Genomic DNA, 60948 nt, shown 5'->3' on the forward strand with positions numbered 1-60948 from the left:
AGGGAGAACGAGATAGTTGAGAGAGAATCTCAAGCAAACTCCCAGCTGAGCAGGGAGCCCGACAAGGGGCTTGATCTCACAATCCTGACATCATGAGGCCTGAACTGAAACGAAGAGTGGACTGAGCCACCCAGGCGCCCTGAGACTGTTTTTAAACACACACACACACACTCTCCCTCTCCCTCTCTCTCTCACTCAGCACTTCTGTAGGAATTTAGAACTTTGTCAGAATTTTCATGCAATTTTTAACGTGAAATGAAGCACGATGACTTCTATACTTGACTATGTGGAAGGTAGTGACTGACTAACTTAAGGTCTATAACTTCCTTAAAATAGGTGACAGCTAGATGATATCAGTCAAATACATTATTCCAGAAGCAAATAGAAAATATCACAAAATTTCTAACCTAACGAAGGTCTTTATCTGAACCAAAGCCTTACCGTGTTAGGTTTCTCCATCTTTATCACTGACCATGCTTCCAGCAGGTATTGAACACCTGATAGAAAATGACCCCAATCAACTAAAGTCTGCCTCTTTAGCATCTTGCTCAGGGCATGTGAAAATAGAAAGGCCCAAATATCAGACAGAGGCAAGCAGGCCAACTGGAAGAAATGGAAGAGGTCCTTTCCTTCTCAGGGCAGGTATAATCTCTGAACTTCATTTTTCCAAATGGAAAGCCAAGCTTTTTCCTAGCAAAATGAGCACTGAAGACCACAAATGTGCACCAGGTCACAATACTTGAGAGGGTAACTCTAGTCTTAATCGGAGATACATTAGAACCTAAAGAAACTGAGAACGTACATCTTTAGTCTCTTTACTGTGAAATTTTCACTGAAGTGATTACATCCTCATGAACATTAAAGGAAATCACCCAAAGGATCCCCAGTGGAAGAATCTGGGGTTGATGACTGGGGTTAAGAAAAACTAATGTACTTAATTTGGCATTTAAATGGGTAACTTAATCTGATTGGAGTGAATTTCTGAAATGAGAGTGGTCTTTAGGACCATTTTTGATCCAACTAGAGTTAAGGGTCCGCGAAACCACCCTCACTTCTAACACCCACTGCATGTTCACAGATCTCCCAGACCACCTTCCTGTTTGGTAATTCACCAGAAGGACTCACTAAAAGCTGTTCTACTGGTGGCCACTTCCTTACGATGAAAGGATACAGCTTAAAATCCGCTTGGGCCGAATCCAGAAAAGTGCTATGCACAGACCTTCGAGTTGCCCTCTGCAGTGGAGTGAGACAGCACTAACTGTCCTGGCAACTGTGTGACTATACACGGAGTACTTTCCATCCAGGGATGCTCGCCTGAAACTTGTGTCCAGAGATTTTATTGGGGCTTGGTCACAGATCCGACTGACTGCCCATATGGCCAAATTCAGTCTCCTGCCCCTCCTGAGATCAAGATAAGTGTGACCCAAAGCCCCCAGCCTAAACCACATTGTTAGATTACCTAGTGAGGTCCAAAGTATCCCCCTGCCGCCTCACCCCCCAACCTAGTAAACAAAGACACTTATCAGGCGTGACTTGCCAAGAGTCCAGAGGACAGGTCAGCTCTCGATTTGGGTAAGGTCAATTCTTCACTCATTTCTCTGAGAAATTATTCTAAAATGAGAGCTTTCAAACTGTTAAGATTATGAGCAACTAGCTGTGAAATCCCACACTTAGGGATTCTCAAGTTAAATTTTTAGCTGAATTTCAAACCTAACTATTGTTAAACCCGTGTAACTGAGATAAGTTTAAAATGATTGCTTTGCTTTCATTAAGCCAACATGAGGACATCTGTGAGCTTTTTACGGAAGTGCATTTTATTTTTTTCTTTTCTTTTTTTTAATAACATTTTTTATTATGTTATGTTAGTCACCATACAGTACATCCCTAGTTTTTGATGTAAAGTTCCATGATTCATTACTTGCGTATAACACCCAGTGCACCATGCAATACGTGCCCTCCTTCCTACCCATCACCAGCCTATCCCATTCGCCCACCCCCCTCCCCTCTGACACCCTCAGTTTGTTTCTCAGAGTCCATAGTTAAGAGGCGTTTCTTAAATGGAGAGTTGTTACCCACAGAAGATGGCAGGGCTTTGCTCTAAAATCGTAAGGCCCTGCATTACAGTCACCTGTAAGGGCCTGCCAAAGGCTCCAATCGGCATCCCTACCTGCCACTGATATTTCAAGCACCATTGGATTTGCTGGATCATATGGCTCAAGTGGCAGGGCAGCTTGCACAGCAGCCTGGGCCTGGTGCAGATCCCAATCCTATGCCCACTGACAACGAGGAGCTTTTTGGGTCACTCAGGAAGTGGGCCCAATAACACACCCAGATGAGGCATAGCTTGTCTCTAAAAACACAAAGAAGCTCACTAGGCATTGTGCCCCTTTTGATTATAGGAGAGACCAAATGCAACTGCTGATACTTCACCTTAGAAAGGGGTATCTCAACAGACCTCACACCACCGGACCCATAAACCTTTCACTGAGGTAGAAGGGCCCTGAATGTAGTAGACTGTATTTTGTAGAAAAGTTTTAAGTTCATGGTGAAATTGAACAGAAGGTACAGACTTCCCATACACCCCTGTCCCTGACACATGCAGTGACTTTTGTTACCTATATATTTGACCGGAACAGTACATTTGTTATAATGAAACCTACACAGATGTATCATAATCACCGCAAATCCTAGGTTCTTTTAAGAGGTGTTGTAGGGGTTTGGCCAAGTGTGTAATGTCATATGTCCATCAGTTAAGTATACAGAGTATTTTCATTGTCCTAAAAATCCCTCTGCTCTTTGTTCCTCCTTTGCTACCCTTAGCCCTAGCAACCACTTATTTTTACTGTCTGCATAGTTTCGCTTTTCTAGAATGTCATAGGTGGAATCATACAGCTTGTAGCCTTTTCAGATAGACTTTTCACTTGGTAATAGTCCTTTAGGTTTCCTTCATGTGTTTATTATCTTGTAATTGGTATAACATTAGTTTTAGGTATACAACATGCACACACACATGCATGTGTGTGTGTGTGTGTGTGTATAAACATCATGTTTTAAATTGCTGGATCATATGGTAAAAGTGTGTTTAGTTTTGTAAGAAACTGCCAAACTCTCTTCCAAAGTAGCTGTACCATTTTGAATTTCCATTAGTTATGAAAGTTCCCGTTGCTCCACATCCTTGTATTTGGTACTATCAGTGTTCTGAATTTTAGCCATTTAATAGGTGTGTGGTATCTCAGTGCAATTTAATTTGGATTTTCTTGACCTATGTGAAACATTGATGTGTTTGCCATCTGTAGATCTTGGGTGAAGTTTCTGGTAAAATTCAATAAGAAAATCTTGGGGCACCTGGGTGGCTCAGTCAGGTTAGTGTCTTCCTTCAGCTCAGGGCATCATCCCGGGGTCCTGGGATTGAGCCCCACTTCGGGCTCTCTGCTCAGTGGGAGCCTGCTTCTCCCTCTCCCTGGTGCTCCCCCTGCTTGTGCTCTCTGTCAAATAAATAAATAAAATCTTAAAAAAACCTTTAAAAAATAAAATAAAATCTGATTAAATCACCTTTAAGAGTTCTTTGAATATTTTAGATAAAAGGCCTGTATCAGATATGTCTCTTAATATTTTCTTCCAGTCTATGGGTCTTCTCATCCTCTTAACAGTTTTTTTTTTTTTTTTGAAATTTAAATTCAACTAGCGACTGTATAAGTACATCATTAGTTTTTGGTATATTCAATGACTTGTTAGTTGTGTATAACACCCAGTGCTCATCACATCATGTGCCCTCTTTAGTGCCCATCACCCAGTTACCCTATCCCCCCACCCACATCCCTTTCCACAACCCTCAGTATGTTTCCTGGAGTCAAGAGTCTCTCATGCTTGGCGCTCTCTCTCTGATTTCTTCCCATTCATTCTTTCCTCTCTTCCCCATGGTCCTCTGCACTATTCCTTATGTTTCACATATGAGTGAAACCATATGATAATTGTCTTTCTCTCTTGATTTATTTCACTTAGCATAATCCCCCCCAGTTCCATCCATGTCGATGTAAATAGTAGGTATTCATCCTTTCTGATGGAGTAATATTCCATTGTATATATGAACCACATCTTCTTTATCGTTCCTCTGTTGAAGGACATTTGAGCTCCTTCCACAGTTTGGCTATTGTGGACAATGCTGCTATGAACATTGGGGTGCAGGTGCTCCTTCTTTTCACTACATCTATATCTTTGGGGTAAATACCCAGTAGTGCAATTGCTAGGTCATAGGGTAACTCTATTTTTAACTTCTTGAGGAACCTCCATACTGTTTTCCAAAGTGGCTGTACCAGCTTGCATTCCCACCAACAGTGTAAGAGGGTTCCCTTTTCTCCACACCCTCTCCAACATTTGCTGTTCCTTGTCTTGTTACTTTTAGCTATTCTGACTGGTGTAAGGTGGTATCTCATTGTGTTTTTTTTTCTTTTTATTTCCGTGACACCAAGTGATGTGGAGAATTTTTTCATGTCTGTTAGTCATTTGTATGTTGTCTTTGGAGAAGTTTCTGTTCATGTCTTCTGCCATTTCTTGACTGTATTATTTGTTTCTTGGGTGTTGAGTTTGAGAAGTTCTTTATAGATCTTTGATACCAGCGCTTTGTCTGATATGTCATTTGCAAACATCTTCTCCCATTCTGTGGGTTGCCTTTTAGTTTTAATGACTATTTCCTTTGCTGTGCAGAAGCTTTTTATTTTGATGAAGGCCCAATAGTTCATTATTGCTTTTGTTTCCCTTGCCTTTGGAGACGTGTCTTGAAAGAAGTTGCTGTGGCCAATGTCAGAGGCTACTGCCTATGTTCTCCTCTAGGATTTTGATGGATTCCTGTCTCACATCGAGGTCTTATATCCATTTTGATTTTATTTTTGTGTATTGTGTAAGGAAATGGTCCAGTTTCATTCTTCTGTATGTAGCTGTCCAATTTCCCCAGCACCATTTATTGAAGAGACTTTTTTCCATTGGATGTTTTTTTCCTGCTTTGTCGAAGATTAGTTGACCATAGATTTGAGGGTCAATTTCTGGAGTGTCTATTCTGTTCTATTGATCTATGTGTCTTTTTTTATGCCAGTACCATGCTGTCTTGGTGATTACAGCTTTGTAAAATAGCTTGATGTCAGGCAATGTGGTACCCCCAGCTTTGTTTTTCTTTTTCAACATTCCTTTGGTGATTTGGGGTCTTTTCTGGTTCCATACAGATTTTAGGATTGCTTGTTCCAGCTCTTTGAAAAATGCCAATGGTATTTTAATAAGGATGGTGTTGAAAGTGTAGATTGCTCTGGGCACCATAAACATTTTAACAATGTTTATTCTTCCAATCCATGAGCATGGAATGTTTTTCCATCTTTGTTTGTCTTAATTTCTCTCATAAGTGTTCTGTAGTTTCTGGAGTATAGATCCTTGGCCTCTTTGGTTAGGTTTATTCCTAGATATCTTATGGTTTTTGGTGTTGTTGTAAATGTAATTGGATTCCTTAATTTCTCTTTCTTCTGTCTCCGTGTATAGAAAAGCAACTGATTTCTATGCATTGATTTGATTTTTGTATCCTGCCACATCGCTGAATTGCTGTATGAGTTCTAGCAATTTTGGGGTGGAGTCTTTTGGGTTTTCCACAAAAAGTATCATGTCATCTGTGGAGAGAGTTTGACTTCTTCTTTGCCAATTGGAATGCCTTTTATTTCTTTTCGTTGTCTGATTGCTGAGGCTAGGACTTCTAGTATTACGTTGAACAGTAGCAGTGAGAGTGAGCCTCCCTGTCTTCTTCCTGATGTTGAGGGAAAAGCTCTGTTTTTCCCCATGAGAATGATATTCACTGTGGGCAGTTCATAGTTGGCTTTTGTGATGATGAGGTATGTTCCCTCTATCCATACACTGTGAAGAGTTTTAATTAAGAAAGAATGTTGTACTTTGTCAAATGTTTTTTCTGCATCAATTGAGATGATCATATAGTTCTTGTCCTTTCTTTTATTGCTTTTAATTATTGATTTTTTATATTTTATTTATTTATTTATTTAATTTTTGTGAATGTTGAACTACCCTTGGGGCCCAGGGATAAATCCCACTTGGTCATGGTGAATAATCCCCTTAATGTACTCTTAAATCCTCTTAGCTTGTTTCTTATTGAAAATTTTGGCATCCATGTTCATCAGGGATATTGGTCTATAATTCTCCTTTTTGGTGGGGGTCTTTGATTTTGAGATGAAAGTAATTCTGGTCTCATAGAGTTTGGAAGTTTTCCTTCCATTTTTATTTTTTGAAGTTTCAGAACAATAGGTATTCTTTAAATGTTTGGTGGAATTCCCCTGGGAAGCCATCTGGCCCTGGACTCTTGTTTTTTGGGAGGTTTTTGATTACTGATTCGATTTCTTTCCTGGTTAGGAGTTTGTTCAGGTTTTCTATTTCTTTCTCTTTCAGTTTTGGTAGTTTGTATGTCTCTAGGAATGCATCCATTTCTTCCAGATTGCCTAATTTGTTGGCGTATAGTTGCTCATGTTATGCTCTTATAATTGCTTGTATTTCTGCAGTGTTGGCTGTGATCTCTCCTCTTTCATTCATGATTTTATTTGCATCCTTGTGGTTAGGGGTTTATCGATCATATTCTTTCAAAGAACTAGCTTCTAGTTTCATTGACCTGTTCTTTTGTTTATTTCATTGATTTCTGCTCTAATCTTTTTTTTTTTTAAGATTTTATTTATTTATTCGACAGAGAGAGAGAGACAGCCAGCGAGAGAGGGAACACAAGCAGGGGGAGTGGGAGAGGAAGAAGCAGGCTCATAGCAGAGGAGCCTGATGTGGGGCTCGATCCCAGAACGCCGGGATCACGCCCTGAGCCGAAGGCAGACGCTTAACCTCTGTGCCACCCAGGCGCCCCTAATCTTTATTACTTTCTTCTCTTGCTGGATTTAGGGTTTATTTATGGTTCTTTTTCCAGCTCCTTTAGGTATAAGTTTAGATTATGTATTTGAGACTTTTCTGGTTTAAGGCTTGTACTGTTACGTACTTCCCTCTTAGGACTGCCTTTGCTGCATCTCAAATGTTCTGAACTGTTGTGTTTTCATTTTCATTTGCTTCCATGTATTTTTAAAATTTAATTTCCTGGTTGACCTGTTCATTCTTTTGTAGGATGTTCTTTAACCTCCATGTATTTGTGGTTTTTACAATTTTTTTCTTGTGGTTGAGTTTTATAGCATTGTGGTCTGAAAATATGTATGGTGTGATCTCAGTCTTTTTGTACTAGTAGAGACCTGATTTGTGACCAAGTACATGATCTGTTCTGGAGAATGTTCCATATGTACTTGAGAAGAATGCATACTCTTTTTCTTTAGGATGGAATGCTCTGAATATATCTGATGTCCATCTGGTCCAGTGTTTCATTCAAAGCCCTTGTTTCCTTGTTGATCTTAGATGATCTGTCCATTGCTGTGAGTGACGTGTTAAAGTCCCCCACTATTATTGTATTAATGAGTTTAATTTTGCTAATTGCTTTATATAGTTGGCTGCTCCCAGGCCAGGGGCATAAATATTTATAATTGTTAGATCTTCTTATTGAATAGTCCCCTTTATTATGATATAGTGTCCTTCTTCATCTCTTATTACAGTCTTTGGTTTAAAATCTAGTTGTCTGATATAAGGATGGCCACCCCAGCTTTCTTTTGATGTCCATTACCATGATAAATTGTTCTCTACCCCCTCACTTTCATTCTGGAGTTGTCCTCGGGTCTAAAATGAGTCTCTTGTAAGCAGCACATCAATGGTTCCTGTTTTTCTTTTATCCATTCTGATGCTCTATGTTTTTTGATTGGAGCATTGCGTCCATTTACATTCAGAGTAAATATTGAAAGATGACTTTAGTGCCATTGTATTTCCTGTAAAGTCACTGTTCTTGTAGATTGTTCCTTTCTGGTCTTTGTTATTTTTAGCCTTTCTCTCTGTTCAAAGGATCCCCTTTAATATTTCCTGTGGGGTTGGTTTAGTGTTTACAAATTCCTTTAGTTTTTGTTTGAACTAGAAATTTTTTCCTTCTATTCTGAATGACAGCCTTGATGGATAAAGTATTTTTGGCTGCATATTTTTCCCATTTAGCACATTGGATGTGTCATGCCAGTCCTCTCTGTCCTGCCAGGTCTCTGGACAAGTCTGCTGCCAGCCTTATGTGTCTACCCTTGTATGTTAAGGACCCCTTGTGCTGAGTTGCTTTTGTGATTTTTCTCTTTATAATTTATAAGCTTTAGTATAATATGTTAAGGTGTTGATCTGTTTTTGTTGATTTTGAAGTGGATTCTCTGTGCCTCCTGGACTTGAATGCCTGCTTCCTTCCCCAGATTAAGGAAGTTCTCAGCTATAATTTGTTCAAGTAAACTGTCTGTCCCCCTTTTCCTGCTCCTCATCTTCTGGGACTCCTATAATGATATTATTTTGCTTTATGGAATCACTGAGTTTCCCTTTGTAATCTAATAGTTTCCTTTCTGTGTTTTCAGCTCCTTATTTTCCATCATTTTGTTTTTTATATCACTGACTCTTCTACTTTGTTAATCCTTGTTTTTATGGCCTCCACTTGGGACTACATCTCTGTAACAGCATTTTAAATTTCAGCCTGACTAGATTTTAGTTCTTTTATCTCTGTGGTAAGGGATTCTCTAGTGTGTTCTATGCATCCCCCATTTCCCAAGCCCAGTTAGTATCTTTGTAATTGTTTTAAATTCTAGTTCAGATATCTTAATTCAATCTGTATTGATTAAATCCCTGGCAGTGAGTACTACCATTCTTTTGAAGTGAATTTCTCTGTCTCACCATTTTTTCCAGAAAAGAAAAGAAAAAGAAAAAAACAAGAACAATTACAACAACAGAAGGAAAAAAAAAAAAAAAGATCTTGGGTGTATTTTGGTCTGCTTATTAAAAGAAACTAGATCCCAAAATAAGAAAGAAAAACATGTATACATAAATAAAAGAACATAAAAAATATAATGAAAAGAAAGAAAAGTATATATGAAAATAAAAATTAAAGAATAAAATTGAAAAAATAAGAAAATAACTGAAATATTAAGACTAAAAAATAAAAATACAAAGAATGCTCTATACTGTTTTCTCCAAGAGCTGAAGTTTTGCAGCCCTCTATGATCTGTAAATTTGGTGAGAGCGAGTTTGTGCTGATGCAAATTGCCCTAGTGGAATCAACTCCAGGGCACAGAGGCGGGGCTTGGTGTAAGGGGCTCTGGACTCCACTAGGTGGTGCTGTTTTCCTCCCTTAAGGCTCTTAACACTGATGGGTGGGATGAATAGGGCTGCTCAGCTCTCTAGCCTGGAGCTAAAAATCCTCACCCCTTCACTCTTCAGTGAGCCCTCAGAGAAAAGCATTCAATTACTCTTGTTTCCATGGTTTGTCAGAACTCTGTTCACCTGGCCTGTGACCAAGCGTTTTTATCTCAGGCATGCGACTGAGTTTTAAAACTCCGAATTTTAGGGACATGCCGCAGTTCTGCCTTTTGCGAGCCTCCTCCTAGGAAAGTGGTCATGAGGCTGCAGCAGTTCGTAGTTTACGGCAACACAGAGTGGAAAGCGGGTACCTAGGGTCTCTTCAATAAATGGTGCTGGGAAAATTGGACAGCTACATGCAAAAGAATGAAACTTGATCACTCTCTCACACCACACACAAAGATAAACTCCAAATGGATGAAAGACCTCGATGTGAGAATCCATCAAAATCCTAGAGGAGAACATAGGCAGCAACTTCTACGACATCGGCCAAAGCAACTTTTTTCATGACACATCTCCAAAGGCAAGAGAAACAAAAGATAAAATGAACTTGTGGGACTTCATCAAGATAAAAAGCTTCTGCACAGCCAACGAAACAGTCAAAAAACTAAGAGGCCGCCCACGGAATGGGAGAATATATTTGCAAATGATGCTACAGATAAAAGACTGGTATCCAAGATCTACAAAGAACTTCTCAAACTCAATACACGAGAAACAAATAAATCATAAAATGGGCAGAAGATATGAACAGACACTTTTCCAATGATGACATACAAATGGCTAACAGACACATGAAAAAATGTTCAAAATCATTAGCCATCAGGGAAATTCAAATCAAAACCACACTGAGATACCACCTTACACCAGTTAGAATGGCAAAAATGGACAAGGCAAGAAACAACAATTGCTGGAGAGGATGTGGAGAAAGGGGATCCCTCCTACATTATTGGTGGGAATGCAAGTTGGTACAGCCACTCTGGAAAACAGTGTGGAGGTCCCTTAAAAAGTTAAAAATTGAGCTACCCTATGATCCAGCCATTGCACTACTGGGTATTTACCCCAAAGATGCAGATGTAGTGAAGAGAAGGGCCATATGCACCCCAATGTTCATAGCAGCATTGTCCACAATGGCTAAATCGTGGCTAAGAGCCGAGATGCCCTTCAACAGATGACTGGATTAAGAAGTTGTGGTCCATATGTACAATGGAATATTACTCAGCTATCAGAAAGAACGAGTTCTAACATTCGCTGCAACATGGACGGCACTGGAGGAGATAATGCTAAGTGAAATAAGTCAAGCAGAGAAAGACAACTATCATATGATTTCTCTCATCTATGGAACGTAAGAACTAGGAAGATTGGTAGGGGAAGAAAGGGATAAAGAAAGGGGGGGGTAATCAGAAGGGGGAATGAAGCATGAGAGACTATGGACTCTGAGAAACAAACTGAGGGCTACAGAGGGGAGGGGGGTGGGGGAATGGGATAGACTGGTGATGGGTAGGAAGGAGGGCACGTATTGCATGGTGCACTGGGTGTTATACGCACCTAATGAATCATCAAACTTTACATCAGAAACCAGGGATGTACTGTATGTTGACTAACATAATATAATAAAAAAAAATTAAAAAAAGAAAAGAAAGCGGGTCCCTCGAATCACTGTTCTCAGCCGGCTGCCTTGCTCCTCTGCCTGGGAACTCTGCTGCCCTCAGGTACCACCACCTGTTCTTCTTGTGACCCTGGGGATCCTCAGGCCACGCTGTCACACCTGGGATTCTGCCCTGCTTCACCTGAGCACCTTTAAGCCAGGCACACCCCCCACTGTAGCAGACTTCTGAAAGTTCCGCTTTTGCTCTCTGCTTCTTCTAATACTTGGCAGTAGCCTCCTTAAACAGGCTCCCTTCCCTCTGCCACATCATCAGCTGTATCACCCTGGATGTAAGTCTCCACACCTACTTTCCGAACAGTGGCTGCTTTTCTACTTGTAGACATGCAGCATTTTTCTTAGCCCCCCAATTGATTTCTCAGGTATTCAGAATATCTAGTTGTATCGGAGGGATGAGACAAACTTAGGATACCCCCACCTACTCTTCCACCGTCTTAACTCCTCCATGCATACTTCTATTTATGACTTTATTGTTACTGGCAATCATTTGAAAATATAGATTTTAAAATACATCGTTTATGTGAAAATATATTAGCAATAAGTATAATGTACGTATGATGTATATTTTGTGCCAAAGGAAATACTCGTTATGTAACAGTAGGTAAACATATGACATACAAATCATACAATATAGTATACATGAAAATATGGTTAAATGACAAAATATTTTCTAAATAATGGTTTTATGAGTAATTAGTAAATATTTACTTTTAAAGAAAGGTATTGTTAAAGTATTGAATAATAAAAATTCAAATCTAAAATAAATGAGATCAAAAAGAGTAAGTAATGCACTTACTTTAAATCAGAACAACTTCTGAAGTTAAAAGCAAAAGGGATACCTGTGTGTCTCAGTCAATTACCTTCGGCTCAGGTCATGATCCCAGGGTCCTGGGATGGAGTCCTGCATCCAGGTCCTTGCTCTGTGGGGAGTCTGCTTCTCCCTCTGCCTGCTGCTCTCCCTTTTTGTGTTTTTTCTCTCTCTCTCTGTCTGACAAATAAAGTCTTTAAAAAAAATTAAAACAACAACAACAACAACAACAACAACAACAACAACACAACCCAGAAGGGAAACACCCAAATGAAAATCCTGGTGATTTGACTACACAAAATTTAGGTTCTCCCATATAACTTAAAATTAAAAGACAGATAAAATGAGGAAATATTTTCAAAGAATGTTCCTCCTTTGGAAAGTTGCAGGATGTTAAATATACTATTGTTAAATATGGAATGATTATTTACATTATGATAAACTGTTATAACTTAGTAAAATTTTGTTAAGATGGGTTTCAAATATACAATACTTGTTAGAAGTCTTCATGGAAATGATAGGGCATAAGATTTTGCATAGTTTTCAAATATGTAAAAAATTGAATTAAAACAGAATTATATAATAAACAAAAGGGTGATAAAAGGAAATTATTTATACGTTTAAATATTTTCTAAATGGCCTACAATGGAAATTTCATGCACTTGCTCTTTAAAATGAAAAATTATTTTCTTGATATAGTACCTAGTTTGTTAGTAGTGTTAGTAAATATACCACACCTGGGTATATACCCAAAAGAAATAGAAACAGGATATCAAAGATCCATGCACTCCCATGATTATTGTAGCATTATTTATAATGGCATGTTTCCATATCTCGACACTAAGTGTGTGACAATGGGTGAATGGATAAATTATGAGATATATATCGATATATCGATCTATATATCTAATATATGAAATATATATTATTCAGCCTTAAAAGGAGATCCTGCTATTTGCCATGGAAGAATCTAGAGGACATTATGCTAAGTGAAATAAACCAGACACAGAAAACAAACAAACCTATGATCTCACTTCTGTATGGAATCTAAAAAAAAGCTGGATACATAGAGGCAGGCTACCAGGGCTCAGGAAGTAAGGTAATTCAGGAGATGTTGGCCAGAGGGTACAAAGTTGCAGTTACGGGCGAGAATGAATTTGGAGATCTAATATACAACATGTCTATACTTAGTAAGTTTGTATCGAACACTGGAAATTTGCTAAAAGTGTAGATTTCAGGTGTTCTCACTACACATACACATGTAGCTATGTGAGGAGATATGTTAATTAGCTTAACTGTAATAATTATTTAACTGTGTATATTGTATACCTTAAATAGGTACAATTTTTATTTAAAAAATGCAATGTATCAGGAGTCTCAGGTGTAGCCAGGAATATTATAGGAACACAAAGAAGTTGGGGTGAATAAAGATTTTCAAGGGAGAGATGATGGTTGAATGCTTGAAGTTGCTGCCCTTATATTGAAGTGAGGGTGGATTTTGACTAATTTCACAGTGTGGAGACTGTAATGACCTTGATGAGTGGGATGAATGAGCGTAAAAGCCAAACTGGAGTGGGATCAAGAGGAAAACGAGGGAGAGTGATTCAAGCCTACAAGGGGACAAATAATTCAAGATGATTTCCTCTAAGATAGAGAAGAGAACTGAGGTAGTATAGAGGTGGAATGTGGATTCAGTTATTTTAAAATTTGTTTTGGGGGGCTCCTGGGTGGCACAGCGGTTAAGCATCTGCCTTCGGCTCAGGGCGTGATCCCGGCGTTATGGGATCGAGCCCCACATCAGGCTCCTCTGCTAGGAGCCTACTTCTTCCTCTCCCACTCCCCCTGCTTGTGTTCCCTCTCTCGCTGGCTGTCTCTATCTCTGTTGAATAAATAAATAAAATCTTAAAAAAAATAAAATTTGTTTTTGTTTTTTACACTGCAGAAATAATGATGTATGGGGGAATTATCTGGTAAGGAGAAAAAAAGTTGAAGATACAGAGGTCACAGGGGAGAATGGATGGACAAATGTTCTACTTTGAGAGGAATGTAAAGCATTTCAAAGCATAAAATGCACTTAAACGTAACGATTCCACAATTACCAGAAAAGGCCAGCGTTAGAGGTCCATCTCATTCAATTCTCTAGCTTGAGATTATAGAGCTAAGTGCCTCACAGAGCTAAATTGGTCAAGTTCTCAACTCTGCGGTTAAGGAAGGGAACTAAGCTCTCAAACACACTAACATCTAATGACTGATTAGAGGTTTTAGGAGAAGTATTCACCAAAATCCCCCCGAAGCAATTGCTCTAGAAACACCTGAACTCAGCTGACTGGCTTTTCATTTGCTCCTTCTCACATACTGAGGCTCATGTCCAGCACGGAGAGATTTTCTGAGAAGTGTAGTGTATTCGTTTCCGTCATAACAGTCTTTTCTGTTTTATAAGGAATATGTTAACTACCTGGTCACAGGTGTTTGGTCTCGAGGCTGTAAATAATGGGATTTAGCCTAGGTGGAGCCAAAATGCAGACCCTGGCAAGCAGGATGTAGACATGAGGTGAGATATGACCCCAAAGTGCTGAGTAATGACTGGGGAGAGCCCAACCCAGAAAATAGGACGGTGACACAGACGTGGGGTCCACAGCATGGAGAGCTGTGTAGTGAGCATCTTGGGACGGGATGCAGAAGACAACATGTATAATTAGCAGACAGGAAATAAAAGTGATCACAATATCTACGAGTGTTGGCATAAGGATAATACCATACCAGGTATTTTCTTGGATATCATCATAGGAAACTTGGGTCAAGGCAATGTGTTTACAACATACCTGGCAGGATGTTACATCTATAAAAAGTCTGACCTTTCAGAAGAAATATTAGCAAGTGGAAAGCCTCTTGGTTATATTAATTCTACAGCTGAATGGAAGACAGACAGGAAGGGAAAAGATGGTGAATACTGGAATCCATCAGAAACAGTTATTTCCCTAGTAAGAAAAACTGATGTATTGATGTTTACTATCATTGCGACCTTTAAAAATTATCTTTTCAGTGTAAGACATTGATAGATATTTATGAAACAACACAGGACAGCAAGTATGATTCCAGAATATTATTCTATTCCAGAATAGAAATTGAGGGTAAAGAATCTTGTCACAGCTCTAATAAAGCAGAGCTGGAATTGGAATCCTTTCTTAACTAACCATACAATTTGAAATCTGTAAAATGGGTCAAAAGAAAGAGACCTTTCTGAATTAATGGGCTTGACAAGGTCTTCTGGTTGGGCTTAGGGGGAGAAGGAAGGGTTGAGGGAGGAGTCGAAGGCAGCCGATGAACAGATTGCCCTGGCCTATTACCCCACCACAGACTGATAGCATGAATGATACTATAAAATTTTGTAATTCTTTACAATTGGAACTCCAGCATTTTTTATTTTGCTTTCTCATTAGTGTCTTTTAAGGCAACAGTGGTAACATTCTGTGAAGACCTGTGAAGATTCTATATAGTTCTGTAAAAACATTGCGCACACTGCCTCCAGGCCAGCTGGAGGCTGAGGAGTTTGGAAATGGCTGTGTCGTCCAAAGTATGAGGAGCCAGGTGCTACGATGGAAAGAAGACAACTGGGCCCAAACTCTAAGGGCCGGTGGAGAAGATAGAAAAAAAGTTAAACTGCTTCAGATTCTAGAAGCTGGTGGTTTAGTGCCAGAGAGCTCCTTAACCCCCACCCCACCCACCTCCACACAAAAAGCATGCGTAAGTCCTACCATCTTTGGCTGGTTATTGAATTTACATCTGTTTGCAGATGAGCCCCCACAATACGGGTAGTGAAAAGTTCAGAGATCCAAGGAATGAAGCAGCACCACTCATAAAAGGACAAATTGGTAAATTGGATTTTTTTTTTAATTAAAAAAAAATTTTTTTTTTTAAAGATTTTATTTATTTATGTGACAGAGAGACAGCCAGCGAGAGAGGGAACACAGCAGGTGAGTGAGAGAGGAAGAAGCAGGCTCCCAGCGGAGGAGCCCGATGTGGGACTCGATCCCGGAACGCCGGGATCACGCCCTGAGCCGAAGGCAGACGCTTTAACGACTGCGCTACCCAGGCGCCCCCCCAAAAAAATTTTTTTATTATGTTATGTTAGTCACCATACAGTACATCCTTAGTTTTTGATGTAATGTTCCATGATTCATTGTTTGTGTATAACACCCAGTGCACCATGCAATACGTGCCCTCCTTACTACCTGAAAAACTTTGAAGAGTTATACCCATTAAAACATTTGCTCTGAGAAGGTCCAATTAAGAAGATGAACAGACAAGCTACAGACTGGGAAAATGTATTTGCAAACCACACATCTGATAAAGGCCTTGTGTTTAGGATAGATAGAGAACTCCCAAAACTTAACAGTAAAAAAGCAACAAAAACCAAACAAAAAACCCACAAATACACCCAAAAAATCCAATCAGAAAGCAGGGAAAATACATGACAAACAAGCACATGGAAAATGCACATCATGAACATTTAGAAAAATGCAAATTAAAACCACAGACATAGAGCCGTCAGGGTGCTTGAAATAAAAAAGAGTGTTCTTGAGGGCATAGGGAAACTGGATGTCTCCTACATGCTGGTGGGGATGTAAAATGGTAGAGCCATTCCGGAAAACAGCCTGGTGGTTTCTTAGAATATTAAAAAGGTACTTACCATATAACCCAGAATTGCACGCTTGAACATTTATCTCAGAGAAACGGTAACTTAATTTACACCAACACCTGTGCATGAATGTTCACGGCCACTGTATTCATAACAGCCCATTGAGTATTTTCATCTTAAGACAATACTTAGGATTACATAAATTATTCATATCTGGGCTGTGTACTTAAGCAGCAAGTAGAATTGAGCCTTAATTTGTAAATATACAGTCATATTGCCAAGTGACAAGGGCTTAAAATAATGCGTGGCTAAGTAAATTATGGTAAACCCTGATGTAAAATACTATCCAGACATATAACTGATCATATAAGCTCACATATACTAGAAGCAATGTCAACAATGTACTTCCAGCAAATATGTACCATATGATAATATTTTCCAGGGAGGTACAGGAATAGATGAAACTATAGATACAGATAGAAATAATACACAGATTTAGATACAGATGCAGATGTAGATATGTAAATATAGAGATACGGTTACATCGCCATAGGAGACAACATTTTAACAATAAAATTGCATGGGGGCTGTAAGCTTATGGGTTTATGAGTTCCATGTCATGTTTGTCTTTTTTCATAATTTCTGATGTTTTCTACAAGGAAATTTTTTAAAGTTTTAAAATTAAAATTTAAAAATCTAAAAATTTAAAAACTTTTTTAAAAAAAATTTTAATGTTTTTTTATTATATGTTAGTCACCATGCAGTCCACCCCTGGTTTCTGATGTAAAGTTCGATGATTCATTAGTTCGTATAACACCCAGTGCACCATGCAATACGTGCCCTCCTTACTACCCATCACCAAGTTTTAAAATACAATTTAAAAAAGAAATATGGACGACATGGTATCTTCCTCTGAAAGGAAGTAACAACTAAAGAGCACACTGGAAGGAGCTGTGGTTGGAGAGAGTCACGGAGAAGAGATGAGAAGTGGGTGTGGAAGGAGGGATAGGAGTTTTCCACAAGCTGGTGGAGGTTATCCCAAGGCAGAGCAGGGACATGGAGAACATGGCGTGATCTGGAAAAGGTGAGGCCTTAATGGCCTGGTGTCCGACGCTCAGGTAGTTTGGGGGTGATATGGGCAGTGTTGCAGTAAAGGAGGTCAGGGGTCAGGTCACTAAATGCCTTGAATGCCCCACTGAGGAGGGGATCCCTGAAGAACATGGCCTGTTACAAGGATTAGAAGAGCCCCTTCCTCTGCACCCTCCCAGCACACATCAGCCCTCGGAAAGCACCGGAGGGATCAGTCTCCATTCCCTGTCCCCTCAGGGGTTGTTCTGCAAATACAAAACACACGATTCATTTACATTCTCTTATTAGACATTCATGTTGACAGGATATAATAGAAATAATTGCAAAATGTAGGAATCACTGGTTCTAAGAATGTCATTAATTAGAATGAAGGACATTAAGGAGTATATGATTGTCTAGAGACCTCACAAGATGTCTTAGAGCTTGAGAAACTCACTGAGAAACAGCTGAACAAAATCCCAGGCCAGAGCACTGCTCTCACTTCATCTATTTCTAAAGATCATGCTAGAGTCGTTAAGGATATATGACTTCTGAAAATCAATGCATCCTGTCCCAAGGTCTTTGTGGGAGCAGCCTTGCTCAGTCCAATGGGGCGCTGTGTCCAGTTGTTTTGACGACAGGGGAGTAAGTCCTGTAACCTCCCTGATGAACTTGCCCCAGAGGCAGAACTCACTGAGCCATTTCTGAGTGTTTCAGTGGATCCCTCCCACCCACCACTTCCAGAGACCACCTCACAGTTGGCTAGGGATTCTGAAAACTTAGTTCTTAAACCAAAGTGATTTCTGCTTTGTAAACAACACGTGAACCGCCTGCTCCCGGATTTGCTTGGTCTGGATCCCATAAATGACAGGATTGAGCATAGGTGGGGCAAGCATGCAAACGTTAGCCAACAAGATGTGGGTATGAGGAGGAATGTGGCGTCCAAACCGCTGAGTAAGGATTGTGAAGATTCCAGGCCCATAAAAGAGGACGATGACACAGATGTGGGAGCCACACGTGTTAAGAGCTTTGTGGCGAGCATCTCGAGAAGGCATGTGGAAGACAGCACAGAGAATCAGCACATAGGAAATAAAAATTAACACAACATCTAAAACCACCGTTAACATTAGGATGGAAAATCCATACCAGATGTTCACTCGAATGTCGTTACAAGCATATTTGGCCAAGCCAATGTGTTCACAGTAGGTATGTGGAATAATATTATTTTGACAGAAAGTCAATCTTTTCAAAAGAAATATCATGGGGAAAATTGTACCATAACTTCTCAGGAAGATGGTCACACCGATTTTCCCGATCAGAGCACGTGTAAGAATAGTGGTGTGTCTCAGTGGGTAGCATATGGCAACGTAGCGGTCAAACGCCATCACCAGCAAGACCCCTGACTCAGAGATGAAGGTGGTATGAATAAAGAAGAGCTGAGTGATGCAGCGATCCAGGGAGATCTCCCCAGCACGGAACCAGAAGATGGCCAAGGCCTGAGGTACTGTGCAGGTGGAGAGGACAACGTCTGCCACGGCCAGCATGCAGAGGAAGAGGTACATGGGTTCATGGAGGCTGCGCTTGGTGAGGATAATGCAGATGAGCAGGCTGTTCCCAAGCAGGGCGATGACATAGGAAATGCAGAAGGGGATGGAAATCCACCTGTGCTGGTCCTCAAGGCCAGGGATGCCCAGTAAGCGGAAGACAGTGTGGCTGACACCAGTGTGGTTTAAGGTGGTCATGCCTGGGGAGACCTTTCAGGACCTCACCTCCTATTCACAGACAGAAGAAAACACATACTCCTTTTAATATATTCTTAAGAAGAATTTATTAATATATTAATATTCTCTGTAAGTCACCTGAGCTTTTGGCATATCTCACATTATCTTCTCTGAATATACAAATAATAGGAAATGTGAGAAGATGAAGGATATGGTCTGAGCCCCAATGAGTGACAGCCAATTATACTTATTTTCTCTCTCAGCTAATCGAAGTAAGAGATATTAGTACGTATTTCACTTTCAGACAGAGGATTGTGAATACAGAGAAAATCATTATGCATGTCCTGTGAGGCTGTAACAAGATGATATTTGAACTTGACCTTGATATTGACTAGTTTATCATGAAGTGAAGACTGAAAAGAGAAGGGAGGCAGCATAAGGAAAGGTGAATATATGGATCACTGCACAGTATGTTCATGAATCATTTCCAGCCTAGCGTGACAGGTGTATAGGGAGTGCTTGAGAGGCAGGGAGGGGTGCACAGGGTGTGAAGAGCCTTGGTCACAACTTCACACAGGGGACAGCCATCAGATGTCTTAAAGCTATTAGTTTAGGATAATTACCTGTGAAGGTTTATTGGAATAGTAATTGATTGAAGAGACTAGATACTAATAGCTAAGTTTTATTCCAGGAATAGAATGGATCTGAACATAATACAGTCACAGAGGAATTAAACTTATATTTACTAAGCATTGTTTTTATGCTAGTGATTGCAGTATGCACGTTGCATGTGGCATTTTGTATACTTTTCATGGAGGGAGCAGATCTCTGCTCTAGGAAGTGGATATTGACTCCATTTCGCATGTAAATAAAGATTCAGAGAATATGAATCACTTGCCACATTTCACAACCAATAATTGATGGAAATGAGTTCGAAATTTCTCTGACTTCACCACATTCAGTTTGCTCACTTGTGAAGACGATCAAGAGAACTTTAACAGGTAACAGTCAGGGCTTCTGTGTCAATGTTCACACCTCGGGGAGCTAAGCTTAGAAATGACTGAGGAGCACCTGGGTGGCTCAGTTGGTTAAGTGTCTGACTCTTGGTTTCAGCTTGTGTCCTGGTCTCGGGTTGTGAGATTAGCTTGAGTTGGGCTCCATGCTCCACCAGGAGTCTGCTTGATTCTCTCCCTCTGCGCCTCCCCCTGCTGTGCTCTCTCTTGTGCACACACCTCTCTCTTTCTCTAAGACAAATGAATAAATCTTAAAAAAAATGACAAAGTGGAAGAAGAAAGGCATTATTTCTGGCCAGGGGGTACTGTATTCTGATAGAAACTAACATGAAATTTTACCATTTGCTTCCTAGCAGACTTTCCTTCATTCATCAGTTTAACCATTCAGCAAGCTTATCTGAAGCATGGGCTATCTTGCAGGCATCCGTCCTAACTGGGATTGTGGATTGAGGAAGTGGTGGGTATATAAGCAGATGGGTTCAGGAAGATGTTCCAGGTGTAGCTCAGAGGGCACCTCCTGAGAAGACAACCATATCTAATCCTTTTTTTCTCCAGAATGAAGAAGAAATGGAGCCAGTAATAAAATACCTTCTTCACAGGGTTTCTCAAGATGTTAGATGAAGGGGTATCTTAAAATATCTAGCTCAGGGGCCAAGATAAATCTTACACTTGCTAGCATTATTGCTTCCACTCCAGCTCCCTCTCCTGGAGCCTTGATTTTTCTTTCTGGAAAGGAAAATAGGCTCCTAGTTCTCACACGTGCTGAGATGCCCTGGCTCCTTCCCCCAAATCCCCTCCAACATCTGGCTTGGGACAGGTGACCAGTTCGCTGCCATTCTCAGGGCTCCTTCCATGGTTTTCCAGGAGGGGTCTGTAGTCTAAGTCAATGCATTTCCTTTTTCTCATCTCTAGTCTATAGTTATTAGGACATCTGCCACTGATAGGATTGCTTCTCCTGATTCGCCACACTTTAGAAACTTCCATCCAGCCCATATATCCTCAGCTCCCCTCCCAGACCTCACCTTCCATATCTGCTAGAACCAATCAGATTTGCACCGCTGGTCTTTACCACTTTGTCCACATGTATCAATAGCCTCCAAGAGTCCTGTCATCTCTGATCTGTTGGGGACAGAACACCAGCCCAGTCCTTACCTCGATCTGGAAACCTCTCCACCCCCAGATGTCTAATTCACTCACCAGCCTTTGGCTGAGTCTCCAGGAGGAGATGAAATGAGATCCATAATAAAATTCAGCCTGTGGGTCTGGAGTTGGGCTGTTTATCGTCTTTGGTGGAACCCTGGAGGGAGCACTTACACCAGGCCTCCAGGGACAGAGCCAGTCTCCACCAGCCTCACCTTCCCAAATGGGCTGGGTCTCTAAAACCATTTCCCGTCTCCCTCCCTTCCTCCTGATCCTCTTTTCTCTTGCTTCTCTCAAGATGCTCTGATAGGAAAGCTTTTCCATCTAATCTAGACTTGCTAGAGGCCTGTTTTAATGAATGTTGATTCATTTCCAACAGGAATATACTTATAATTAACATGTACCAAAACTTTATAAGTTTGTGTTCATCACGAAAAGGATCATGTTGACATTTTCATAAGTTTCTCTCTCTCTCTCTCTCTCTCTCTCACACACACACAATGGGATATTAGCCATACAAAAGAATGAGATCTTGCTATTTGTGACAAATAGATGAACCCAGGGAACATTCTGTTAAGTGAGATATTTCAGACAGAGAAAGACAAATACCATATGATTTCAGTTATATGTGAAATCTTAACAAAACAAAACAAAAAGAAACAGGCCCATAAACACAGAGAACAAACTGGTGATTGCAAGAGTGGAAGGGGAGCAGGATGGGCAAAATGGGTAAAAGGGAGTGGGAGGTACAGGCTTCCGGTTATGGAGTAAGTGACAGGGATAAAAGGTACAGTGTGGGAACAAAGCCAATGGTACTGTAATAGCACTTTATGGTGACAGATGATAGCTATACTTGCAGTGCATTGCATAACATATAAACTTGAATCACTGTACACCTGAGACTAATGTAACATCGCGTGTCAACAATAGTGCAATAAATACATTTTGAAAAATAATAAAAAGCTTAGGATAAATGAATGAGACCATGTGGAGAGAGAGCACAGTAAGGGCATAAAAGCACGACTGCTGACAACCATAAAGGCAAGGGTTTTGCTTAATTGCTCTATAGCTTAAACCTGAACTGTTCTTGGCATTTGTAGGCACACAATAAATACACATACGTTGCTGGTGGCCACGAAAAATGGTACAATCACTATGGAGGAAATCTAAATCTACAAATGCACTTACCTTTGACCATGGAAGTTACACTTTCAGTAATTAACCATAAGATTTATCAATAGAACTATCTAAATGAAGAGAGAGTAAAAGCATAGGAAAAAAGAGATCCTTGGGAATTGCTGGAACAATGCCAAAAGTTCTAACGCGTGTAGTTGGTGGGCTAAAATGAAATGAGAGATTGGACAGAAAAAAAAATTGGAAGAATTACTGAAATTTTCCAAATTAGGTAAAAGTCATTACTTTGCAGATTCAGAAAGATCAGTGGATCTCAAAGAAGATAAAAACAAAGAAAGCTATGGACTCTGAGAAACAAACTGAGGGCCTCAGAGGGGAGGGGGGTGGGGCAATGGGATAGGCTGGTGATGGGTAGTAAGGAGGGCACGTATTGCATGGTGCACTGGGTGTTATACGCAACTAATGAATCATCAAACTTTACATCAGAAACCAGGGATGTACTGTACGGTGACTAACATAATATAATAAAAAAACATTAAAAAGAATTAAAAAAAAAAACAAAGCTATGCCTTGATGCATCACAACCAAACTGAAAATTAAGAGAAAGACTGGGTGTTATATGCAAGTAATGAATCATGGAACTTTACATCAAAAACTAGGGATGTACTGTATGGTGACTAACATAACATAATAAAATATCATTAAAAAAAGAAAAAAAAAGAAAGGCAGTCAAAGAAGGCAGGGGAATGAAATTAAAAATGTATCTAAGGTCATCAAGACTCATATGCCTTCTTCTAATTGCTAAGTGTATTCAGTTGCATACTCTTAGCAGAATTAAACATCATTGTTCACGACTGAAATTTGAAACTTAGGAAAGCTTCGACACGATCCTTTTCATGAAGAGCACAAACATATAAATTCTCCCCGACACATATATCTCACATCTTCATTATCCATTCATCTATCGGTGGATACTTGGGTTGCTTCTGTATCTTGGCTATTGTAAAGCTGCAATAAGCGTAGAGATGCCTGTATCGTTTTGAATTAATGTTTTTATTTTCTTCGAATACCCAGTAGCTGAATTACTGGATCATAAGGTCTTTCTATTTTTAATTTTTGGAGGAACCTCCATACTCTTTTCAACAGTTTCTGCACTAATTTATCCTAAGCTTTTTAAATGGCTGCTAGCCTCCAAGAAAGCCTAATGAAAGTTGCAAGGTCCATATTTCCTGGAATTCACACATATATTCTATTAGTCAAAGCAAGTCAGATTGCATCTCATGAAGGGGAAATTGGCTTGTGTGCGCAGCCAAGAAAGAATTATTGGCAGCCATTCTTGCAGAGAGTCAACCACATTTGACAACCTGTCAGACTGACAAATGTTCAAAAGCTTGACAACAGGCTCTGCTGGCAAGATTATGAGGAAGAAAAGCACTCGCATACACTGCTAGCATAAAGTAGGGAGCTAGAGGTGAATTGTTGAGGATTGTGGAAGCATCTGGATCAGGCTACTGAAGGATTCATGAGGCATTTGAGAAATTAGAGTGACCCTGGGCTAGACAACCAATGGCTCTAGTATATATATCTGCACCTGTACACCAGATCCCAATTCCTGAGCCTCTTAGCTTCTATTTTCCCACAGTAGAGAAACCCTTCCTTGCCCTTCAAAGTATCCAATGAGTACCCTGGTCTGCAGGCTGGCCCTCCTCAGGATCCTATTTTGTCTCAGATTCATCTTCTTTTCTCTACTGTTGTTTTATGAGCATTGAATGAACAGCTGGACACCAAACCTCAGTAGTATTATCACTGTCTAGTCTTGACCCTTCCATCCCTTCCAGGAGGATAGCTTTCCTCAGGGGTGTGTGTCCTCCAAGTGGTTGTGTGGCCACAGGATGACCTGGTGGTAGCTGTCCTCCGCAGGCAGGTCCTCACAAGCCTCTCCTGGCACTTCTTTCACGAGAATGATTTTCAGTTGTTTCACCATGACTTAGAGAGTTACACAGGAACAAAAGGAGGAGGGGTTTTCCTACCACAGAAATAAAATGCAGAGATGAGGAGAGCAGAACTCAGAGGGGAAGGGGACTATGTTTACGCGTACTCACTACGTGCTCAGTGTTGAGTCAGACACTGAGTGAAGCAGAGACGCTGATGGTTGCCTATCTGTGACCTTCATATCTTGAATGCCTGGACTTCCCACTACCTGAGTCCTACACCAAGCCCCTCTCCTGCGAGTGGACATGAGGACGTCAATTCAACACACAGAGGGCATGGAAGTGGGGAAGCCCAGTATATGAGAACAACTTAATTGCCTTAGAGTTAATTTTATGAACAAATAAAAATGTGTCGATAGTCTTCTAACGACCTCCACAGGTATCACATGTATTAGGACGGATTTCATTAGTAAGTTATATACGAAATTGTTATTTACTATTGTATGCTGTTCTGAATTACTTGATGCCTTTTCTTTCACAAGGCTCATGTATTCTATAATCAAACATTTATATTCAGGATAAAAATAAAGGAAGAAAAGAATATGCAGAAAAGTGACTATAAATTACTGATCTCAGTGATGGTGTATTTTACATTAAACATCAAATGGCTTGTTGCGGTTCTCGTCGGCCAAAGGAATTAGTGCTTTCATCACAATCATAATTCACATGTTGCTGCAAATAGCCCTGCGTGTCCCACATATTCCTTTAGTTACAGACTCCAACCTACAATTTTTGTCACGGCCCTGGATAAATTGAACTTTGAATTTTGTCTTAATTATGAAGAAATGTTTTCTAGGAAGAGATGCCTGTGAAATAGATGTCTGTTTTAAGTAATGGAGAGTGCTGATTACAGTGAACGTAATGCCTCTTGAAAAGAGGCACAGGGATTTCTTAGAAGGAAACATTAAGTTAGGAGTGAGAGCATCTGAGTATGGAAAGCCACGAAGATGCACACATTCAATTTGAGGGTAGAGATCAAATTAACAGGGAAGGTGCCAGAGGACCAGGTGGCAAGAGAAAAAGGTGGTAGAAAGTAAGTATAATGACTCGGCCCATATGGGACTGAGGGTTGTTGGTGGAGTCAGAACCCAAGGGCACTGGGACCTTGGAATAAAAGTGACCTCCTAAGTCTCACAAAGATAATCAGTCTGCAGTCTAATCTGCAACCCACTAAATTTCCTCCAGTTACTGATTCCATTTCTGCTTTGAAAGACTCAGTCCGAAGCTGATGAGTGATTTTGTCGTACGTGAGGTGAGATTCTAGGAGTAGGGAGAGTAGAGCTAGATACTAGAAGTCCTTACAGGCCCAAGGTAATGGAGCTGATTTGGAATGCTGGAATGTCAGGACCTTTGTCTGGAGTCTTGTGAACAGATTGTGGTGGAGACTAATGGCCAACATTTGGGCTGATGGGGCAGACATAGATGGTAGTTTCTCAAAGGACTTTTAAAGTCTCATTTGGATTTGAGAAATTGAGTCCTCAAAAGAAAGCCTTGCTTTGGTCACTTATCTTAAATCTCTCTTACCTAGTCTTCCTCCCCTCTTACCTTCCCTCCTACTGCCCTGTTTGCCTTTCCTCCCCTCTAAAGCCCTCAGTTTGTTTCCCAGAGTCCATAGTCTCTCATGGTTCATTCCCCCTTCTTTTACCTCCCCCCCTTCCTTCTTCCCTTTCTTCTCCTACCGATCTTCCTACTTCTTATGTTCCATAAATGAGTGAAACCATACGATAACTGTCTTTTTCTGCTTGACTTATTTCTCTTAGCATTATCTCCTCTAGTCCATGTTTCTCTATTTTTGATTCATTCCCTCACTTTGGTGGTGCTCACCTTCCAGTAACTTCCTTTGAAAGGCTTCATGAGAGGTCAGTCTTTTGAGATCTTTGAAGGTCTTGAAGAACTTTTTACTCCTACAAATTTATTTATTTTGGTGCAAAGTTCTGGATTTGAGTAATTTGGCAGGAGGTCTCTCCCTAAATAAATCTCATACCTACATGTAGCACCTCAGTTCACTTTTTGGTGCCTCATTCTTAAATCAAAATGAATGGAAAGATCTGGGTGTATGGTTATGTAAGCTAGCACTACCAGGTATAAATAAACAGAAGTTCATGGGGTTTCATCTTGTTCAGTATGTAGCCTTTAATTTTATCCTGGGCTCTGGACATGGCTGGGGTAGGGGTAGTATGTTAAGAGTCTCTAGCCTGAACTCCATCAGGGAATAAACTTCCAGCATTCTGTTGGGTATGGAAAGTGGTACCTGGATGGACAGGTTGGGAAAGAGGATCCAGGAGTCTAGCTGATTTCTTATACAGATTTTCAACCAGTAATCTTCTTTAAAAAGCCCATCCTTATCCCTATTTAGAAAAGTTCCTGATACCTCCAATTTTTGAGATGATCTGGGTTCTGCAGTGGAAATTAACTTGATTTTTGTGTTCTACTCGAGCTTATTAGTTTTATCCCGTCTGCTTAGCCAATCGTCCTCTATCTGCTTTCAAAATGTTGTCCCTTCTCTGTTATTGTCTTTTCTTCTGCTTTTTACATTTATGATGTTTTTGTTATTTTATTGATGTTTTAACAGGGTATTAGGAGGAAACAATGGTAAATACAGGCATTTAATTAGATATATTTAATCAGAAAACTCAAGGAAAACATTTATATGTAATCTGTACTTCTCTTTGTCTCTATTAGGTGAAACTGAAGTCCACATTGGCCTGCCTCAGAAATGGCTGGCTTCAATCACACTGGTGTTAACCATGCAGTCTTCTACCTGGTGGGCATTCCAGGCCGAGAAGACCTACACATGTGGATTTCCATCCCCTTCCTCCTCTCCTATGTCTTTGCCCTCCTTGGAAATGGTCTGCTCATCTGCATTATCCTCATCAAGAGCAGCCTCCATGAACCTATGTATCTTTTTCTCTGCATGCTGGCTGGAGTTGACATTGTCTTTGCCACAACTACAGAACCCAAGGCATTGGCCATTTTCTGGTGCAATAGTAGGGAGATTTCTCTTAATAGCTGCATTGCCCAGCTCTACTTCCAGCATTCCTCCTTTATTTCTGAGTCAGGCATCTTGCTGATTATGGCATTTGACCGCTACATTGCAATATGTTATCCACTGAGGTACACCATGATACTCACCCACTCTCTGATAGGGAAAATTGGTGTGGCTGTTTTCATGAGAGCACATTGTACAATTTTTCCCATGATATTTCTTCTGAAGAGGCTGACTTTTTGCAGAAACAATGTCCTACCACATACATTCTGTGAACACATTGGCTTGGCCAAGTATGCCTGTGATGATATCCGTGTAAATATCTGGTATGGATTTTTTGTCTTAATGTCAACAGTGATCCTAGACATTGTTCTCATTTTTGTTTCCTATGCTCTGATTCTTCATGCTGTCTTCCGTATCCCTTCCCAAGATGCTCGCCACAAAGCTCTCAACACGTGTGGTTCCCATGTCTGTGTCATTGTCCTTTTTTATGGGCCCGGGATCTTCTCAGTTCTCACCCAACGCTTTGGCCATCACATCCCACTACATGTCCACATTCTGTTGGCCAATGTCAGCATGCTTGCTCCACCTATGCTAAATCCCATCATTTATGGGGTCAAAACAAAACAGATACGAGACCAAGTGGTTTATGTGTTGTTTCCAAAACAGAAATGACTGTGGGGATGGCAGAGACTGGTTTCTCAGAAACTTTGGTCCTTTGTGAGATGTGCTTTCACAGCAGTGAACCAGAAAACTACAAATGAGTCCTCAGCAAAAATAACTCATTGAATTATGGGCCTGTGGAGCAACTTACCTAAGACTGTGAGACTTGCCCCCCTAATCAGTCTGAAAACAGTGACTGTGGGTTGACTGAGATACTCACAGTTCATTATTTGGGGATGGAACAGTTTTCTCTGTAGTAGTCATGTATAACTCTAATATTCAACTCAATTTTGGGAACAGACAATATAATATTAAGTCTCATTTAGATAAAGAATAAGTTTTCTATCTTGAGCTATGTCAAGCCCTGAGACCTCTCACCACATGCCTGGACTCTTATGTAAAACCTTCATTCCTTCATACGTTTTCTCAAAATATCATGGACATTAAGAGGACTTAAGGCAAATGTACTCCTAACTTTTGACATTTTGGGGGTTGTTTCTCAAAAATCATCCCCCTCAGATGGTACAGAATAAATTCAGACTTCCTTTCCAGCAACACTTTCCACATCACTTTCACACAATCTGTGCTTCAGTCTCAAGGAACCGTCTATCTCTAATTTCTCCATTTTCAGTCATGTTGTCGTGGTACATTTTCCCTAAGGGATTCACTTGCCTGGAATGACCTCTCCTGTCCTTGACCTTTTATTTTTAAAATTAAAAGAAAATTATTAGAGAGAGTGCACATGAGTAGGGGGGAGGGGCAGAGGGAGAGAGAGAAGCAGACTCCCCACTGAGCAGGGGTAGAGGGAGAGAGAGAAGCAGACTCCCCACTGAGCAGGGAGCCCAAAGTAGGACTTGATCCCAGGACCCTAAAATCATGACCTGAGCCTAAGGCAGACCCTTAACCAACTGTCCTTGACCTTTTAATAAATTCCCTTTATTCATCTTTCAAGGCCCAGGTTGGTGTCATCTACTCAGTGAGGTCATTACAACCACCTCATCTCAAGCAGAGATATGACTTCCTCCATGAGATGATACTATATTGATACTTCTTTTGAAAACATCTACTTTTTTATATAAGTGCTCCATAAAGAAATAAGAAAATGAAAACGAAAATGCATATGATCCCAGTATCCAAAGAAAGTTACTGTTATCATTTTGGTGTAGAATCTTCCAGATTTTATACGTAAGTCTAACTCCAACAACTATAACCGTACACACATATTCCGAACTTATACATGACTCTGTAATTCAATATTATCACATAGGCCCATAGTGTGGCTATTTTTAAATGACAATACATTTGGAAATCTATGTTAATGACTATATTTTATCTTTCAATCATTTACTTAAAAAGCATGCTTAAAAATTCTTTTTTACACTTGCTGAGGTAGTGTTCATCCTTTTATTTATTTGTTTATGTATGTATGTATTTTTATTTTTAAAGATGTTATTCATTTGAGAGCGAGAGAGGGAATGAGTGGTGGGGTGAGGTGGGAAGGGGCAGAGGGAGAAGCAGACTCCCCACTGAGCAGGCAGCCTGACATGGGGCTTGATCCCAGGACCCCGAGATAATGACCTGAGGCGAAGGCAGACACTTAACCAACTGAGCCTCCAAGATGCCCCTCACCCTTTTATTTTTAAATACTTATGTTTTTGTAATCATTAACAATATAAATGCTATGCTAGGGACATTTTTGTGCATAAGATTTATCTATTTTTCGTGCATTAAGCTTTGCATGTTTTCAGCCTTAAAAATAATTACTAGGTTAGGAGTATGAAGATTTTAGTCTCCTCTGGCACATTTAAAAAAGCATCTAGAGAAGTTATTAATTTTTATTCATCAGAAATACATGAAAGTGCCAAAATTTATTGTACGACCTACTAGTATTTAGTAAATAGTTCTATTTTTAAAAATCTTATTTTTATTATTTTTTTTCTGTTTTGTAGGGTTCGTGTTTCTTTTCTTTTTAATAATAATTTTTTTTGTTATATTATGTTAGTCACCATACAGTACATCCCTGGTTTTTGAGGTGTAAATTTCGATGATTCATTACTTGCGTATAACACCCAGTGCACCATGCAATACGTGCCCTCCTTACTACCCATCACCGGTCTATCCCATTCCCCCACCCCCCTCCTCTCTGAGGCCCTCAGTTTGTTTCTCAGAGTCCATAGTCTCTCATGCTTCATTCCCCCTTCTGATTACCCCCCCCTTTCTTTATCCCTTTCTTCCCCTATCGATCTTCCTGGTTCTTATGTTCCATAGATGAGAGAAATCATATGATAATTGTCTTTCTCTGCTTGACTTATTTCACTTAGCATTATCTCCTCCAGTGCCGTCCATGTTGCAGCAAATGTTGAGAAATCGTTCTTTTTGATAGCTGAGTAATATTTTAAAAACTTATTTCATACCTTATCTTATTGAATCTTCACATCAAACTTGTTATTGCTTTTATTTTACCCATTTTGCAGATGTAATTTGAAGCTCAGTGAGGATATATAACTTCCCCAAGATACTGATATTTATTGAGAGTATTTTATCAGGTTGTTCAAATTATAAATTTTGTAATTTTCTTTGGTTGGTTTGGTTGGCTTTTGTTTTACTTAAAGAAATAGAGTATAAAATATTTTCAAATCCATTCTTTTCCTTTGTGGGTTTTATTTTAATCTTAGACTATTTTCTTCAACCTATGATTTGACTATTTTTATATTTCTCTTACTTTTTATGGTATACTTTTTATAGTTCATCTTTCAAGAACATATATTAATAAACAAAAGAAAGAGAACAAAGTTCAATGACCAATAATAAGAAAACTGGGGCACAATTGTTAAATTTTAGTATGTTTTTCAGTTATTATATGATTGTCTTTCTGCATATATGATACAGTTAACTTTTTTCTGTAACATATGTTTGTCACTCAGTAAAAAGTGGTGCAAATTTTCTAATGTTTTGTGAGTTAAACAACAGGTGGAACAAGCTTATTGTACTGTTCAAACCTTTTATATACATACCAGTTAAAAAATGATTCAATTATTATTGGGGAAACGAGTTAAATTCCTCACAGTGATTATTTGCCAGTTTCATGTAATTCTTGTGATTTTTTTCTCTGAAACAGCTGATCTTTGAAACACAACAATTTTGAGATTGTTAGTAAACTGGTCAGTGAGCTATGATTATAGCTGCGTAAGTTTTCTGTTGGTTAGTGTTCTTTTAGTGAACCATTTATATCTTTTACTCCCAGGCATTTTGTGCTCGTGATTTAGGTTGATGTCCTTTAAACATAAAACTGGATTTTTTGTTTCCATATCTGATAATCTTTGAATTTTAACTGATATGTATAGTTGTTTTTTTTAATTTCAGATTTTTAAAATTAGTTTAAGAGGTAGAATTTAGTGATTCATCAGTTGCATATAACACCCAGTGCTTATTACATCAAATGCCCTCCTTAATGGCCTAATATTACTCAGTTATCCATCCCCCTACCCACCTCCCCTCCTAGAATTCCTAGTGTTCAGTATCTCTTACAGTTATATTTCTTATGCATTTAAGATAATGTTTTTAAAAGTTGATACTTCTGTCTCTATTCTGCAAATTGTTTAGTCTGTCTTTTTGCATCTCTTTATTTCTATCTCCAAGTTTCTAAAGATCTTTTTAGCTCCATTTAACAAGCTATTTAACCAATCCACTGAGTTTTTTTTTTATTTCAAGAAGTGCATTAAAAATTAACAAGTATTATTTTTTAGAACAGTTTTAAGTTTATAGAAAAATTGAGTGGAAGGTACAGAGTTCCCATATACATCCCTCCCTCCTCAGTTGCTTAGAGAGTTTCTCCTATTTTTAGCATCTTGCATTTGTATGATATGGTTGTTACTATTAATGAACTAATAGTGATACATTGCTAATGAAAGTTCATGGTTTACATTAATGTATACTCTCTGTGTTATACACTTCTATGGGTTTTGAAAAACGTATAATGACATATATCCATTATAGTATCAGAGTATTTTCAATGCCCTAAAAATACCCATGTACCTCCTATTTGTCCTTCTCTTGCTTTTCTTGAACTCCCGAAAACCACTGATTATTTATTTATTTATTTATTTATTTATTTATTTATTTATTTCTATTTCTATAGTTTTGTCTTTCCAGAACGTCATAAAGTTGGAATCCTGCAGTGTATAACCTTTATATCTCTGAGTAACATTCCATTGTATGGATGTACTAGAGTTTGTTTCTTCATTCACCTGTTCAGAGATATTTTGGCTGCTTCCAAGTTTTGGCAACTATGAATAAAGCTTCTATAACATCCTTGCAAATTTTCGTGTAGACGTAAGTTTTCAACTCCTTTGGGTAAATATTAAGGAGTGTGATTGCTAGATCATATGGAAAGAATACGCTTAGCTTTGTAAAGAACTGCCAAACTGTTTTCCAAAGTGGCTGTACCATTTTGCATTCCCAGCAGCAATGAATGAGTCTGTTGAGCCACATCCTCGCCAGCACTTGGTGTTGTCAGTGTGTTGAATTTTAGCCATTCTAATAGGAGTACAGTGGTATCTCATTGTTTTAATTTGCAATTTTAAATGAAATATGATGATGTTGATTATCTTCTCATATGCTTATTTGCCATGTCAATGGATTCTCCATACCAGATTTCTCATGTTGTGTTTTCCTAGACAGTACATATACTGCAAATTTTACCCCAGAATAATGCTTCCAAGGACCATGGTTATGAATGCTCATGGTAATCTTCCTTAGGTGTCCAAAGAACAAGTGGAGGGATTATTCTTTGACAGGAAAGACAGTTCCTCCAATAAGGAGGAGTGGGTGGGAGCAGATGTAGATATGTTTTTATATTCAGTGTCTTGAATTTGTGTGAGTTTCCAACTGATTTATTCTGATTTAGTAGCCAAGGTTTTCTGCCAAGAGTAAAGAGCCAGGTTCCGGAATCAAGGTTGGAACCCTGAATAGAGTGTACATATGAAATGTTAATTAGGTGGAATGAGAGAGTGAGTTGACTTGAGCAAATGTGTAAGGTTGCTGGGCTCTGCTAATAGTCCAGGTTGGTAACATCTTGCTCTCCAGGTGACTAACCAACTATGGTTCCTGTTTTGGTTTATCATAATGTTGAGATGGAAGATAGAATGGAGAAAAAGATTTGAAGGATTTGAGCATACTTAAAGGTATTATAATGAAGGGCAACAGAATATAAAAGTTAATTAAGAATGGAAATCATGCAGAAGTTTAGAAAGGGAATTGTGGTATTGATAGATGAGCAGTTTTGCTGAGGTTAGTAAGCAGATATATGTAGTCAGTGTATAGCTGGGCAAGTAATTGTGGCTAGGCAGTGGGATGTGTGAATTAGTAAACTTGGAAGTAGAGAAAGGATGTGATTATGGGAATGAATAACAAGTAGAGTAAAGGGAAATGCAATTGAGATCAGAGGAGGAAACGGAATCAAGAGCACCAGGTGAAGAATTAATTTTCCAGATGGACATTGAAGTCCCTATGATACAAGTGTAAAACTTACGTGCATTTGTGGTGAGGGAATCCAGAGGATCTTCAGACAGCTTTGAGGAATAGGAGAAAGTAGATAACATGAGTCTCAAAGCAGCATTAGGGGGCGCCTGGGTGGCACAGCAGTTAAGCGTCTGCCTTCGGCTCAGGGCGTGATCCCAGCGTTATGGGATCGAGCCCCACATCAGGCTCTTCCACTACGAGCCTGCTTCTTCCTCTCCCACTCCCCCTGCTTATGTTCCCTCTCTCGCTGGCTGTCTCTATCTCTGTCGAATAAATAAATAAAATCTTAAAAAAAAAAAAAACAACAAAGCAGCATTAGCTCCTACACTAGAGTGAATGAGCACTAGTCTGGAAAAAAATTTTAAAAATTTCTATCAATAATAAAAAATACATGCAAATAGAAACATTGCCATAACAATTTCCTTCTTTGAAATATCAAATATTTAAATAGAATAATCCAGGACACAAATGCAAATTTATGTGAAAATATATTCATTACAGAATATTTTTAACAGAGAAAAACAGCTTTATAAATATTCAATAGTAGTGAAATGGTTAAATGTAGTATGTCGCCAAAGTGCAATATTTAGTCAAATTTTTCAGGATATATTTATAGAGTACTATGTGGCATTGCATCAGACTGGAGACACATGCTGATGAATGAAAGGAGCTACATGGTTTACAGAACATTTGTTACAACTGGGAACATTTATTATCAATTGTTAATTGGAGCACTACATCAGAAACTAATGATGTACTACTGTATGGTGACTAACATAATAAAAAAAATCTCATCACTAAAAAAAGACATAACTTATTCCAACTGGAAAAAAAATGGAAAGTTCCTATATTACGAAATTAAAATGTGCCACATGTACTGTTTTATCTTACAATATATAAACCCATGAATATGGGAGAAAAATCTTGGAGGGTCATCAATGAAAATGTTCCATTGATAATCCTTGGATGATTGAATCAAAGCATTAGTCCTGTATACAAAATAATATAAAATTTTTTGAATTATTTATTTATTTATTTGATGTGAAGTTTGATGATTCATCAGTTGCGTATAACACCCAGTGCACCATGCAATACGTGCCCTCCTTACTACCCATCACCAGCCTATCCCATTCCCCCGAAGCCCTCAGTTTGTTTCTCAGAGTCCATAGTCTCTCATGCTTCATTCCCCCTTCTGATTACCCCCCCTTTCTTTATCCCTTTCTTCCCCTACCGATCTTCCTAGTTCTTATGTTCCATAGATGAGAGAAACCATATGATAAATGTCTTTCTCTGCTTGACTTATTTCACTTAGCATAATCTCCTCCAATGCCATCCATGTTGCAGCAAATGTTGAGAAATCATAAATTTTCAGTGGATTTAAATTTATTAACATTTTATCATGGCATGGTTAACATAGTTAGTACTTAATACATGTTGACTGAATGGGTGGTGAAGGAACAAATGAATGTTTGAGAGAATCTATAGGATTCTAGCTCCTAATATACTTCTGTGCCTTCTGGAAGTCAAGGCTGAAGAAGATGACCTGGAGTGAGGTGTGGGGCCTTGATGAAGGTTCCTAATCACAATCCTATCCTCTGCCCTGCCCTCTCCCCTCTGAAACCTCTCTCCCACCTCTTCTCCTCTCCCAAGTTCATACAGCTTCTCAGGGATACTTTTCATAGGGGGCTTCTGGCATTCAGAGAAGGAAGGGTTAAGGGCTTATTGTTATGTCACTGGCAGTAGAGGATATCCTAGGGGAGAAGAAAGTCACCTGAATAGGTCTGTGGTCCCCAAAGATGCTCAGAGAAAGAATAATTTGCTCTGCAGTTCTTTTTCCAATTTGGTCCCCTGGCCACTGCACACAGTCTGCTGGTTGTGGGAATACCCTGCCATCCAGGCAGAGGCATGGCTCCAGTCTGTGGTTCCTGATGGCTGTGATGCACAGTTTGGGGTGAGGAGAGATGTGGGTTGGTATTGACCCAGGGTAGCCTGTTTCCTCTCTGGGCCCTTCTGTTCAAAGACATCAATGGTGGAGTCTGACTGCGCGTGGGGATAAAGGAAGTGGAAAACACCGAGGCTGATGAGATATGTGGGAACAGTGATGGATTGCCTTCATCATTTGGTAACCCTTTAGAGGCTGTATGTGGAATTCTCCATCCCCTGACAGCACAGGCAGAGAGGACAGACCAAAATGTTTCCCTAGACACTTTGTGGCATAGTGGAAATACTAGTGGAAGTAGAGGCGAGAGACCTTCTTGACTCATTTACTCTGTGAACTTGGGAAAATTCCCTTTCCTTCTGTGGCCCTGGCAAAAAGTTATAAGATCATTCTAAAACAGGAGTTGGTAAAATTTTTTTTGTAAAGGGAAGAGTAAAAGTCTTAACCTTCAAACATGGTCTCCGTTGCAGCTACTCTGTCCCACAAAAGCAGTCCTAAACAATGTAAATATGGGAAATGGCTGTGTTCCAATAAAATTTTACTTACAAAAGCAGGTGATGGGCAAGATTTGGCCCACAGACTGCTGTTTGATGACCCCTGGTATAAAGTGCCAACCCGAATTGATTTACCCAAACACGAGTCAGAGATATCAAATATCAAGAATGGAACTGGTGAAGCAGGAGTGTTGTCCTATGAACTGCATTTCTATGAGAGTCTTTCTTCTGGCAGTGGTAAGGGGGCTAGAAGGCTGGAGACAGGGCTAAGAGTGGAATAGTCTCTGGAAGCTTCACCTCTCGGAAGAAACTGATTTCATGAGAGGAGAATCCATGTGCCGAATGAAGATGCCAAATTTATGACATATAAGTCATAACTTATCTCTGTGAGCGTTTGAGTTTGGTTAATGACTGTGTGACTTTGGGTGGGTATATGTGTGAAGAAAAGTTGGAAAGTGTGTGTGAGTGTGTGTAGGTATGGGTCAATGTGTTCACAGTAAAGGGCTAATTGTATCAATAGTAAAAATGTTAGTGTGTAAAACTTCATCAAAATTCGTAGGAGTGAATATGTGTGTGGTGACTGTTCGTGTGTGATAATATGCACCTGAACGGAAGATTGTGTGTCCGCGTGTGGGTTTGCAGCAGGCAGAACTGGAATTGAACCCAGGTAGGTCTGGTTCTAAACCCCTACCATTTTTTCTATATTACGTTGTCTTGCATGTCTTACATATTGTGGAATAGGTAGGAGAATTATTATTATTTTTTTGCCCCAGAAATTTATTTATTTATTTATTTTTTAAATATTTTTTATTATAATGTTAGTCACCATACAGTACACCCCTGGTTTCTGATGCAAAGTTCGATGATTCATTAGTTGCGTATAACACCCAGTGCACCATGCAATACGTGCAATTAGAAGAGAGCGGGGAGGAAGCCACAGAAAGGTGGCTTAGGTAGTCGAAATAACAAAATGGAAGTTTTTAAAGCTAATGGAAACTTTGATTCTCTTACTCTTAGATTCAAATATCAGCTTAGCTACTATCAGATTGTTTGACTTTGGACAATTTCTTGTCTGAGAGTCAATTTCTTCATGTATGAACTGGTGATACATTCAATTTCATAGATTTGGCGTGATGGTTATAAATATATCTAACACTCAATAGGTATTTAGTGATTGCCATTATCACACAAACATATTGACAAAAATTGGAGATTCCTAATAAAGCAAATTAAAAGTAACATTAGATTTGGCAGCTGTGATATGATAGATTATTTTAGAGAAGGAAGCCTTAGCGGCATATTGGGGTTATTTATAAGTAAACTGGCTTTGGGTAAAGAGTAGGGGATGGTAAGAGGATAGAAGTAGAGAGAGCACATTCTCTCTTCTGTGAAACTAAGGTGAAGGGAGAAGATACAGTTGAACATACTTTCACATGAAGGAGAAAGAGGTAACAGAGAGGGAGAGTTTGAAGTTACTAGAATAACAGATTAGTAGGGAAAGGCTTAAAGAGAAAGTTGGGGTCCAGTGTACAGATGGATGGCTGAGCCTTGAATAGGGGGAAAAGGTGATTCAAATATAAATTTGTAGATGGCAGAGTGAGGGTGGGAAGGTTAAGGGAATGAAAAATAGATGTTTTTGTTGTTTTTCTCCTTGAGCCAGGAGTCAGGAAAACACAGTCCTCTGATGAAGGGCACCAAGGTGCAATAGGGCAGATATGAAGTGATTCTAAGGATGGCATGGGTAGCCAAATTCTAGCATTTACTAGCCAGGTGACCTTGGGTAGGACACTACTTAAACTCTCTCAACTTTGTTTGCTCCCCTATCCGTAAAATGGGGGAAATGACCGCAGTTATCTTAAATACCACAGTGTGAGATAACGCACGGAGCCCCTCCTAACTGATCTGTCTCCGTTCTCCAAACTGTCTCCTCCCTTCACCACCCATCTTACACAATACTGAGAGAGACAGAGAGAGAAAGAGAGAGCGCATGCGTGTAAGAGCACGCACTACCTGAAATGCCAACTTCATCATGCCATTTTCTCACCACAAATCCTTCAGTGGATCTTACCGCGTCAACGTAAATTCTAACCTCCTTACACTGGTACGATCAAAGTCCTCAGTGATGTGAGCCCTACCTCACTGCATGACATTATTTTCTACTATTTTGTACCATGTCCTCTTTGCTAACAGTGAATCATAATTTTCCTCTAAACTTTATGTCCTTTCAGATCTCTGTGACTTTGTTCATGTCATTCCCTCCTCACATACCTTTATTTGACAAAACATTACTTCTTCAAGTTTCCACTTAGGGTGGTGCCTTTTAGAAAACCTTTTCTGAACTCCTGGGAACCTCTCCATGTTTCCACAACTCCTTGTGTTTAACTTTTCCTTTACACTATCTGTATCGTTTAGATATTTTACTTAATTGTCTCCCCCAAGTAGGTTCTCGCTAGGAGCCCTCGTAGGCGCTCAGAAAGGCTTGTTAAATTATCATCAACTCAGTGTCCAGTTTCCTTTTGAGACACATATTGCATTCTGATAGTCAAAGTGGAAACTGCAGTATTTGTTATTCACAGCTCTTAACTATTTATAACAACCAGAGACAGATCTATTCTAGAGCTGGAATAACTCTCTTACAGATCATCCAACTTCTCCCCAACATTCGCTTTAAGGCAATAAAAGAGAGACCCAGAGCAGGGAAGTAATTTTACTGAGATCACATAGTTAGTGAATAGGATGTCAAAGAGTTTTAACCCACGTTTCCTGACTTTCTGACCAGGATTCTTTCCACAGCTCATCCAGTGAAAAATGACCTATTTCTACTTCCCATACTTCAACCCTATTCACCTTTTTTTGGCAAAAGAGAAGAGGTGACTGCAAATCTTATACACCAACACCTGGTAACTTGTCCTGGGAATGGCAACCCTCAACTATAATGGTACCAGTCACTCATTCTTCATTCTGCTGGGCATCCCTGGCCTGGAAGACCAACACACATGGATCTCTCTTCCTTTCTTCATTTCCTACCTGGTTGCTGTCCTTGGGAATAGCCTCCTTGTCTTCATCGTCATCACTGAACGTAGCCTCCATGAACCCATGTACCTCTTCCTCTGCATGCTGGCTGTGGCTGATCTCATCCTGTCCACTACCACTGTGCCCAAAGCCCTGGCCATATTCTGGTTCCATGCTGGGGAGATCTCCCTTGATGGCTGTCTCACTCAAATCTTCTTCATCCATGCCACCTTCATTGCTGAGTCAGGGATTCTGCTGGCCATGGCATTTGACCGCTATGTGGCCATCTGTGACCCATTGCGCTACACAGCAGTGCTCAGCCACGCAGTAATCTTAAGGGTTGGCCTGGCTGTGGTCCTGAGAAGCTTCTCTGTGATACTCCCAGATGTGGTCCTGGTGAAGAGATTGCCTTTCTGCCATAGCAACGTGCTACCACATACCTACTGTGAGCACATGGCTGTTGCCAAGTTTGCTTGTGCTGATATTCGTGTCAATGTCTGGTATGGCTTGTCTGTTCTCCTCTCTACTGTAGTGCTAGATGCCTTGCTCATCTTGGTTTCCTACATCCTCATCCTCAACGCAGTCTTCCACCTCCCTTCCCGAGGAGCTCGGCAAAAGGCCCTGAGCACATGTGGCTCCCACCTTGGAGTCATTTCCATGTTCTACTTGCCTGGCATTTTTACAATAATTACGCAGCGATTTGGGCATCATGTTCCCCTCCACACTCACATTCTGCTAGCCAATATCTGCATGTTAGCCCCTCCCATGCTGAACCCTATCATTTATGGGGTCAAGACCAAGCAGATTCGAGAGCGTGTGGTCAGTACTTTTCACAGTGGAACCATGCTGAGTCTGTGTGACTGATCAGGTGGTATGTTTACCACTATTACTCTCCCTGCTTTGTAGAGCCTTATGAACTAAGGGTTCTATTGACTGTGAACAAAGCGATATATCATGACTTTGAAAGATAGATTGCCATATTGCCTTGAGAAGGGTAGTGTTTAGAAAAGAGCATGAGCTTTTTTGGATATCACACCAAAAGTACAAGCAATAAAAACAAAATAAACAAGTGGAACTACATCAAACTAAAAAACTTCTGTATACCGAAGGAGGCAATCAGCAAAACAAACAGGCAACATATGGGAGAAAATACTTGCAAATCATGCATCTGACAAGACGTTAATATCCAAAATATACAAAAACCCATACAACTCAATAACAAAACTCAATGGCAAAAGAACAACCTGATTAAAATATGGGCAAAGGACCTGAAAAGACATTTTTTTTTTCCAGAGAAGACCTACAAATGACCAGTAGGTACATGAGAAAATTCTCAACATCACTAATTATCAGGGAAATGCAAATCAAAACCACAATGAGATATCACCTCACACCTTTTAGCAAGGTTATTATCAAAAAGACAAGAGATAACATGTGCTGGTGAGGGTGTGGAGAAAAGGGAATCCTTGTGCACTGTTAGTGTGAATGTAAATTGGTAGAGCCGTTAAGGAAAACAGCATGGAGGTTCCTCAAAAAATGAAAACAACAACTGCCATATAATCCAGAAATTCCACCTCTGGGTATATATATAAAGGAAATGAAACCACTATCTTGAAGAGATAACTGCGCTCCCTCATGTTCATTGCAGCATTATTTACAATAGTTAAGACACGGAAATGACCTATGTGTCTAGAGAGACGAATGGATAAAGAAAATGTGATACACGCACATACACATGCACACACAAAACGGAATACTATTCAGTCATGAAAAGGAAATCCTGCCATTTGTGACAACATGCATGAATCCTGAGCGCATAATGTTAAGTAAAATAACTAGGAGAAAGACAAATACTGTTTGATCTTACTTATATATGGAATCTAAAAATAAACCAGACTCATATAAACAGAACAGGTCAGTGGTTGCCAGAGGTGAGGAGTGGGGGATGGGAGAAAGGGGTGAACGTTGTCAAAGCGTGCAGCTTCCAGCTATAAGATGAGTACGTTCTGGGGATATAATGTACAGCTTGGTGACCACTATAGTTAATACTGTATTGTATCATTTGAAAGTCTCTCAGAGAGTAGACTTTAGAAATTCTTACCACACAGAACAATTTAACTGTGAAATGGTGCATGAGTTAATGAACCTGATTGTGGTAATCATTTTGCAATACAGATGTGTTAAATCATGTTGTATACCTTAAACTTATAAAATGTTATATGTCAATTATACCTTTAAAAAGCTGGAAGAAAAAAATGTACATATATACAATGGACTATCACTCAGCTATAAAAAGGAGAAAATCCTGCCATTTGTGACAACACGGATGAGCCTGGAGGATGTTATACTAAGTGAAATAAGCTGGACACAGAAAAACAAATACCGTAAGATCTTTTATATGTGGAATCTAAAAAAGGCAAACTTATAGAAGCAGAGAGTAGAATGGTGGTTGCCAGGAGCACAGGGGTGGGGGAAGTAGGTGTTGGTTGAAGGTTACAAACATTCAGTTACAAAACCCAAGTATCTAATGATGTGCAGTATGATGACTATAGTCAATACATTATTATATACTCGAAACTTGCTGAGAGTTGACATTAAGTGTTCTCACTACACACACACACACACACACACACACACACACACACACACACAAGGTAACTATGTGAGGCAAGGAATCTGTCAATCAGCTTGATCGTGGTAATCATTTCACAAAGTATACGTGTATATTTAAGTGTACACCTTAAGTGTATACATTTTTTATGTCAATTACACCACAGTAACACTGGAAAAATTTAGAATATAATACACAGTTTCATAAAAATACCATAACCTCTAAATTCCTTGATTATGCCTTTGTCATATGGCTGTGATAGAACTAAAAATATAAACAGGATCTTGAGTATGTATGACAGAGTAAGGAGTGGATACATTTTTAACTTCTGCCTTGTTTATCTTTAAATACTTGGTGTGATAATTTCTGTCTCTTCTAATTCAAAAAGAAGTTGTAGAATCAAAGATCACAAAAGTCAAGAGGACTTACTTGCATTTTACAGGAAAATATTAATCAAAACTGGAATTGGTGCTGGTACAATCTTTCCTCCTTTCTCAAGAGAATCTTTGACATGCAGGGGTATACCTGGATCACTTGTTAGTGATTATCGATGGGATAGAAGTTAAGATACTATGAAATCTCTATTACTTAATTCCTTTCAATGGGGCCCAAGGGGATGGTCATATGTCATCTGTGTAGTGAACATCTCCAAGTATTGGGGTAACCTGATATGCCAAGGTATTTGGATTTTGAGAAATGAGAATATTTAAGTTTATATCATGGTAGTTTTCTCCTACCAGTATATCAATGAAAAGGAACAACTAATGACGTACTATACAGTGGTGAACTGAACATAAAAAAAGGGGAACAAACCACCATTTACATTGAGTACTCCAAGGCAAAGACATAAAAGCAGAAAAGTGGATTTTATAACTTACCCTTAAAAAATTTCTCTGTGACCTTGCCATACAGAATCCCTCCAATCCCCAGGACATCCCCATTCATACAGGACTGAGTGCTCCTTCTCTTCCTTCAGTTTATCAACCAAGACGTCATGGACTTTGCCAACTTGTATTGATTTAGCTCTGTCACGTTGTCATCTTGCCTGAGAAAGACGTCATGGACTTTGCCAACTTGTATTGATTTAGCTCTGTCACGTTGTCATCTTGCCTGAGAATTCTGTTCTTTTTATCCTTCCTTCAGAGTAACTTCTTTCTGTCCATTGTTAAGATAGACCTATATTCATTCTTATAAATAATTCTTACCAATAAACTTAAAGGTCACTGACATCTTTGTACAGTATCTAAGTTTCATGAAATGATTATTTGCCAGATTTACTGAGGGCAATCTGAGATTCATTTTATTTTTAAAATTTTAATTCCAGTGTAGTTAACATAGTGATTTTTTTCTCATTTTTAAATTTTATTACGTTATGTTAGACACCATACAGTAGTACATCATTAGTTTTTGATGTAATGTTCCATGATTCATTGTTTGCACATAACACCCAGTGCTCATTGCAGTATGTGCCCTCCTTAATACCCATCACCAGGCTAACCTGTCCCCCCACCCCTCTCCCCTCTGAAACCCTCAGTTTGTTTCCTGGAGTACACAGTCTCTCATGGTTCGTCTCCCCCTCTGACTCCCACCCTTCATTTTTCCCTTCCTTCTCCTAATGTCCTCCCTTATGTTCCACATATCAGTGAAACCATATAATAATTGTCTTTCTCTGCCTGACTTATTTCACTTAGCATAATCCCCTCCAGTTCCATCCATGTTGCTGCAAATGGTGGGTATTCATCTTTTCTGATGGCTGAGTAATATTCCATTGTGTATATGGACCACATCTTCTTTATCCATTCATCTGCTGAAGGGCATCTCAGCTCCTTCCACAGTTTGGCTATTGTGGACTTTGTTGCTATGAACATCGGGGTGCACGTACCCCTTCTTTTCACTACATCTGTATCTTTGGGGTAAATACCTAGTAGTGCTACCCTACGACCCAGCAAACGTACAGTGTTGTATTAGTTGCAAGTTACAACAGAATGATTCAACAGTCCCATATATTACTCAGTGCTCATGAAGATAAGTGTGTTTTTTTTTTTTTTGGAAGTAGGCTCCATACCCAGAGTGGAGCCCAACATGGGGCATGAGCTTACAACCCTGAGATCAAGATCTGAGCTGAGATCAAGTGTCAGAGGCTCAACTGATTGAGCCATCCAGGTGCCCCAAATAAGTGTACTCTTAATCCCCTTTATCTATTTCACCCATTCCCCCACCCACCTCCCTTCTGGTAACCATCTGTTTGTTCTCTATAGTTCAGAGTCTGTTTTTTGATTTCTCTCTCTCTCTCTTTTGTTCTTTGTTTTCTTTCTTAAATTCCACATATGAATCAAATAATACATTATTTGTCTTTACCTCATTGACTTATTTCCCTTAGCATTATACTCTCTAGATCCATCCATGTTGTTGCAAATGCCAAAATTTCATTCTTTTTTATGGCTGAATAATATTCCTCTGTGTGTGTGTGTGTGTGTGTGTGTGTGTGTGTGTTTCGCATCTTTATCTATTCATATATTGATGACACTCAAGCTGCTTCCCCAATTTGGCTATTGTAAATAGTGCTGTAATTAACAGAGGGGTGCATCTATCCCATCAAATTAATGTTTTCATGTTCTTTGGGTACATAAATACCCAGTAATGCAATTACTGGATTGTAGGAATAGTTCTGTTTTTAATTTTTTGAGGAAACTATACTGTTTTCCACAATGGCTGTAACAGTTTGCATTGCCAATAACAGTGCAAGAGAGTTCCTTTTTTCTCCAGTGCCTTGCCAATGCTTGTTTTTTGAATTTTTGATTTTAGCTATTCTGACGGTATGAGGTGATATCTCATCATAGTTTTGATTTGCATTTCCCTGATGATGAGTGATGTTGAGAAATTTTTCATGTGTCTGTTGGCCATCTGACATTTGGAGAAATGCCTGTTCATATCTTCTTCCCATTTTAATTAGATTGTTTTTTTTATGTGTGTTGAGTTGTATTAAGTGACATATATAATTTTTTTTTTTTTTGAGAGAGAGCGAGAGAGAGCATACAATAGGGCAGGGAGGGGCAGAGATAGAGGGAGAGAGAGAATCTTAAGCAGGTCCTACACTCAACATGCAGCCCAATGTGGGGCTTGGTCTCACAACCCTGAGATCATGACCTGAGCCAGGATCAAGAGTTGTATGCTTAACTGACTGAGCCATCCAGGCACGCTTTTAAAAATTAATTTTGAATACTAACCTTTTATTGGATATGTCATTTTGAATACTACCAGCTATGGCTGGTGTCAGGAGGTTACTGCCGGTTTCTCCTCTAGGATTTTTATGATTTTAGGTCTCACATTTAAATAGTTAATCCATTTTGAGTTTATTTTTGTGTATGGTGAAAGAAAGTGGTCCAGTTTCATTCTTTTGCATGTAGCTGTCCAGTTTTTCCAACATCATTTGTTCAAGAGATTATCCTTTGCCCATTGCATATTCTTGCCTACTTTGTCAGAGATTAATTGGCCACATAGTTGTGGGTTTATTTCTTGAGCTTTCTACTCTATTCCACTGATCTATGTGTCTGTTTTTGTGCCAGTACTATACTGTTTTGATCATCACAGCTTTGTAGTATAACTTTAAGTCTGGAATTATGATGCCTCCAGTTTTGTTTTTCTTTTTTTTAGATTGCTTCGGCTATTTGGGGTCTTTTATTGTTCCATACAAATTTTAAGATTGTTTGTTATAGTTCTATGAAAAATGCTCTTCATATTTTGACAGAGATTACATTAAATGTGTAGACTGTTTTGGGTAGTATAGACATTTTAAAAATATTTGTTTTTCCAATCCATGAACATGGAATCTCTGTGTCATCTTCAATTTATTTCATCAATGTTTTATAGTTTTCAGAGTATAGATCTTCCATCTTTTTAAGTTTATTACTAGGTATTTTATTATTTTTGTTGTAAATGGGATTGTTTTCTTAATTTCTCTTTTTATTGCTTCATTATTGGTGTATAGAAACGCAACAGATTTCTGTACATCAATTTTGTGTCCTGTAACTTTACTGAATTCATTTATCAGTTCCAGTAGTTTTTTTGGTGGAGTCTTTAGGGTTTTTCTGTATAGAGTATCATGTCATCTGCAATAGTAAAAGTTTTACTTCTTCCTTACCCATTTGGGTGCCTTTTGTGTCTTTTTGTTATCTGATTGCTGTGGCTAGGACTTCCAGTACTGTGTTGAATAAAAGTGGTGAATGGACATCACTGTCTTTTTCCTGACCTTAACCTTAGGGGAAAAGCTCTCCCTTTCTCCCCATTAAGGATGATGTTAATGGTGGGTTTTTCATATAAGGTCTTTATTATTTTGAGAGATGTTCCCTCTGAAACCACTTTGTTGAGGGTTTTTTTTTTTTATCATGAATGGATGTTGTACTTTATCGAATGCTTTTTTTGCATCTACTGAAACAATCGTTTGGTTTTTACCCTTTCTTTTGTTGATGTGATGTATCACGTGGACTGGGGTGTGAATATTGAACCATCTTTGCATCCAGGGAATAAATCCCACCTGATCGTGAATGATTTTTTAAAATGTATTGTTGGATCTGGTTTGCTAACATCTTGTTGAGGATTTTTGCATCTATGTACATCAGGGATATTGGTCTGTACTTGTCTTTTTTTGTGGTGTCTTTATCTGAGTTTGGTATCAAGGTAATGTTTTCCTTCCTCTTTAATTTTTTGGAAAAGTTTGAGAAGAACAGGTATTAACTCTAAATATTTGGTAGAATTCACCTATGAAGCCATCTGGACCTGGACTTTTGTTTGTTGGAAGTTTTTTGATTATGGATTCAGTTTCACTGTTGGTAATCAGTCTGTTCAAATTTTATGTTTCTTCCTACTTCAGTTTTGGTGGGTTATACATTTCTATGAATTTCTTAATTTCTTCTAGGTTGTCCAGTTTGTTGGCATATAATTTTTCATAACATTCTCTTGCATTTTTTAAAAAAAATTTTATTATGTTAGTCACCACGCAGTACATCATTAGTTTTTGACGTACTGTTCCATGATTCATTGCGTGTAACACCCAGTGCTCCATACACTACGTGCTCTCCTTACTACCCATCACCAGACTATCTCATCCCCCCGCCCCGCCAAGCCCTGTTTGTTTCCCAGAGTCCACAGTCTCTCGTAGTTCATTCCCCCTTCTGTTTACACCCCCTTCATTCTTCCCTTCCTTCTCCTACCGATCTCCCTGCTATTTCTTGCAATGTTTTGTATGTCTGTGGTGTCGGTTGTCATTTCTCCTCTTTCTTTTTTTTTTCAAGCATTTTATGATTTTATTTATACAACATTCTTGAAATAACAAAACTACAGACTTGAAGAACAGGTTAATAATTGCCAAGAGTCAAGGATGGGAGTTGGGAGGAGGGTTTTTTTTTCTTTTTTTATGTTCAATTAACCACAGTATAGTACATAATTAGTTTTTGATGTAGAGTTCAATGATTCATTATTGAATCATTGTGCTCATCACAGCACATGCCCTCTTCAGTACCCATCACCCTGTTATCCCCTCCCTCACCCTCCTCCCCTCTGAAACCCTGAGATTGTTTCCTGGGGTCCATAGTCTCTCATGGTTCACCTCCCTCTCTGATTCCTCCCACTTTGGATTTCCCTCCCTTCCCCTATGGCCCTCTGCGCTATTGCTTATGTTCCATAAATGAGTGAAATCATATGATAATTGACTTTCTCTGCTTGACTTACTTCACTTAACATAATCCCCTCCAGTTACATCCATGTTGATGCAAATGGTGGCTCTTCATCATTTCTGATGGCTGAATAATATTCTATTGTATATATGAACCACATCTTCTTTATTCATTCATCTATTAAAGGGTATCTCAGCTCCTTCCACACTTTGGCTATTGTGGACTTTGCTGCTATGAACATTTCTCCTCTTTCATTTGTGATTTTGTTTGAATCTTCTTTTTGTTTTTTTAATGATTCTGGCTAGAGGTTTATCAATGTTGTTGATTTTTTCATAGAACAAGCTCCTGATTTCATTGATCTATTCTATTTAGTTCCTATATCATTTATTATTTCCTTCCTTCTGGGTTTTGTTTTTTCTTTTCTTTTTTTCTCTTTCTTTCTTCTTTCTTTCTTTCTTTCTTTCTTTCTTTCTTTCTTTCTTTCTTTCTTTCTTTCTTTCTTTCTTTCTCTTCCTTCCTTCCTTCCTTCCTTCCCTCTCCTTCTTCCTTCCTTCCTTCCTTCCTTCCTTCCTTCCTTCCTTCCTTCCTTCCTTCTTCTTTTTCCAGGTCCTTTAGGTGTAAGGTTAGGTTGCCTATTTGAGATTTTTCTTGCTTCTTGAGATAGGCCTCGGTTGTTATAAACTTTCCTCTTTGCACACTTTTGTTGCATTCCAGAGGTTTGGACTGTTGTATTTTTATTTTCATTTCTATGTAATTTTTGATTTTTTTTTCGTTTGGCCATTCATTGATCAGTAGCATGTTATTTAACCTTCATGTATTTGTGTACTTTCCAGATTTTTTCTTGTGGTTGCTTTCTAGTTCCATAGTATTGTGGTCAGAGAAGAATACGTGCTATGACTTTGTTCATACCATGATCAAATGTGTTGAGACTTGTTTTGTGGCCTACTATGTGATCTATTCTGGAGAATGTCCCATGTGTACCTGAAAAGATTATGTATTCTGCTATTTTAGGATGGGATGTTCTGAATATATCTGTTAAATCCATTGGATCCAGTGTGTCATTCAAAGCCACTGTTTCCTTGTTGATTTTCTGTTTGGTAATCTGTCCCTTGATGTAAGTGGGGTGTTATAGTCCCCAACTATTATTGTATTATGACTGATAATACAACATGTTTTATTGTGCTCCTTTATGTTTATTATTAACTGTTTTATGTATTTGGGTACTCCCATATTGGGTGTATAAATATTTACAATTGTTCTATCTTCTTGTTGGATTGTCCCATTTGTTATTATATAGTGTCCTTGTCTTAAAGACTATTTGTCTCATGTAAGTATTGTTGCCTGGCTTTCTTTTCATATCCATTTGCATGATAAATGTTTCTCCAACCCCTCATTTTCAATTTGCCTGTGTCTTTAGGTCTGAAATGAGTCTCTTGTAGGCAGTACATAGATGGCTCTTGTTTTTTCATCCATTCTGTCACCCTATGTCTTTTGATTGGAGCATTTAGTTCATTTACATTCAAAGTAATTATTAATAGGTATATATTTATTGTCATTTTGTTACTTGTTTTGGGGTTGTTTTTGTTCTTTTCTCATCCTTCTCTTTTTTTCTCATTATTTTCTGGACTTCTTTAGTGATATACTTAGATTCTTTTATTTTTTGCATGTTTATTACTGGTTTTTGATTTGTGGTTATACATGCTAGTTTGTATATAATATCTGCATATAGCGTCTATATTAAGTTGTTGGTCACTTAAGATTGAACCCATTCTTTATTCCTCTCTTCCCATGTTTTAGGTATATATTGTCATCCTTTACATCCTTTTGTGATTCTCTTGACTGATTTTTACAGATATACTCATTTTTACTGCTTTTGTGCTTACTACATTCTTACTATTATGGTCTTTCCTTTCTACTCAAAGAGTCCCCTTTAACATTTCTTGTAAGACTGGTTTAGTGGTCATGAACTCCTTTAGCTTTTGTTTGCTAAACTCTTTACCTCTTCTATTCTGAATGATAGCCTTGATGGATAGAATATTCTTGGCTGTAGTTTTTTTCTTTTCCTTTCAGCACTTTGACTATATCATGTCACTCCCTTCTGGCCTACAGTTTCTGTTGAAAAATTTGCTGATAGGCTTACGGGCTTCCCTTGTATGTAACTGTCTTCTTTTATCTTGGTGCTTTTAAAATTCTCTCCTTATCACTACTTTTTGCCATTTTAATTACTATGTGTCTTCATGTGGACCTCCTTGGGTTGATTTTGTTGGGGGAATCTCTGTGTTTCCTGGATCTGGATATGTGTTTCCTTTCCCAGATTAGGGAAGTTTCCAGCTGTTGTTTCTTCAAATACATTTTCTGTCCCCTCCTCTGTTCTTCTGGGATCCCTATAATGTGAATGTTATGTCTGATGGGATCACTGAATTCCTTAAGTCTATTCTTATTTGCTTAATATTTTTTTCTCACCTGCTTAGCTTGATTACTTTCCGTTACTCTGTCCTCCAGATTGCTAATTTGTTCTTCTGCTTCCTCTAGTCTATTAATTCCATCTAGTATATTTTTAGTTTTATTGTGTTCTCCTTTTCTGATTTATTCTTTATTGCTTTAAGGAGTCCACTGATGTAATCCACTCTTTTCTCAAGTCCGGTGATCATCTCAATGATCATTACTTTAAATTCTCTATCTCTAGCAGATAAGTGATATCTGTTTTACTTAGGTCTCTTGCCGTGGTTTGCCCTGTACTTCCGTTTGGGACATAGTCTTCTGTCTCTTCATCTTGTGTTACTGTCTGTTTCTCTGTGTTAGGAGCATCAGCTACGTCTCCGGCTCTTAAAAGTAATGGCCTTATGAGGAGGTCCTGTAATGCCCTGCAGTGCAATGTCCCCTGTTTATCAGAATCTGGCACTTCAGAAGTGGCTCCAGTGTATGTGTGTGTGCCCTGCTGTTGTGTCTTGGCCCCTTTTCCCTTCAGTCGAGTTATCACGTGGGCAGGGTGTACAGTTTTAACAAGTGCCCTAGTCTTCCTCCGGAGGCGGCCTCCTGCCACCTCCAGGACTGAGGCCCCACAGAGTACATGGGTTGGGAGACACAGTGTTGGCAATGTTTGTCCTGGTCTTCTGGGGGAGGGGACTGCAGTGCTGGGACCAAGGCAAGCATGACTGGAAAAGGCAGATCTGCTGATATGAGGGTAGGCAGGGCTTGGTGTAAGCAAGTTCAATAGTGAGTGTTGGCTCTGTGCTGTATCCTGCAGATGGCCTTGTGTTTATGCTGGGTGGTGGGGGAGGGAGATAGTGTCTACCAGCTCCTTTGTTCCGGGAGGAGTGCCTCAGCAAATGCTGCCCTTCCAGGATGTGCTCTGAGATAATTCTCCCTCTGATATGCCCCAGGTATTTTTTCAAATGGCTGCTTCTATGCTGTATTTCTAAGGGCTGCTTGTCATGATCTTTAAGGTCCGGCACTCAATTTCCTATCACCCTCAGGACTCTCCCAGGGCCAAGCTAGCTGATTTTTAAAAATTCCAGGCTTTAAGTCCCACTAGTTGTAAAAACTCATGAAGTTCAGCCCTTCTAGTTTTTGAAGCCAAAGTTTGTGGGAATTGGTCTTTCCCATGCAGGCTCCCTGGAGCGACCATCTGCTTCTTGCCCTTCTCTGCTCCAGTCACTGCCTCATTCCTGTGGATGGTCCATGGTCCATCTAGCTCTCGGCCACATCTCCAGCCTTCTTCCTACCTTGTCGATGTGGCTTCTTCTCTACCTTTAGTGGTGGAACTGGTTCTGCCAGTCTTCAGGTCATTTTCTGAGTTATTTACCCTGATGTGGATGTTATCTGGTTGTATCCCTGGGATGAAGCAAGCTTAGGGTCTTCCCTACTCTGCCTCTCCTCCTGAGATTCTATTTTAGACAAGGACTCATGTTGCTGGAAGGATAGCTGTTCTCTCACAGCCTACTACTGCTTGAGTGTAGCCCTTCTTGTTCCAACCTTAAAGCTTAGACTCAAGAGAGTGTTTGCTTTCACCAGGTGATGCTGTTACTGCAGTCCTGGCCTTCATACCCTCAGGTTCACCAAAGCAGCAGAAGTAGGAGATAAATATGAAGGAATTTATTGCAAGGAATTCACTTATGCAACTGTGGGGGTGGGCAAGGCAGGTCCTCAATCTGCAAGGCAGGGCATTGGGAACAGCAGGCTGTAACTGGCAGGAGCTAAAGTTGCTATTGGTAGATGGATCATCTTCAGTGAACTTCAGTGAAATTTTGCTCTTAAGGTCTTTCACTTAATCGTCCTGGATAAGTTGGGCAGGCCTAATCCAATCTCCCTTAAAGTCAAATGATCACGGACTTTAATGACATCTGCAAAATGCCTTCACAGCAATGTTTAGATTAGTGATTGAAAAACTGGGGGCTTTTGGCCTAGCCAAGTTGACATATCAAAAACCCATCCCACCTTCCACTTAGATTGATACACCTTTTGACCAGCTTCATTATCAACAAGATGTGGTTGGAAGAGCATGGTAGGGATGGGGGAGCACAGGGGCTGGATATGTAATGTGGCAATCTAAGGCATGCGTCATTCAGCCTTTATTTTCAAAGGATGACTGTTTTTCTATAGGTGGTGTGGAGCCACTTATGATCTGATGTGTATGTTGCACCTGCAATCCTAGATGTGTACAAGAATAAGGATCGAATGGGATAGGTTGAGGCCCAACGCATTCAAGAAGCCCCTTTGCAAACCGTGCAAGGTGTATGAGGTCTGACCAAAGGTATAGAGATGGAGAGGAGGAAACAAGAATAAGGATTGAATGGGATAGGTTGAGGCCCAATGCATTTAGGAAGCCCCTTTGCAAACCGTGCAAGGTGTATGAGGTCTGACCAAAGGTATAGAGATGGAGAGGAGGAAACAAGACTTGGGTCACACAAAGATGGCAGGAACAAATTTTGGTTGATCCAGGTGATTTGGACCAGATATAAGTAGTTTGTTTCATGGAGGGAATCAGAAAGCAATCAGAAAGCAGGAAGGCTGATGTTGAAGGTCATTTGATGTAGATTTTCTGTGAATTCCTTCCCAAAGTCTGCTTGCTGGTATCCTGACCCCTCTGCAGAGAAAAGGTGGTTCAGAGTTCCTGGGGAAACGAGGCAGGGTCAGTGGCTAAGAAGGGCACCAAGGGGGGGGTGTTGGTGTCGAGAGTGCCACCACAGGTCAGTGGATCCCTACCATCCCACCTCCAGTGGACAGAGGACAAGAGGGGCTGCATTTCTTCCTCTATCATTAAAACCGGTACTGAAGAAGGGCCGCAGAGGTCCGGCGAAGGCACATTCAGAGAAGGTAAAGATGAGGGAGCCATGGTCAGTGCAGTTGTAGAAGGAGACAGTGCGGGCCTCATAGTCCAGGAAGATCCCAACTCGGCGTGGAGGCACCTGAAGGTGGAGGGGAGTCTGGGGGCAGGTGCCAGCCTCATATCTTTGTTCGTTCCACAGCCAAATTGTCCAGAAGCCCTCTTTGGGGCTGAGCAAAAATTGCCCCTTCCTTTGCACAGAGTCTCTACAAACACCCAGGTCCCAGGCCTCCTTTCCTGTCACATCTACCTCCCAGTAAACCTTTCCAGAGTCAAAGCACTGAGAACCCAGGACCATGGGATAACTGTCAAATCTGTCCTCACTTTCAGGCACTTCCTGCTGGCTGTCTCCAAGCCTCACTTGTCTCCGATCCTCTGAAAGGATGAGCCATGGATTGGCTGTGTGCGGATCCAGAGTGATGTGTACTGCAGAGAGAGGACCTCGGTCAGGTTGGGAGATGGAGGGGAACCAGGAACGCTGGGCTTGTGGTGGGTAAGAATGAGGGGTGACCGCAGCCTCACTGTAGGAGGAAATGACCCCCAGGCCTGACTTTTGAGGGAACCACCTCTCTGTCCCTCCCTCACCTACCATCTCCACCTGCCATCTCTCCTCGATCCTGGGACTCACTTTGTACCCTCATCACCCACTTTGTTCCCCAGTCGTGGGGAACCTGGTGCTTGCCTCACCTCCACATGTCCTCAGCATCCTCTTCAGTCCTGGCACAAGGCACACACTCCTCACGTCTGGGGAGGTGACGTCCAGCTCCTTCAGGTTCCAAGACTCACTCCTGGGGCAAACAGTTACAGACCCTGTCTCCAACTCCTGCCCCAACCTCCTGAACCCTGACACTATAACTTCCCTTGTAGATAACAACTTAGTGCAAATTTACAAACACTTGTGTTAGGATCCTTGGGGGTGGAAGGCAAAAAGAAGTAGGACTTAGTTCCTATCTAGGCCTTCCTGGTTACATGGGCCCCTGAAGCTACTGGACAGTCTAGATCTCTTCCCCAAGCCTGAGGTCAGCAGGCAAGCACATTCTGTTTCATTTTACAGGTGGAATCACTTCCATAAGGAACCCCAAGGAGTCTTGCCCATGCCCCACGCTGCTGGTCTCACACCTGGGTCTTTCTGGGAGATCTGTAACCAGCTAGATTCTTTTTAAAGCAAAAGTCCTAGCAGGCTGTGGACTCAGAACTTCACAGAATTTCCTGGTTTGTTGGGGCTTCACTTTGTAAAACTCTTACAGTCCAATTACTTTGGGCAACTCACCAACTGAGATGTCCGTTAATTAGCTTCAGACCAGAAAATATTTTATGGAGGATTGGGTCTTTGAGAATAGGCAGGAGAATGGGGAAAAGATCAGTGCATGTTTTTCTAACTCAAAAACCCTTTCCACAGGTATATATGCTTCCTGCCACCCCCTCCTCTTACAAAGAAAACCTCTCCTTACCTTCCCAGGACACTTTTCACCTCCTGAGGAGAAAAGAGATAGAGTGTAAATTCTGGACCACTGGTTTATCATAGAGACCTCAGTTCTGTGGGTGAGGTGATACCCCCCCGAGGCCCATGGGATGTTGTTCTACCCTGTTCCTCTGGGCCAATACCTGAAATATTTCTGACCAGCTTGGAGGAGAAAGGGTGTAGATGTTTGTGGGGTAACCAGGGTAACCGGCATGGGTGTGACCTACGGCCAGGGGAAGGATGACCAGTTTAAGGATTCCGATTCAGAACACAAATTAGAAAGCCCAGATTTGTGGGTAGAGGAGTGGGAGCGAGAGTGGAAAGGAACAAGTAGCCCAGCCTGGCTGAGGCCCAGAGACAGCGAGAACGGCCAAGTCAGGATTGCACAGAAACTGCTCTCATTTGCAGGCTTGTATTTGGGAAGGAAAGGCTCTGTTTTACCCTGGAGTTAATGCTGCTTTCTCATGCATGTGAAATTGAATCATTTGAGAATATGCTTTTGCAGGGCTTGGGAGCCCTTCCCTGGGAACTGACACACTCCTAGGCCCAGTCAAAAGTGTGTTAGAAAGCATGGCTCAGTGTTGGGCAGAAGCAAGATTTAGAGAATGAGGAGAAGAGGGCCTGCCATGTCAAGCCAATCCAGGCAGCCTTTTTGCACAAAAACAAAAAAACAAAAGAATGGCTTCAGGACCATGTCTGACAGAGACCTTGAAAAAGGTTTGGGAAGAGAAAAACTGTAGAAGGTTAGAGCAGAAGGGACTTTTGAGACCCTCTGGTCAACAGTTTGCCTTGTTTTGGGAAACATATTAGGGGATGGGAGTTGATTTTAAGTAGAACACGCATGGATGAGTTTTTTTAAAAAAATAGTTATGTGCTTATTTTCATTTTAGCTCTGCCTCTATTTGGGTGACCCTGTTCAAGTTACTCAGCTTTAGTCTCTAAGTTTCTCAACCTCTCTGGCCCTCTGTTTTCTCATCTACAAAACGGAGATAACAGCACCCACCTCACTGCATTGTCATGACAGGTTGAATACACTGAGGCATGTCCTATGTGCTATTTTAAAAACGGCTGTTGTTGTTAAGAAAATAGAAAAAAAATCAGTGACATATCAACACATGATTCCTTGGCTACTATTGCTTAGGACAAATGTCCTTTTTCATCAGAAGAAATTTAGCATAAGAGTGAGACAATGTCAAGAAAACAACACGCTAACAGAATTTGGGTAGTCCACAGAAGGGGCAGGAAGGGTGAAGATGATACATCGTGACTAACATTTGGGGAATCCTTGTTTTTCAGTTCACTCCCTCCCCCTTGTTTCACAAATGGAGAAAGTAGGTCTAGGAAAAGAAAAGCACCTGACCTAGAATTATGGAGGGAATTGGTGGCAGGGCTGGGCTACTGTCTCTTAATTTCTAGTGCCGTGTTTTCAGTTACATGTATGAGAACTTTCCCACAGCCCAATGCTCGTGTGGAAGCTTAGGTGGTTTCTCTCATTTAATCCTCAGAAAAATCCTTTGAGATGTATAATATTATAATACCCACTTAACATGAGAAACCTGACATGGAAAGGTTAAGGAACTTTCCCAAGGTCGTGAAGATGTCCGAGCAGGCTCTGATGGGATGCCTGCTCTTTTTAATTGCTGCAAGGAAAATTCCCTCCTAAGTTGGCACCTTTCCATGGCTTGAATGCCAGCCACTCAGGAGTCTGAATTCCGGTTATTCCAGGCACCCGGTTTTCATTCGCTGATGCTAGAGCTCCCTGAGGCTGCCCACTCTCCAGTTCCTCCTCGAGCCTCAGGGAGGGGCCGGCTCACCTGCAGCAGCTCCAGCGCTGAGCCCCTGCTCCTTCTCTCCAGCTCCATGACCAGCTCCTGCAGGGCTTGGCTCTTCTGGGCCAGCACGGCCTCCGCCTCCCCCAGGATTCTCAGCTGTTCCCTCTCCTCCGTGTCCAGCCTCTGCAGTTGCCGCTGTTCCTCTGTAGCCAGGAAGTTTTTCTGCTGTTCAAACTCTGCGTGAACCCTCAGTTTGTGCGCCTCAACCTGACTCTTCGGTGTCCATGGAAAGAGAAGGTTTTTATCAAAATCTCCTCAGCTTCAGGAATGAAGGTGTTCATGTCTATTTCTGTTTCCTGTAGACTTACCACTCTGGGTTTGAGAACATACACACACACACTATTCTGCTGGGGAGGTACGTGGGTGAGGCTTCCGGGCTCAGAGGGAATTATGGCGGGGCGGGGGGGGGGGGCACGGCAGCTGCCCTACAACCACAGCTGCATTGGCCCATGGTATCAGACGTTCTACAGCCTCTTTCAAAACCCAGTCAGCACCCAACTGTGCTGCTCTGTCTTCATTATCTCCGTGAGTTCCTGAGAGAGTTACACCTGTCCCCACCACCAACAACCTCCCAACACAGGCTCATAACACTGTTCCTCAGTCCTGAGGAAAGGGGGTCCTTGGGATAATCTTTGCCATCTCCTGTTACTGACTGAAGGTCACCCGATGACACAGGAGGACTCCTTTTGCCACCACAGCCTGACTTACCCTTCTCCGATCGCAAATCTTCCTTTCCTGGGCTCTGTTGGCCATGAGTTCCCTCCATTCCTCTAATCCCTGGCCGCCCCACCTCGCAGTTACAGGGGCAGAACAAGCTTTAGTTCTCCACCCTACTTTGAACCAGTGATCTGGACATGGTCAAGCAACTACCTGATCACATTGTTTTTTCTAGTCTTGCCTTGGTCGTTCCCATAAGTCTGTTCCTCACAGCACCTGTCATTTCCTGACAGGTCTAGTCACTGGCCATCTCTCCTGGGGCACCTCTGCCCCAGACACCAAGGCAGGGGTGCGCTCATGTTTTAAGGCTAAGCTCCAGGAGCGGAAGCTTAAGGGTATGGCTTGTTCCTCTTGGCACCTCGTCTTAAGACCCTTGATTTTTCTGATTGATTGGGAACGCTGTCCTTTTTATTCTCCTCTATCAGGAGACCTAGAGGACTGCTGATTCTTGGAGAGTGAGGTATACTATCCCTCCCCAGATGGGCATAGATATGGTTAGGGCTTGAGACCGGGACTCTGGACTCTGCCCTGCCTTCTGAACTGACATTCCTTTTGGGACACGAAACTTGCCTTCCAGGCTGTTCTCTTTGTTGCAATATTCACTTCCAACTCCTCGGCCAACTCTTGTCCTTTTCTCAGTTTCCCTAACGCCACCTGAAGCTTCTCCTGCAGAGAAAGATAGGTTAGCGCCCGACCAGACCAAGAAGTGGGTGGCATGAGGAAGATGTCCTTGTTGGTACTTTGAAAAGCCTGAGTGCAGAGAAAGAGGGAAGACTACAGTCTGACTGGGGTAGGAATTCTGCAGATGTTTCTTAAAAATATAGCCATACTGTTGGGGGAGGGGGTTCAGGGGTGGAGCACTACTCATTCCTAATGAACCAGGAGGCCACAGGAAATGTGATCCTTGCAGTATTTTCCCAAGCGTATTCCCTGCTCCTAGGGAAGGAGAAAGTTGTGTTGAGTTTGCAGTCCTCTGCTTAAATTAGACATGGAAGGGGGAGACCCCCTCCATCTCCCCAACCCCTCCACTCCACAGGCGACTGTGCTTCCCCAGCTCTGGGGAACAAAGCAGGGGGACCCATCTCCCTTCTACCTGCTCATGCCTCCGTGCTAAGGCCTCACCTGGTATTCCCGAGCAGCCTCCTCAATAGGGACCATGTGATGGTTACGGTGGCTCTGGGACTGGGAACACACCCAGCAAAGGGTCTTCCCATCTTCCTCACAGAACAGGTGCAGTTTCTCTCCGTGTACCTTACACCACTCCCCCTGGGTGCCCTCCTTGGCACTCTGGCCCATTTGTTTGAGGTTGTCCACCATATTAGCTAGTGGCCAATTGGGCCTGAGGTTTTGGAGCAAGAAGTTGTGCTTACACACGGGACAGACACCGCCGCCATCTTTCCCGACCTCAGAGATGCATTCATGGCAGAAGCTGTGGCCACAGTCAATGCTCATAGGCTCCACCACGGGATCCAGGCAGATAGGGCACGTGACCTCCTCCCACATCATTGCCAAGGGCGCTGTTGAGGCCATGGCGCTAATGTTCTTAGTAAGCAGCACTGTGGAGATCCCGGACTAGCCTAGTGGGGAGAGAACAGGAAACGAGAAGATGATAAGCGTTGTGTGAGAAAACATAGTCCAAAGGAAAACATGAGGATGAGTGAAGTGAAAGGGGTGAAAATAAGACCAGAATATTAACCTGAGTAAGAGCTTCTCCTCTCTAGTCTCATCCACTTATGTAGTCAGAGAGAAGGGGAAACTGCGTCCCCCAAAGAGACTGAATGTTACTGAGAACTTCAGAGATAAAGCTGTTTACACCTCTATTTTCATCATGACCATCTCAGCTTCATCCTCCACGCCCAGGCTTTTCCTGTCCATCCTCTTCCTTCCCTGGTCCCCAGTCCTCTGTTGAGCAGCTCATCACCATGACGGGGGCCACTTACTACGGACACTCCATGTGCCAGAGAAGGCGCTGCATGCTTTGCAAACATCTTCATTAATCTGCACAATATGGCAGCAGTTATATATAATAAATATATTATGTACGTAATCACAGATCTATATGTCTGTCTATGGTAGCGAGGTATGTATGTGCGGATATGTTTCTGTGTCTCTACACACAGAGACGTGTGGCCCAGCGCTCCCTGGGTTCTCCTCTCCTTCCTGGGATCCTGGTAGCTGTCTTCGTTGCGTCTGGGGCACAGACTCATACGTTTCTAACATCTGAAACCATCATGCCCCTCTCTAACCCTAACCCCTAACCGTAACCCTCACCCCCAGAGGGGAACTGTCCTAGAATTCCCTGGACCATGCTCCGGGCTAGGGTGCCGCCCGGGGCTCTCCGTGCTCTGGTGGCAGCAGCAAGGCGGCCCTGCCCCTTCCTCCTTCCCGGTGGCCTGGAAGTCACTTTCATAGCCGGGCCCCCCACCCCAGGCAGGCTGCCAGCCCGGGAGGAACGGCTGGGGCTAGGGCGGGAGCCCGGCCCGTGGCGAAGGGACAAGCGGGACTGCAGGCTCCAGGGGTGAGCACGGGATGGAAGGGGTCCTTCGGACCTGGGGCAGGAGAGAGAGAGGTCCCCCAGCCAGGGCTGGGGCACTAGGGTCTGGGCGAGGCACTCACCTTCCCAGGGTACTCGGCAGCTGGCGGCAGGTTCCCTATTTCACTTTCGATTTCCCGTCCGAGTCACGTCCGGACAGGGAGGCGGGCCGAGGGGCGGAGAGTGGGCGGAGAGGGTGCTGCGCGAGGCGGGGCAGAGCGGAGGCGCGGCAGGTGGGGAAGCCCGGGCTGGCCCTCGCGAGAGCTCCGTAGCATTTCTCCTTGCTTCGCGCTCCCTCCCGTGTCCTCAGTACCTAATAAGTTAAACTATCGCCTCGAAGTGGAGGAGTCCTGTTGCCGCCTTTGACACGGGTTATCATCACTGCACACCTCGTGCTGTGCCGTGCCCACATCCGGGAGCTGCTCTTCGGGAGGTCTGGATGGCGACAACGGCGCCTGGAGCTCTCCCTTACATGCCACCCTCTGCTTCCTACTTCCAGAAACAAGTCCTTTTGAGTAAAGATTTGATATTTTTTTAACATCAGGGGGTGAGGGATTTATAACCGCATGACCCCAAGGCAGGTGTCACACCAGTGAGTGGTAAGAAGGGAACTGACATTTTTGGGCACCAATGGTGTGCTTGTCACTGAGCTAGGGATTTTTCTGAGGTTATTTCTATTTTAAAAATGGTAGTAAAACATAAAATTTACCATCGTAACCATTTTCAAGTATATAGTTCACCGGCATTAAATACAAATACATTCACATCAGTGTGTGACCATCAGAGCCATCCTTAGAACTTTTTTCATCTTGTCCGACTGAAACTCTGTTACCTGTTCAACAATAATTCCCCCATTATCCCCTCCCCTCAGCACCTGGCAGCTACCATTAAATTTTCTGTCTCAATCAATCTGACTTCTTAGGTGCTCCAATGTAAGTGGAATCCTACAGTATTTGTCCTTTTGTGACTGACTTATTTCACTTAACAAGAGGTCCTCAAGGTTCATCCTTGTTGTAACATGTGCCAGGATTTCCTTCCTTTTAAAGGCTGAATAATATCCCAATGTTTGTATATGCATTTTATCCACTCATCTGTGAATGGACACTTGGGTGGCTTCTATCTTTTGACTGTCGTGAATACTGTGGCTATATCAGGTTATACGATTTAGGCCACATAACAATTCAGTGATTTAGGAGTTATTAAACTCACATTCCAGGAGAGGAATGGAGTCTGGAAGGAGTAAAGTGACTTGCTTGAAGTGACAAAGTAGGTGCATGAGATTTAAAGGTCCAGGGAAGACCCTCATTTTAGTGACAGCTCAGAGATAGCAGGCTGCCCCGTCAGCTCAAGCAGAGGCCGCAGGGGCAGCCCAGAGGGGTGTGGTTACAGGCTGTAGAGAAGGAAGGGGAGAAAAGGAAGGGTGAGGAGACTAGAATAATTGTCAATTCCTTCCAACTCATATTTTTTTTGTCCCTGCATAACTTAAGCTAAAAACATCAGTTGAACTTTGCTTAATGTTTTCTATGGATTTAGGAAACCTAAAAACACTTCACGCCTCTTCGAAATTTCCAGTTCTGTTTTTAAGAGAATTTGTGTAGTGGAAGGTTATCAAGTGACATCTAATATCCAAATTGTATCACTAGACTGATTCAATTCCCGGAACATAGTCCCAGAAAGCAAAGTGGGAAAAAAAAATCAAAGGAAGAGACCTATGTGTGAATTTGCAGACACTCA

At 40.9% G+C, this 60948-nt stretch overlaps 4 protein-coding genes across 4 annotated transcripts; 2 read left to right on the forward strand and 2 right to left on the reverse strand.

Moving 5' to 3' along the window:
• Positions 1-18227: 18227 nt before the first annotated feature.
• LOC113269452 (olfactory receptor 52B4-like) lies at positions 18228-19190 on the reverse strand. Its single transcript, XM_026518342.2, has one exon. The coding sequence runs from the start codon at positions 19188-19190 to the stop codon at positions 18228-18230; it is 963 nt and encodes a 320-aa protein (XP_026374127.2).
• A 7973-nt stretch (positions 19191-27163) lies between these two features.
• Positions 27164-28108, forward strand: LOC113269524 (olfactory receptor 52B4-like). Its single transcript, XM_026518400.2, has one exon. It carries the CDS (start codon positions 27164-27166, stop codon positions 28106-28108), a length of 945 nt encoding a protein of 314 aa, XP_026374185.1.
• Positions 28109-38965: 10857 nt separating this feature from the next.
• Positions 38966-39925, forward strand: LOC113269451 (olfactory receptor 52B4-like). The gene has a single exon (XM_026518341.1). It carries the CDS (start codon positions 38966-38968, stop codon positions 39923-39925), a length of 960 nt encoding a protein of 319 aa, XP_026374126.1.
• Positions 39926-51419: 11494 nt separating this feature from the next.
• On the reverse strand, positions 51420-59522 carry TRIM21 (tripartite motif containing 21). The gene is made up of 7 exons (XM_026517957.4): positions 59298-59522; positions 57804-58258; positions 57252-57347; positions 55947-56177; positions 54122-54144; positions 53358-53458; positions 51420-53096 (listed from the first exon to the last, which is right to left on the reverse strand). Exons 2-7 carry the CDS (start codon positions 58209-58211, stop codon positions 52546-52548), a joined length of 1410 nt encoding a protein of 469 aa, XP_026373742.2. The 5' UTR covers positions 58212-58258; positions 59298-59522; the 3' UTR covers positions 51420-52545.
• Positions 59523-60948: the final 1426 nt, after the last annotated feature.

The sequence above is a fragment of the Ursus arctos genome, unplaced genomic scaffold (genome assembly GCF_023065955.2).
Source record: "Ursus arctos isolate Adak ecotype North America unplaced genomic scaffold, UrsArc2.0 scaffold_22, whole genome shotgun sequence".
Taxonomy (NCBI): Eukaryota; Metazoa; Chordata; class Mammalia; order Carnivora; family Ursidae; genus Ursus; species Ursus arctos.

Coding starts and splice junctions, on each gene's coding strand:
- LOC113269452 (XM_026518342.2), bottom strand. CDS start 19,190: ATGACCACCTTAAACCACACTGGTGTCAGCCACACTGTCTTCCGCTTA.
- LOC113269524 (XM_026518400.2), top strand. CDS start 27,164: ATGGCTGGCTTCAATCACACTGGTGTTAACCATGCAGTCTTCTACCTG.
- LOC113269451 (XM_026518341.1), top strand. CDS start 38,966: ATGGCAACCCTCAACTATAATGGTACCAGTCACTCATTCTTCATTCTG.
- TRIM21 (XM_026517957.4), bottom strand. CDS start 58,211: ATGGCCTCAACAGCGCCCTTGGCAATGATGTGGGAGGAGGTCACGTGC. Junction 53,459..54,121: donor GTGAAAAGTGTCCTGGGAAG/GTAAGGAGAGGT, acceptor TGTTTGCCCCAG/GAGTGAGTCTTGGAACCTGA. Junction 53,097..53,357: donor GATGCTGAGGACATGTGGAG/GTGAGGCAAGCA, acceptor CTCTCTCTGCAG/TACACATCACTCTGGATCCG.